Source organism: Bombina bombina, chromosome 5 (genome assembly GCF_027579735.1).
Source record: "Bombina bombina isolate aBomBom1 chromosome 5, aBomBom1.pri, whole genome shotgun sequence".
NCBI lineage: Eukaryota > Metazoa > Chordata > Amphibia > Anura > Bombinatoridae > Bombina > Bombina bombina.
The window spans coordinates 472,664,445-472,736,533 of record NC_069503.1 but is presented as its reverse complement, the minus strand read 5'-3'; the positions used below and the strand labels follow the sequence as shown (position 1 = coordinate 472,736,533).

Sequence of the window (72,089 nt, the reverse complement as noted above, 5' to 3'; positions counted from 1 at the left end):
TACTCAACCCTAAAGTGACATTTTAGGCAACCACTAACCTTCTCATACGCTTTTTTTCTGACCACCAATTCATAATATGCTTGAGTCCTAGTTACCATAATATAATCTATAATAAAAACTGAGGTCATTCCTATCTTGACTCAACATCCCACAGCACATTTTTCATGGTCCCTGTATTACAAATGTACTCACAGAGTACCATTCTTCAGTTAGGTTTTTCATGTACCATGTACTACTCATTTTCTTGCACACCTATTTGTGACTTATACTGTATGTCATTAGAGTTACTTTTTGTTTTGTTCCAAACACCATTATTGGTGGAATGTTGAGTTCTATTGATTTCTGTTTGTCTTTGAAACCTCAATAAAAAAGATATTTAAAGAAAAAAAAAAAAACAATATTAGCGTAATAAAACAAATCTCACATGGATGTGTATGACAATTACATGGTAAATAAGAGAGGACAAGGTTTATGGTGAACTATAATAATAATTATTTAATTTTTGGCTTCTTGAATGAGGGAACTGAGGTGCCTGTAGTGGATTGCCTTGTTCTCCTGGTTTTAGCAGATTCTGGTGTTTCTGCTGGTGTGCTGGCCACCTATGATAGGCTGGAGGCAGTGTCCTGCTGGTATGTAAAGTGCTCAACCAACACACCCAAGAGTTGATTTTGTTCTCTCCATCTATTGTCCATCTGCTTCTGCATATCAGACAGAATTTGCATCATCTGTGACTGGTTTTGAACACTTGCACTTAACAATGCTGCCATGTTCCTCTGCAGCTCTATGCTGCGTTTTTGTAACCTCTCTTAGCCACTGAAGAACCTTTCTTGGCTCCTGATGAACCTTTATTGGTTCCTGAAGAACCTCTCTTGGCCTCTTTGTATGCTATCAGTGCTTGTAACGAGCCTCCTCTGGAGTGCAATGTATTCCTCACCCAGGGGAGAATACAATGCATCCACAGGCTCTTGAGCAACAGGGATGCCAGTTGCTTGAGGGGCAGGTTCAACTGTAGCTTCTGCTGCTTGAGGGGCAGGTTCATCTGCATCTTCTGCTGCCTGAGGGGCAGGTTCACCTGCATATTCTGCTGCTTGAAGGGAAGGTTCACCTGCATCTTCTGCTGCTTAAGGAGCAGGTTCAGCTGTATATTCTGCTGCTTGAGGGGCAGCTGTATTTTCTACTGTATTGCCATCTGCAGATGGTAGAGCTCGTCCAATGGATGAGGATGGTGGAGCTCTCATGGTTTATTGGTAGTCTCACTGATGACCAGTGTGTGACCACTTAGCCTCTACAATCGGCACTTCTTGTGACATAGTCTGTGGGTAATATCCATGACTGACATGAGATTGTGTTGTGGGGGGTGTAAATACATGGACCCTTAATGGCTGTCTTGGCTCCACCTCAAATCCATAGGAAGGATATTCCTCTGGCCAGGAATCTTTCCAAGGGTTATATGGCATTGGCGGAGGCATCACTCCCGGGCCCTCAACTGAAGCCATCCAACTATGCTCATGCCGGGGAGCATACTGTTTCTGTGGTTGCCTGAAGACTGGTGGTGGTGGCATGGCTGTTTATATCCTCGTGACAGGACGTACTATGGAGGAGTCAAAGGATGAGAGGGATTAGTACAGTCAGATATATGTCCATGTGGGCATACAATGTACATTGAGATATGCTATGGCCTATACTGATTCTCATGTCAAACTCTATAACATGTATGTGCACATTGTGATTTGTTCTATGAGGGATTTGAATATGAGCAGTATACAGGGATGTTTCATACAATAGTTATATGTACATGTCAATGATGAAATAATGTGTTCTTTAAGTGACACTATGGTCACACAATTTACTTTAGCCTGATCTAGGCACAGAACCTCCTTTATTGAGCTAAATGTATTGGGATGGCTATAGTCTCCATTTAATGAAAACTCTACGTGTGGCTTGTGGCCTGTGTTAATCTGAGACATGTTAGTATTGCACTATTCCACCTCACATCATGAATTGCATTGTGTTATGTAGCAGTAATGTCAAATATAATTGTAGATGTTTTTGTTAGTACTCCAAATACCATGCTCCTCATCGTGTACATGAATGTGTTATATTAAAGGATGTTATAATGCAACTACATATAATACAGGTATGTGGTATGTTACTCACCAGCATGATGGGCTGTGGTCACGAGCCCATGGAAGTCCACAGACTGCTGTGATACTCAGGGACCTGACTCTATATCCAGGTCTGGCCCACTGCCTTTTCCCTTCTGGTGGATAGCTTCCTGCCCCATCTTTTCTTTGACCCGCCTCTTGCAGTCATTCCACCTTTTCTTCAGGCCTTCTACAGTCCTCCTCTGCGGGGCCACACTGTCGACGGCATCCTCTACTGCCAATCATGCAGTCTTTTGGCACTGCCTTTGCCCTTCTCCTGTAATTATCCATGATGACTAGGGCAACATTTTCATCAAATGAGAAGTTGGTACATCTCAGCCTCTCATGGCCACTTGGCTTCCTCCCTGTTATGTCCCTCCCCCCCCTTCTGTCCCCATGTGCACCCACTGTCCCTCTCCTGGATGTGCCTGCTCTCTGGGGCTCTCGGGCATCTCCCCTCCCATCATCCCTTCTGGCTCTCCCTCTCCCCACCCCACTTACTCCCTGATGGGGACCCCACTGCTCCTCCTGTCCTCCCCAATACTCCTCTCCCTGCCACTCCTCTCCCCTCCTCCCCTCATCCCTATCTCTCCCTGCCATCCTCACACTAATCCCACTACACACACTCCCACTCACTCCAAGTTCAGTCACACACAATCACAATCAAACACTCAGCCTATCACACTGTAAAACTAAACAGAAATATGTGAGGTGTTAAAAAGTGTGGTATATTTGTGTATGTATGTATGCAAAATGTGCACAATATGTCAAAATATGTGTAAGTGTACAAAGCTTACTCAATCCACCAATGCAACCTAACTAACTATTCTGTTTGCGCCTCTCTCTCTACTCTCACTAATCCTCCACTCCTGGAGAGTGTGCTGTAGCTCAACGAACAATCCAAACACACTGAAGAAAATGGCGGCTGCGCATGGGGTTATATATGAAATAGTTTATCTTAATTTGCATAAAACTACTCTTTATTGACAGTTTCCGCAGACATAATACTGGCGTAAGCTACTTGCAACGACAGAAATGTGTATTTGCGCACATTTCTGAGTTTCGCACGTTTGTCCTACTTATGCCAGTCTAGCATCTAGCTGCGCCATATATGTAATACCCCAATGTGCAAGGTGAAATTACGGGCAGCATGGGTTTCAACGCTTGCGTCGAAGCCTGCGCCATATATGTAATCTCGCCACTTGTATGACTGACAGAAAAAAGAGACTGGTGAGCAAACTGATTTATTCAGCTTAATTTGAAATGTTTTGTTAACTGGGACCTGCTTAGTTGCTCAGTACTAGTTAGTAAGGAAATATTGTATGTGTAGTTCGTCTCCTAAAGAGGAGTAGGATTTTGTTTGTTTTTTTATGTTTGATTTAAAGGGGAAGAGCACCCCATGTTAAAACTGTTGCTAAAACAGCCTAAATAACTATTTTAGAGGGACGTGACAATTACTGCAAGGGCCTTAACACAATAAATATGTATATATAAATACATATATGTATTTAGACACTTTATTAATATTTTTATGAATATTTTTATTTATCAGCTAGGATATATATGTGTAACATTTTATTATAATGTATGTACATAGTGTTTGGTGTAACTTTTTATTTAGCCCTAACCTTTATGCAAGGTCTTCAGTTGTGCTAACCTAACAAGCGTAAATTTACTTTACACTTTGTCACGTTTACTTTCAACTTGTAATATGAGCGCAAGTTAATGTGTGCACGATATTGCAATATCGATAGCATGCCATTTGTAATTGGCCCCTAATTAGAAATCTCATCATTCAGTAATGTTTGAATACTCAAGTTTATCATGTCTCATATATTTTTGACTTTATGGCATTCCAACCATATATTATACCTTGTGCCTATTCCGATATGGACTCACTAGCAGTGGTTATTATCCCTCGGGTATATGGGTCTCCATTTATAATTGCAATTCTCCTACATTTGCGCCTATTAATACGCCGGCGTAAATTCTCTCCCATTTATTAAAACAAAATCCGACCCAAAAAAATGATTTACGACCGAAAAATCCGACCACTCTATTCGATCTCGCCAAGGCGCACATGTGCGCCAATTGAAGCTTAAAACAGCGCTTTTTCGGTCGTATTTTCAGCAAATCGACTGACTGATCGCCAAATTTCATATTTATCATTATTTTGCGCCATGGGAGAACCTAATATTCTCCTACAATTACGCCCTCCAAAGTTCTCCTTATCCACTGTGGAGAACATTTCATTTACTTTATTTTTTGCGAGAGAGAAGATGGAATATTTTCTACTGTTGGCTGCTATTTCTTTGGCAAGGGGCCGTGAAAATCATCTTGATGATGGTAATATGTCCTTACGGAGACGCCAAAGAGTGCCCAGAGTTTTTTTTACCCCGGTGTGGACTACAAGCATTGTCTGATAAGGAGATTAAACAAAGATTTAGGATAAATAGGGAGAGTATAATAAATCTTTACTCTCTGATCCAAAATGACATTAACCCTAGGACAAGAAGAACAAGGGCAATACCTGGACTTTTAAAATTATTGGCAGTTTTGCATTTCTTGTGCTGTGGTGGGCATTAGCCAGCCTTCATTTTGCAGGCATCTAAGAATTGTTTTAAAATCTATTTTGAAACATCTAAATAAGTTTATTTTTGTGCCCAGGAATGTGCAAGAATGGCACACAGTTAAGGCATCATTTTATCAAGTTGCTGGTATGCCTAATGTTCTTGGTGCCATTGATTGCACCCACATATCTTTAAGACCATCATCTTTAAGGGAGGAGCAATACAGGAATCGCAAAAGCTTCCATTCACTGAATGTTCAGGCTGTGTGTGATGCCAACTTAAAAATTTGGGCTGTGCGGTCAGGATTTCCTGGTTCTTGCCACGATTACCACATTCTCAAACAATCTGCATTATTTACATTGTTTGAACGTGGAGACATGCCACATGGTTGGCTATTGGGTGAGTTTAACTTTATATTTTTTTTTTGTGTTATGTTTAATTTTGTTTTCCAATTTTGAAGGACATTGAATTTTTAAATATGTATATACCTTCTCAGACAATTTTTATTATTTTTTTTATTATTTTTTTTAGAATTATTTTTATTATCTTTTTATTTATTTTATTTATTTATTTCTGTATTGCTAAAAGAACATATAGATTTACCAAGTATTGTTTTACAATGTAATAAAATGTAATATTTTTCTTTATTTGTAGGTGACAGTGGTTATCCGTGTAGGCCTTGGCTTTTGACCCCAGTGCCATTGCCTCATACACGGGCAGAGATAAAATTCAACGAGTCACACCGTAGTACAAGAAGTGCTATAGAGAGAACATTCCGTGTGTTAAAGATGAGATTTCGGGTGTTGGACAGGTCAGGGGGAGACTTGCAATACTCACCAGAGAAGGGCAATGACATTATTCTAGTATGCTGCATTTTGCATAATATTGCAATATCTCAAGGAAAACAAGATGAATTTTGTCCTGAGGATCATACTGATGACATCTATGTCCCCCAAGACATATTAAACAGGCACACTACTAGGGCCAGTGTTCAAAACCGTATGGAAATTATTGAAAGATATTTTTCATGTAAGTTGTTTTTCTTTTTTTTTTCTTTTTTTGCAAAGAATGTGTATTATTTTTCTAAATTTCTCATTTCCTTTCACATTGTATTACAGAAACCATGGATAACACAGGACTTGTGTAAAAATTGGACCCGAATAATCATCACTAGTGATGTTGCGAATCTAAAATTTTGCGTTCACGAGCGGCGAATGCGAACTTCCGCAAATGTTCGCGAACCGGGCGAACCGCCATTGACTTCAATGGGCAGGCGAATTTTAAAACCCACAGGGACTCTTTCTGGCCACAATAGTGATGGAAAAGTTGTTTCAAGGGGACTAACACCTGGACTGTGGCATGCCGGACGGGGATCCATGGCAAAACTCCCATGGAAAATTACATAGTTGATGCAGAGTCTGGTTTTAAGCCATAAAGGGCATAAATCACCTAACATTCCTAAATTGTTTTGAATAACGTGCTTTAAAACATCAGGTATGATGTTGTATCGATCAGGTAGTGTAAGGGTTACGCCCACTTCACAGTGACAGACCAAACTCCCCATTTAACGCACCGCAAACAACCGCAAACAGTCCATTTGCACAACCACGAGATCAATAGATTTGATAGATAGATACATAGATTACATAGATCAATAGATGCAATATACATTTGATAGATACCAATTACATAGATCAAAAGATGCAATATACATTTGATAGATACGAATTGCATAGATCAATAGATGCAATTTACATTTGATAGATACGAATTCCATAGATCAATAGATACAATATACATTTGATAGATACGAATTCCATAGATCAATAGATGCAATATACATTTGATAGATACGAATTGCATAGATCAATAGATGCAATATACATTTGATAGATACCAATTACATAGATCAAAAGATGCAATATACATTTGATAGATATGAATTAGACATGTGCGATTCGTTTCGATTCGGAAATTCGGAAAATTCAGCAAATTCTGCGATTCGGATCGAACCGAATTTCCGAATTAAAATTCTGCCAAATTTTCCGAATCTAACCGAATCGAATCGATTCGTAAATTCGGATGGCCATTGGGATTACACTAGTATTGTACAGTATGTTAGGTTAACACCTAATATACAGTATAATACTACAGGGAGTGCAGAATTATTAGGCAAATGAGTATTTTGACCACATCATCCTCTTTATGCATGTTGTCTTACTCCAAGCTGTATAGGCTCAAAAGCCTACTACCAATTAAGCATATTAGGTGATGTGCATCTCTGTAATGAGAAGGGGTGTGGTCTAATGACATCAACACCCTATATCAGGTGTGCATAATTATTAGGCAACTTCCTTTCCTCTGGCAAAATGGGTCAAAAGAAGGACTTGACAGGCTCAGAAAAGTCAAAAATAGTGAGATATCTTGCAGAGGGATGCAGCACTCTTAAAATTGCAAAGCTTCTGAAGCGTGATCATCGAACAATCAAGCGTTTCTTTCAAAATAGTCAACAGGGTCGCAAGAAGCGTGTGGAAAAACCAAGGCGCAAAATAACTGCCCATGAACTGGGAAAAGTCAAGCGTGCAGCTGCCAAGATGCCACTTGCCACCAGTTTGGCCATATTTCAGAGCTGCAACATCACTGGAGTGCCCAAAAGCACAAGGTGTGCAATACTCAGAGACATGGCCAAGGTAAGAAAGGCTGAAAGACGACCACCACTGAACAAGACACACAAGCTGAAACGTCAAGACTGGGCCAAGAAATATCTCAAGACTGATTTTTCTAAGGTTTTATGGATTGATGAAATGAGAGTGAGTCTTGATGGGCCAGATGGATGGGCCCGTGGCTGGATTGGTAAAGGGCAGAGAGCTCCAGTCCGACTCAGACGCCAGCAAGGTGGAGGTGGAGTACTGGTTTGGGCTGGTATCATCAAAGATGAGCTTGTGGGGCCTTTTCGGGTTGAGGATGGAGTCAAGCTCAACTCCCAGTCCTACTGCCAGTTTCTGGAAGACACCTTCTTCAAGCAGTGGTACAGGAAAAAGTCTGCATCCTTCAAGAAAAACATGATTTTCATGCAGGACAATGCTCCATCACACGCGTCCAAGTACTCCACAGCGTGGCTGGCAAGAAAGGGTATAAAAGGAGAAAATCTAATGACATGGCCTCCTTGTTCACCTGATCTGAACCCCATTGAGAACCTGTGGTCCATCATCAAATGTGAGATTTACAAGGAGGGAAAACAGTACACCTCTCTGAACAGTGTCTGGGAGGCTGTGGTTGCTGCTGCACGCAATGTTGATGGTGAACAGATCAAAACACTGACAGAATCCATGGATGGCAGGCTTTTGAGTGTCCTTGCAAAGAAAGGTGGCTATATTGGTCACTGATTTGTTTTTGTTTTGTTTTTGAATGTCAGAAATGTATATTTGTGAATGTTGAGATGTTATATTGGTTTCACTGGTAAAAATAAATAATTGAAATGGGTATATATTTGTTTTTTGTTAAGTTGCCTAATAATTATGCACAGTAATAGTCACCTGCACACACAGATATCCCCCTAAAATAGCTATAACTAAAAACAAACTAAAAACTACTTCCAAAACTATTCAGCTTTGATATTAATGAGTTTTTTGGGTTCATTGAGAACATGGTTGTTGTTCAATAATAAAATTAATCCTCAAAAATACAACTTGCCTAATAATTCTGCACTCCCTGTAGTCTAATCCCACCAAACACTTACCGAAATGCCGAATTTATGAACCGAATCGAACCGAATCGAACCGAATTTCTTCGAATCCGAATGAATCCGAAACGAATCCGAAACGAATTGATTCAGAATTTTCCGAATTCAAATCGATCCGAACCGAACTTCAAAAAATTCCGAATCGATCCGAACCGAACCAAATTTTTTCGCCATGCACATGTCTAATATGAATTACATAGATCAAAAGATGCAATTTACATTTGATAGATACGAATTACATAGATCAAAAGATACAATATACATTTGATAGATACGAATTACATGGATCAAAAGATGCAATATACATTTGATAGATACGAATTACATGGATCAAAAGATGCAATATACATTTGATAGATACGAATTACATGGATCAAAAGATGCAATATACATTTGATAGATACGAATTACATAGATCAATAGATGCAATATACATTTGATAGATACGAATTACATAGATCAAAAGATGCAATTATACATTTGATAGATATGATTTACATCGATCAATAGATGCAATATACATTTGATAGATACGAATTCCATAGATCAATAGATGCAATATACATTTGATAGATACGATTGATAGTTAGATAGATTTGATAGATAGATAAATAGATAATTTGAAAGATATATAATTTCCCAGGCAGAGAATTACAAAGACGTGCGTTCTGGGACTCATGGTAAGGTTACTTCCCTTTGCATAATCGAGTACAGGTTGGGGTCCGGGATTGCCTTTTTGTGCTGTCTGATTCTTTCAGGTATACTAGTTGCAGAGGTTCTGACCTTGCATTCTGGCTGCACCTCTCCCTGCAAGAGAGATCTGTTACAGAGTCTGTGGGCCTGTATGCAAAGAGCTGGCCTGCCTGAAAGGAGCAGCAAGGCAGAGGGATCGATTCCTGCCTATAAGAAACCAGAGGGCACGCTACCTGCTGGAAGTGTGCAGTGAGGCAGAGGGATCTATTCCTGCCTAGAAGCAGACAGGCAGAGGGGACGCTACCTGCCTGGGAGCCCACTGAGACCAGCCCAGCTGGGGGAGGTACAGCCGCTGGCTTGAGAGAAGATGGAATATTTTCTACTGTTGGCTGCTATTTCTTTGGCAAGGGGCCGTGAAAATCGTCTTGATGATGGTAATATGCCCTTACGGAGACGCCAAAGAGTGCCCAGAGTTTTTTTTACCCCGGTGTGGACTACAAGCATTGTCTGATAAGGAGATTAAACAAAGATTTAGGATAAATAGGGAGATTTGGGCTGTGCGGTCAGCAGGGGCGGACTGACAATTCGGGCAAATAGGCCCTTGCCCGAGGGCCCAGCATCAGTTAGGTGGCCCGATTATCCCCAGGCATCATACTGCAGAGCAGAGCAGGATTTCATTTTAATAATATTTTTATTTTTTTTGGGCTTTGTTTGGATTTTTTTTTACTGGTGGCTGGGGGGGGGAGAATGCTGGAGCGAGGAGACTTGGAGTCTGAGAAGGAAGGAGCTGCTGCCGCCGCCGCCGCCGGTGAGTGTGATATAGTTTTACCCAATAGCATGTGGCTCTGTCTCCTAGCTCCGCCCACCTCCGGCCGTGCGCACACAATTTTAAATGCGCAGTTGGCGGCACTGCAGCAGTAGCTAGCGTGTGTGGCCACGTGTGGTGAAACAGCAACTGAACTGACTGCTGAAGGAGCCGAATGAAACAGGGATCCCAGGCACTGCAGGCAGGTATAAGTATATAATGTAGTATATAATGTCTACTGATGGGACTGAGACAGGAGCGGCACTGTCACACTACTGTGTATCGGCATAACTCTCCCATCCAGTTAATGTCACTGCACTACTGAAAAACTAAGAAGCTGTTCACAGTTCAAGTAGGTTAGAAAGTGCCAGCAACAATATTTATTACCAACTAGTGGAGTTCATAGAGCCGATCAGCTTTGGTTTCACTTTCAACTATGATCTGTGCCTCACGGCACTGATCTGATCTAGGAGCAAAAACTTTACCCTGCCTCCTGCTTCCACAAATATCTTACAGCAAAGCAGGGCAAAGGTTAGGTCATCCCTCCTTCTCCCAGAGCTTCTCCACCATGAACGATCTAAGAAATATTTTTAACTTACAGGGTAAGTGTTTACATCACAGCTCAAATGGGGATGATGTGTGTGGTATAAAATGGGAAATAACTGTTAATAGTGCCTATTATATAATCTAATTACAGTAGATCTCATACCTCAATATTTTATTAAGGAATCTTTATATTTGTTGTGCTACTGTTGAGCATACATTTTGCTTGCATTCCATTAGTGCTTGTGGAACATTTTTATTTATTTAATTATTTATTTAAAACTAGAGGAGAGATGTTTATTTTATTGCAGCTTAACTGATGCTTAGGCTTACCTGAAACTTGCATACTAGTGATCTCAATATGTCATACTGTTTAACCCATTAGATGTTAGAGAGCTCAGGAGTGTGTAATGCATATATGTAGTAGCCACCAAAAATCATTGTGCTCAACAGGACATCATATAGCTAAAGAAACATAAACATTTCTACATTTTAAAAAGAACATGAATTCTAAGCATATGCCTATTAGATAACCTCAGCATGAGGATGTTAGAAAGTTGTTTTTTAAGGGTACATTAAGATGAGTATGGGCCCATGTGTCCCTCCATATAATTGGCATTTTATCACAGTAGTTTAGTTTGATATTTTGTCAGATTTGCAGTACCTTTATATTGTGTAGTGTACTAGTGTGCTCTGTATCAGTATACATGTACTCAGCATCTGCATTTAGACAGAGCATAACATTTTAAGCAACTTTCCAATTTACTTCTATTAGTTAATTTGCTTCCTTCTCTTGTTATACTTTGCTGAAAGGTTTATCTAGGAAAGCCAGGAACAGCAAAGAACCTAAAGTAGGTTCTAGCTGCTTATTGGTGGCTGTATATACAGTATATATCGATTGTGATTGGCTCACCCATGTGTTCAGTTAGAAACCAGTAGTGCATTGCTGCTCCTTCAATAAATGATACCAAGAGAATGAAGCACATTTGATAAAAGAAGTAAACTGGAAAGTTGTTTAAAATTGTATGCTCTGCCTAAATCATGATTTTTTTGGGGGGGGGTTTCATGTTCCTTTAAAGTTTAATTTTGACTCTACTCTCCCTTTAAAATTGATTTCTCTAAACCTGCCCTGCTTAGGCTGGTTTCAGTTAAAATAAAGATAGTTGTATCTTTATTTAGTATAGACCCATACTTATAGGATCATGCATCTTTTATTTAAAGGAAATATACAAATGAATGATTTTACCTCTTTAGCTGTCAGTAACAAATGTAACAAATTATTTTACCCCCTTGTCTGCCCCTCATTTATTTCTGCTCCATACTGTAGTGCATATAGGCATGGGGATTTTTTTTTTTTGGCATAAGCACTTGTTAATTTACAATATTTAGTTCTAATTTAAAATATTTAAGGAAAATCATTGTCTCTTTATAGGGCAATTAAAAACATGGTGGGGGAGGGGCATGTGAGGTGGGAGGGGCACATGAGGTGGGAGGGGCAATAGGGTAAAGATGGGGAAAAGGAGGTAGGTAGGTGGAGCAAAGAGGGGGTGGGGGGCCCTGCCATACTTTTGCCCAGGGGCCCTGGTTGGTCTCAGTCCGTCCCTGGCGATCAGGATTTCCTGGTTCTTGCCACGATTACCACATTCTCAAACAATCTGCATTATTTACATTGTTTGAACGTGGAGACATGCCACATGGTTGGCTATTGGGTGAGTTTAACTTTATATTTTTTTTGTGTTATGTTTAATTTTGTTTTCCAATTTTGAAGGACATTGAATTTTTAAATATGTATATACCTTCTCAGACAATTTTTATTATTTTTTTTATTATTTTTTTAGAATTATTTTTATCTTTTTATTTATTTTATTTCTTTATTTCTGTATTGCTAAAAGAACATATAGATTTACCAAGTATTGTTTTACAATTTAATATTTTTCTTTATTTGTAAGTGACAGTGGTTATCCGTGTAGGCCTTGGCTTTTGACCCCAGTACCATCGCCTCAACACGGGCAGAGATAACATTTAACGAGTCACACCGTAGTACAAGAAGTGCTATAGAGAGAACATTCCGTGTGTTAAAGATGAGATTTCGGGTGTTGGACAGGTCAGGGGGAGACTTGCAATACTCACCAGAGAAGTGCAATGACATTATTCTAGTATGCTGCATTTTGCATAATATTGCAATATCTCAAGGAAACCAAGATGAATTTTGTCCTGAGGATCATACTGATGACATCTATGTCCCCCAAGACATATTAAACAGGCACACTACTAGGGCCAGTGTTCAAAACCGTATAGAAATTATTGAAAGATATTTTTCATGTAAGTTGTTTTTCTTTTTTTTTTCTTTTTTTGCAAAGAATGTGTATTATTTTTCTAAATTTCTCATTTCCTTTCACATTGTATTACAGAAACCATGGATAACACAGGACTTGTGTAAAAATTGGACCCGAATAATCATCACTAGTGATGTTGCGAATCTAAAATTTTGCGTTCACGAGCGGCGAATGCGAACTTCCGCAAATGTTCGCGAACCGGGCGAACCGCCATTGACTTCAATGGGCAGGCGAATTTTAAAACCCACAGGGACTCTTTCTGGCCACAATAGTGATGGAAAAGTTGTTTCAAGGGGACTAACACCTGGACTGTGGCATGCCGGAGGGGGATCCATGGCAAAACTCCCATGGAAAATTACATAGTTGATGCAGAGTCTGGTTTTAAGCCATAAAGGGCATAAATCACCTAACATTCCTAAATTGTTTGGAATAACGTGCTTTAAAACATCAGGTATGATGTTGTATCGATCAGGTAGTGTAAGGGTTACGCCCACTTCACAGTGACAGACCAAACTCCCCGTTTAACGCACCGCAAACAACCGCAAACCGTCCATTTGCACAACCACGAGATCAATAGATTTGATAGATAGATACATAGATTACATAGATCAATAGATGCAATATACATTTGATAGATACCAATTACATAGATCAAAAGATGCAATATACATTTGATAGATACGAATTCCATAGATCAATAGATGCAATTTACATTTGATAGATACGAATTCCATAGATCAATAGATGCAATATACATTTGATAGATACGAATTCCATAGATCAATAGATGCAATATACATTTGATAGATACGAATTGCATAGATCAATAGATGCAATATACATTTGATAGATACGAATTACATAGATCAAAAGATGCAATTTACATTTGATAGATACGAATTACATAGATCAAAAGATGCAATATACATTTGATAGATACGAATTACATGGATAAAAAGATGCAATATACATTTGATAGATACGAATTACATGGATCAAAAGATGCAATATACATTTGATAGATACGAATTACATAGATCAAAAGATGCAATATACATTTGATAGTTACGAATTACATAGATCAAAAGATGCAATATACATTTGATAGATATGATTTATATCGATCAATAGATGCAATACACATTTGATAGATACGAATTGCATAGATCAATAGATGCAATATACATTTGATAGATACGAATTCCATAGATCAATAGATGCAATATACATTTGATAGATACGATTGATAGTTAGATAGATTTGATAGATAAATAGATAATTTTAAAGATATATAATTTCCCAGGCAGAGAATTACAAAGACATGCGTTCTGGGACTTATGGTAAGGTTACTTCCTTTTGCATAATCGAGTACAGGTTGGGGCCCGGGATTGCCTTTTTGTGCTGTCTGATTCTTTCAGGTATACCAGTTGCAGAGGTTCTGACCCTGCATTCTGGCTGCACCTCTCCCTGCAAGAGAGATCTGTTACAGAGTCTGTGGGTCTGTATGCAAAGAGCTGGCCTGTCTGAAAGGAGCAGCAAGGCAGAGGGATCGATTCCTTCCTATAAGAAACCAGAGAGCACGCTACCTGCTGGAAGTGTGCAGTGAGGCAGAGGGATCTATTCCTGCCTAGAAGCAGACAGGTAGAGGGGACGCTACCTGCCTGGGAGCCCACTGAGACCAGCCCAGCTGGGGGAGATACAGCCGCTGGCTTGACCCCGGTCTCAGCCATGATAACCCTGGTCCCACTATTTGGAGGCAGAGGGATCTATTCCTGCCAAGAAGGAGCCTGGCAGGGGGATTTATTCCTGCCTAGATGCAGACAGGCAGAGGGGACGATACCTGCCAAGAAAGAGCTGCAGGGCAGAGAGGACGCTACCTGACTGGGAGTCCACTGAGACCAGCCCAGCTGGGGGAGATACACCCACTGGCTTGACCCCGGTCTCAGCAACTATATCTCTGGTCCCACTATCCGGTGGCCACCCCTGGGTTTGGACAGAGGAAGGGAGACCCCCTAGTGGAGTACCGCTACATCCAGGAGATGGAAAAAGATGTTTGGACACCCAGTACAGGTCGTTCTCCTTCAGCCTTTTTATACAAGGGTCCCCGACCCCAAACAGGCACGACAGCATGAAAGACTCCATCTGCCATGACTTACTTTTGCACAATCGAGTACAGGTATGGCATCGATTTTAGGAACCCGGAGATAATTTTTAGGAACCGGGAGATGGAAAAAGATGCTTGGACACCCAGTACAGGTCTTTCTCCTTCAGCCTTTTTATACGAGGGTCCCCGACCCTAAACAGGCACGACAGCATGAAAGACTCCATCTGCCATGACTTACTTTTGGACAATCGAGTACAGGTATGGCATCGATTTTAGGAACCCAGAGATAATTTTTAGGAACCGGGAGATGGAAAAAGATGCTTGGTCGGTCCTCCTACTTCAAATTTGGGGCACTGTGCGTACAATCTACTGTGCCACCAGATATGAGTGGTGTGTTAAATAGTACTATTCTTAACAGTTTAATCACTGTTATGTGCCTTTTTTTGGTTTGGGTTTTGTAGCCACAGTGCAGCACCAGAGGCCAGAAAAATTAGGCATGTACAAATGCCTGAAAAATTAGGTATTGTTGCATCCGCTGCTGTAGCAGCGGCCAGAAAAATTGATGTTTGTTTGACAGTTAGAAAGTGCCCTAAAACATTGCGGCTTGAACCCTAGATGTTGGCGGATAAGTCACACAAGTCATCCGGCATTCGAAGATAAAATACAGCAGCGTGTGTACCATTTGTAGCCCAAGGCAGCTCATCTCATCAGGCCTTTTTTACTCTAATGTATCCCACAATGTCAGTCCCTTCGGGATCCATCCCTCATTCATTTTAATAAAGGTGAGATAATCAAGACTTTTTTGACCTAGGCGACTTCTCTTCTCAGTGACAATACCTCCTGCTGCACTGAAGGTCCTTTCTGACAGGACACTTGAAGCGGGGCAGGCCAGAAGTTCAATTGCAAATTGGGATAGCTCAGGCCACAGGTCAAGCCTGCACACCCAGTAGTCAAGGGGTCCATCGCTCCTCAGAGTGTCGAGATCCGCAGTTAATGCTAGGTAGTCTGCTACCTGTCGGTTGAGTCTTTCTCTGAGGCTGGATCCCGAAGGGCTGTGGCGATGCATAGGAGTTAAAAAGGTCCGCATGTCCTCCATCAACAACACGTCTGGAAAGCGTCCTGTCCTTGCCGGTGTGGTCGTGGGAGGAGGATTACTTTCATCTCTTCCCCTGTTAGATTCCCGTTGTGCTGTGACATCACCCTTATATGCTGTGTAAAGCATACTTTTTAATTTATTTTTGAACTGCTCCATCCTTTCCGACTTGCGGGAATTCGGTAACATTTCATTAACTTTATGCTTATACCGGGGGTCTAGTAGCGGGGACACCCAGTACAGGTCGTTCTCCTTCAGCTTTTTTATACGAGAGTCCCTCAACAGGCACGACAGCATGAAAGACCCCATTTGCACAAGGTTGGATGCCGAGCTAATCATGTCCCGTTCCTCATCCTCACTGATCTCACTGAAGGTATCTTCTTCCCCCCAGCCACGTACAACACCACGGGTACCAGATAGGTGACAACAACGAGCACCCTGGGATGCCTGTTGTGCTTGGTCTTCCTCCTCCTCCTCCTCCTCCTCAAAGCCACATTCCTCCTCTGACTCCTCTTCCTCACAATCCTCTTCATGCGTTGTCGCTGGTCCAGCAAGCGATGCTGATAAGGCTGTTTCTGGTGGTGATGGAGACCACAACTCTTCCTCTTCCTCTTCACGCTCATCTACGGCCTGATCCAGCACTCATCGCAGGGCACGCTCCAGGAAGAAAACAAATGGTATGATGTCCCTGATGGTGCCTTCGGTGCGACTGACTAGGTTTGTTACCTCCTCAAAAGGACGCATAAGCCTACAGGCATTGCGCATGAGCGTCCAGTAACGTGGCAAAAAACTCCCCAGCTCCCCAGAGGCTGTCCTAGCACCCCGGTCATACAAATACTCGTTAACAGCTTTTTCTTGTTGGAGCAGGCGGTCGAACATTAGGAGTGTTGAATTCCAACGTGTCGGGCTATCGCAGATCAAGCGCCTCACTGGCAGGTTGTTTCGCCGCTGGATATCTGACAAGTGCGCCATGGCCATGTAGGGATGCCTGAAATGGCCACACACCTTCCTGGCCTGCTTCAGGACGTCCTGTAAGCCTGGGTACTTATGCACAAAGCGTTGTACAATCAGATTACACACATGTGCCATGCACGGCACATGTGTCAACTTGCCCAATTTCAATGCTGCCACCAAATTACTTCCATTGTCAGAAACAACTTTGCCAATCTCCAGTTGGTGCGGAGTCAGCCACTGATCCACCTGTGCATTCAGGGTGGACAGGAATGCTGGTGCGGTGTGACTCTCGGCTTTCAGGCAAGTCAACCCCAAGACGGCGTGACACTGCCGTATCCGGGATGTTGAATAGTACCTGGGGAGCTGGGGGGGGGGTGCCGTTGATGTGGAGCAAGACGCAGCAGCAGAAGAGGACTCAGCCGAGGAAGAGGTTATGGAAGAGGATGGAGTAGGAGGAGTAGAGGAGGTAGCAGCAGGCCTGCCTGCAAGTCGTAGCGGTGTCGCCAACTCCTTTGCAGAGCCACGCATTCCATGCTTGTCAGCCATCAGCAGGTTTACCCAATGCGCAGTGTAGGTGATATACCTGCCCTGACCTTGCTTTGCAGACCAGCTATCAGTGGTCAGATGGACCCTTGCCCCAACGCTGTGTGCCAGACATGCCATTACTTCCTTTCGCACAATCGAGTACAGGTTGGGGATTGCCTTTTGTGAAAAGAAATTTCATCCAGGTACCTTCCACTGAGGTGTCCCAATAGATACAAATTTTTTGAACGCCTCAGACTCCACCAGCTTGTATGGTAAAAGCTGGCGGGCTAAGAGTTCAGACAAGCCAGCTGTCAGATGCCGGGCAAGGGGGTGACTTTGGGAAATTGGCTTCTTACACTCAAACATGTCCTTGACAGACACCTGACTGTAGGCAGATGACCAGGAACTGCTACGTAAGAGAGACTGAGTGGTGGATGGTTGAGAGGGGGCAAGGAGGACAGCAGTGGTTGATGTGGCTGAAGATGCTGGACCAGGAGGAGGATGGCGGCTTTGAGTTTGTGTGCTGCTTCTACTCATGTGTTCATCCCATCGGCGTTTGTGATGTGAGACCATGTGCCTTCGCAAAGCAGTTGTACCTAGGTGGGTGTTGGACTTCCCACGACTCAGTTTTTTTTGGCACAGGTTGCAAATGGCATCGCTGTTGTCAGAGGCAGACACACAAAAAAAATGCCACACTGCTGAAATCTGCGATGACGGCATTCTGGTGGTGGCAACAGCATGCGTTGATTGGCGTGCTGTATGGCTGACCCCGGGTGCCGATGCATGCTGTCTGACTGTGCCACTAGCTCCTTGCGACGACCTCCCCCTGCTTCCAACTCGTCTCCTCCTCCTCTCTGTCTCCCCATCTGAACTTTCCCCCTCTTCTTCTTCTCTTCTAGCGGGCACCCACGTGACATCCACGGACGCATCATCATCAACCGCTTCACTTGTATCTGACAAATCAACAAAGGAAGCAGCAGCGGGTACAACATCATCATCATCCTCACACCGTACGTCCATGTCTGTAATGCTGCCTGACTGAGACATATCACTGTTATCTACATCCTCTGTCAATGATGGTTGCGCATCACTCAATTCTTCCAACTGATGTGTCAATAACTCCTCTGACAGATCAAGTGAAGCAGCTGTGGTGCTAGTGTTGGTGGTGGCGGCAGGCGGGCGAGTGGCACTGGTCACTTGAGAGGTGCCCGCAGCTAAGCAGGAGGTGGAAGGTGCGTCAAAGTTAGTAGCGGAAGCTGTAGAAGATTGGGTGTCCTGTGTTAGCCATTCAACTAGGTCCTCCTCAGAACTTTTTCGTGTTCATGGCACGTGGCCTCTGAACACTGTGCATTATTGTAGGGTCAAAGGGAATCACAGCACCACGACCACGACGGCACCTGCGGGGTGGCCTGCCTCTGCCTGTCATTTTTTTTTTTTTTAATGTAGACTTACACTACTATTAAACAAAATATGAGCGGTGCCACTGGGCAAGTGGGCATAGTATACGCTGTGAGCCTGACACAAAAAAAGCAGACTGATGTTTCACAATCCAAAAAGTTTTTTTTTTTTAAATGTACACTTACACTATTATTAAACAAGATATGAGTGGTGGCACTGGGCAAGTGGGCACAGTATACGCTGTGAGCCTGACACAAAAAAGCAGACTGATGTTTCACAATCCAAAAAGTTTATTTTTTTTAAATATACACTTACACTACTATTAAACAAGATATGAGTGGTGGCACTGGGCAAGTGGGCACAGTATACACTGTGAGCCTGACATAAAAAAGCAGACTGATGTTTCACAGTCAAAAAAGCCTGGCACACACGCTGGCAGGCAGGCAAATGCAATAAGATTACAATAGCAGACTGATGTTTCACAGTCCAAAAAGTTTTTTTAAAAATATTTACACTACTGTTACAACAAATATGATTGGTGGCACTAGTTGGCAAGTGGGCCTGGCACACACGCTGGCAGGCAGGCAACTTCAATTAGATTACACTAGCAGACTGATGTTTCACAGTCCAAAAAGTTATTTTTTAAATATTTACACTACTGTTATAACAAATATGATTGGTGGCACTAGTTGGCAAGTGGGCTTGGCACACACACTGGCAGGCAGGCAGGCAACTGCAATTAGATTGCACTAGCAGACTGATGTTTCACAGTCCAAAAAGTTTTTTTTTTAAAATATTTACACTACTGTTACAACAAATATGAGTGGTGCCACTAACTTGGCAAGTGGGCCTGGCACACACGCTGGCAGGCAGGCAACTTCAATTAGATTACAATAGCAGACTGATGTTTCACAGTCCAAAAAGTTTTTTTTTAAATATTTACACTACTGTTACAACAAATATGAGTGGTGCCACTAACTTGGCAAGTGGGTCTGGCACACATGCTGGCAGGCAGGCAACTTCAATTAGATTACAATAGCAGACTGATGTTTCACAGTCCAAAAAGTTTTTTTTTTAAATATTTACACTACTGTTATAACAAATATGATTGGTGGCACTAGTTGGAAAGTGGGCCTGGCACACACGCTGGCAGGCAGGCAGGCAGGCAACTGCAATTAAATAACACTAGCAGACTGAAGTAAAAAAAAAAAATTACACTAATGTTACAACAGATAGGAGTGGTGGCACTGAGGATGGAAGTAGGCACATTATATGCTGGGAGCCTGACACACAGGCTAGCACTAGTGGCAGGCTGGCCTGGCAACTGCAATTAAATAACACTAGCAGACTGATGTAAAAGTTTTTTTTACAAAATTTACACTAATGTTACAACAGATAGGAGTGGTGGCACTGAGGATGGAAGTAGGCACAGTATATGCTGGGAGCCTGACACACAGGCTGGCACTAGTGGCAGGCTGGCCTGGCAAATAAAATTAAATAACACTAGCAGACTGATGTAAAAGTTTATTTTTTTTTAAAATTTACACTAATGTTACAACAGATAGGAGTGGTGGCACTGAGGATGGAAGTAGGCACAGTATATGCTGGGAGCCTTACACACAGGCTGGCACTAGTGGCAGGCTGGCCTGGCAACTACAATTAAATAACAATAGCAGACTGATGTAAACAAAAAATTACAAAAAATTTACACTAATGTTACACCAGGTATGAGTGGTGGCACTGAGGCTGGCAGTGGCAGGCTGGCCTGGCAACTGCAATTAGATTACACTAGCAGACTGATGTAAAAGTTTTTTTATAAAAAAATTCACACTAATGTTACACCAGATATGAGTGGTGGAAAACAGAGCAATTAGGCACAGTATATGCTGTGGGCCTGACACACAGGCCTGATGGAAAATGAAATTAGATTACACTAGCAAACTGATGTAAAAGTTTTTTTTTTTTAATTTACACTAATGTTACACCAGATATCAGTGGTGGCACAGAGCAATTAATCACAGTATATGCTGTGGGCCTGACACACAGGCCTAATGGAAAATGAAATTAGATTACAATAGCAAACTGATGTAAAAGTTTTTTTTTTGTAAATTTACACTAATATTACACCAGATATGAGTGGTGGCACAGAGCAATTAATCACAGTATATGCTGTGGGCCTGACACACAGGCCTGATGGAAAATGAAATTAGATTACACTAGCAGACTGATGTAAAAGTTTTTTATAAAAAAATTCACACTATGTTACACCAGATATGAGTGGTGGAAAACAGAGCAATTATGCACAGTATATGCTGTGGGCCTGACACACAGGCCTGATGGAAAATGAAATTAGATTACACTAGCAAAATGATGTAAAACTTTTTTTTTTTTTTTTTAAATGTACACTAATGTTACACCAAATATCAGTGGTGGCACAGAGCAATTAATCACAGTATATGCTGTGGGCCTGGCACACAGGCCTGATGGAAAATGAAATTAGATTACACTAGCAAACTGATGCAAAAGTTTTTTTTTTTTAAATTTACACTAATGTTACACCAGATATCAGTGGTGGCACAGAGCAATTAATCACAGTATATGCTGTGAGCCTCACACACAGGCTGACAGGCAGGCAAATGCAATTAGATTACAAAAAAAAAAAAAAGACTGAAGTTCTAGCCCTAAAAAGGGCTTTTTGGGCTCAAGTTCTAGCCCTAAAAAGGGCTTTTTGGGGTGCTGTCCTTACAGCAGAGATTAGATGAGTCCTTCAGGACTGTAGTGGACACTGAATACACTAGCCTAGCTATCAATTTCCCTATAAAATCACCAGCAGCAGCACTAACCCTCCTCTCACTAAGAATGCAGGATCGTAATGAATCTAAAACGGCTGCTGCCCAGGAGCTGGGAGGGTCTGGGAGGGAGTGTCTGCTGCTGATTGGCTCAAATGTGTCTGCAGACTGTGAGATACAGGGTCAAAGTTTCCTCAATGATGACGATTAGGGGGCGGATCGAACATCGCATATGTTCGCCCGCCGCGGCGAACGCGAACAAGCTAAGATCGCTGGGAACTGTTCTCCGGCGAACTGTTCGCGACATCACTAATCATCACTACTGTTATATAATCATACAGATTAAAAAAAGTTGTGTTTATTAGTTATTAGTTAATTAAAGAATTTTAATTATATTATTTGAATAAAATCAACAGCTTGTATTTTTTATTAGATTTACATACAATTTTTAAAATTTTAATAGTAAATACTTATTGAACATTTTTAAACAAACAGTTTTGCAAATCTAACTTAAACATTACAAAAATATGAGTGCTCAACTTTTCAACATGAAAAACTTTGAACATTTATTTTCAACAATAAAGTGCAAAACCAAAAAATATTAATAAGTAATTATTGATTAGAAAATCTTCTATTCAAAATTTCTATTTTTTTGGTGTAATAATCCCTTTTAAATTCTGCATCTGCTTTTAATATTGCATTTCTTTCTTCTTGCAATCTTAACATTTCTTTAAAAAAAGCACTTTGCTCATTCCTGAATCCCAAAGCCATGTCTGTGAGGTTTTGTATTTCATTTCCCCTGCCTGTTAAATCTTCTTGTTTATCAATTGTTCTGGTCTTTCATCTTCCTCAGATTCATTGCCCATGATATTCTGTGGAGTTTCTAAATTAGGTGGGGTTGGTCCCTCTGGTGTGTGTCCCTCAATTTGAGTCTCATCCTCCTCTTCTGGACATACAGAATCCTCAACCAGAGGTTCCAAATTGATTTTAACATGATCTTCTGTGTATTACATGGAAAATATGTATTATTAATATGTTACATTCATTAATATAAAAACAAAAATGAACATTACAATTCTAAGAAAACCTACCATCGAATAACAATATAGAACTGTCCTGCATGGTTTGTAGTAATTCACGAACACCTATAACAAAATACAAATAACATTAGAAAATTAACAGCATAGATTATAAATTCAAAATATACATTACCCAACAAATTATCATCACTACTCTCGGCATGTAAACTAATTGCATACATATTGCATTAAAATATATAATAACTATTATAATCAAAATAATCCCAGCCAAGGAGTCTTAAATTAATACACAAATAATTTTTAATAAGTGAATATCATATATATAACAAGACAGAAAAAAAGAAAAAAAAGAAAAACAAATAAGATGAGAGCTTACTCACATCCACACATACCCCATCCACCAAACATATCCATACCCCTGAATAAACCTAATAATGAAAAAATTATAATTAATGTTCTCACAATCCTAAAAAGGAAACAAGTAATAAATCTAAACAAGAGAACACCCCCCCCCCCCCCGGCGTCCCCAGGGAGTGAAGACACACTCCACCTGTCACTTCAAAAGTAAGTATTAGTATAGCTTTAAATGTAGCCAAAGATGATTGGGCACAAGACTTCACGATCTTTCAATGTCCTGATATGACATCAATTTCTGACCAGAAGATAAAAATCCATATTATAATATTTATATCCAAACTGAAGGAAATGAGAAGAAATTTCTTGTACAAAGTTCAAATAAAATGCAAACTAAAGTGTCCTTTAATGTATCCAACCTCAAAAGGAAAATAAAGTTCTTGGTGCAATGTTTAAAGTGTTCTGAGATGCGCAATAATTATATGTGCTGGCCCTTTAACCCAGATCCTGTGGGTATAAACGTTATGGGCTTAACCAATGAAACTGATGCACATTAAAATGTCCTTTTAGTTATCGTGAAGTGAGCACTTTTGCAAAGTAACAATCATACCCATATAAAATACGGCTTTAAAACAAGGGACCAATTTGTGCTGGTCGGTATCCCTCTGAATATGCTGTCAAAGATATAGCCACCAATATGTATTACAGGTTGCCGTGTTATAGAGAGGTATATTTATACAGTGAATCCTGCACAGAAACGCTGATGCTTTAACCTACTATCTGTCTTGATACAGTTTAGGAGCATTCAGGCATAATATGCAACATTGTAACCATACCGTGAGTGAATATTAATTAAAGGGTGTGAGGTTGGATTCACTGTATAAATATACCTCTCTATAACACGGCAACCTGTAATACATATTGGTGGCTATATCTTTGACAGCATATTCAGAGGGATACCGACCAGCACAAATTGGTCCCTTGTTTTAAAGCCGTATTTTATATGGGTATGATTGTTACTTTGCAAAAGTGCTCACTTCACGATAACTAAAAGGACATTTTAATGTGCATCAGTTTCATTGGTTAAGCCCATAACGTTTATACCCACAGGATCTGGGTTAAAGGGCCAGCACATATAATTATTGCGCATCTCAGAACACTTTAAACATTGCACCAAGAACTTTATTTTCCTTTTGAGGTTGGATACATTAAAGGACACTTTAGTTTGCATTTTATTTGAACTTTGTACAAGAAATTTCTTCTTATTTCCTTCAGTTTGGATATAAATATTATAATATGGATTTTTATCTTCTGGTCAGAAATTGATGTCATATCAGGACATTGAAAGATCGTGAAGTCTTGTGCCCAATCATCTTTGGCTACATTTAAAGCTATACTAATACTTACTTTTGAAGTGACAGGTGGAGTGTGTCTTCACTCCCTGGGGACGCCCGGGGGGTGTGTTCTCTTGTTTAGATTTATTACTTGTTTCCTTTTTAGGATTGTGAGAACATTAATTATTTTTTTTTTCATTATTAGGTTTATTCAGGGGTATGGATATGTTTGGTGGATGGGGTATGTGTGGATGTGAGTAAGCTCTCATCTTATTTGTTTTTCTTTTTTCTTTTTTTCTGTCTTGTTATATATATGATATTCACTTATTAAAAATTATTTGCGTATTAATTTAAGACTCTTTGGCTGGGATTATTTTGATTATATTTGTATTGAGTCTAGGGCCAGACTCCATTCCGTGCCAGAGCAAAATTAACTATAGTTGGTGGTGCGGTCACTATTTGAGTATTTTATATAATAACTATTGTTTGTTTTTTATAAAATCACTTACTCACCCCTTCTTCTCTTTGTACTGTGGAGGTGGATGGTTGTTGCTCTTGAGAGGTAAATTTTCAAAAGGTTGATCCTCCTGTGCATCTATCCCCTCTTCCTCATGTCCCTCATCTTCTTGCTCTAATAATACAAATATACGTGTATTAAAATTACATAATTATAGATAAAAAAAACAGCCAAAATATAACAATGTTATCATAGTCCTACAAAACCAAAAATTCTATTTCAGAATTTAGATAGAGAATAGAAATTTGAAAAACATAACCAATTTCTTCTATTATTGTTCCTGTCTTCATTTTCTACATATCCTTAGTTGCAAAAGAAAAAAGAAAAGTATGCACATGAGCCAATCACACAAAGCTTCTTTGTGCATCAAATAAACATCATATATAGTGAGCATATTTAGATATACTTTACATCAAGGAATATCAATTGAATAATACAAATTACATAATATAATTCAATAACCAAGATGTATAAAATTTAATTATCTTTCTAAATCATGAACAAAAAAATCTGGGTTTAACCCCTTAACGACCGAGGACGTGCAGGGTACGTCCTCAAAAAAAAGGCAGTTAATGCCTGAGAACGTACCCTGCACGTCCTTGGTGTGGAAAGCAGCTGGAAGCGATCCTGCTCGCTTCCAGCTGCTTTCCGGTTATTGCAGTGATGCCTCGATATGGAGGCATCCTGCAATAACCTTTGGTAGCTATCCTGTGCAGAGAGAGCCACTCTGTGGCCCTCTCTGCACCGGAGATCGGTGGCTCCCTGCGTTGGTGGGTGGGAGCCGGACCGGGAGGCGGGTGGCGGCCATCGATGGCCCTGGTTATGTGCAGGGGGGGCGGGATCGTGGGCGGGGATGAGCGGGGGCGCGCACGGGAGGGCGGGGGCGGGCGCGTGCACGGGGAGGGAGCGGGTGGGAACCGCTACACTACAGAAAATATATTAATAAAAAGCTTATAAATGTCTAAATATTTAAAAAAAAAAAAGATCAGCAAGGTGGTGGGGGTTTGTCTGTGTGGGGGGGGAAGCTACACTACAGAAAAAAGCCAAACAAAAATAAAAAAAGCACTTTTTTTTGCAAACTGGGTACTGGCAGACAGCTGCCAGTACCCAAGATGGCCCCCCAATGAGGCAGAGGGGAGGGTTAGAGAGCGGTTTTGGGGGGGATCAGGGAGGTTGGGGGCTAAGGGGGGGATCCTACACCCTAGCATATGTAAATATGCTAAAAAAAAAATTTTTTTTTTAAAAAAACCCTTTTATTTTAGTACTGGCAGACTTTCTGCCAGTACTTAAGATGGCGGGGACAATTGTGGGGTGGGGGAGGGAAGGGAGCTGTTTGGGAGGGATCAGGGGGTGGGATGTGTCAGGTGGGAGGCTGATCTCTACACTAAAGCTAAAATTAACCCTGCAAGCTCCCTACAAACTCCCTAATTAACCCCTTCACTGCTAGCCATAATACACGTGTGAGGCGCAGCAGGATTTAGCGGCCTTCTAATTACCAGAAAGCAACGCCAAAGTCATATATGTCTGCTATTTCTGAACAAAGGGAATCCCAGACAAGTATTTACAACCATTTGTGCCATAATTGCACAAGCTGTTTGTAAATTATTTCAGTGAGAAACCTAAAATTGTGAAAAATTTAACTTTTTTTTCAATTTGATCGCATTTGGCGGTGAAATGGTGGCATGAAATATACCAAAATGTGCCTAGATCAATACTTGGGGTTGTCTGCTATACTACACTAAAGCTAAAATTAACCCTACAAGCTCCCTAAAAGCTCCCTAATTAACCCCTTAACTGCTGGGCATAATACACTTGTGGTGCGCAGTGGCATTTAGCGGCCTTCTAATTACCAAAAAGCAACGCCAAAGCCATATATGTCTGCTATTTATGAACAAAGGGGATCCCAGAGAAGAATTTACAACCATTTATGCCATAATTGCACAAGTTGTTTGTAAATAATTTCAGTGAGAAACCAAACGTTTGTGAAAAAATTTGTGAAAAAGTGAACGATTTTTTGTATTTGATCGCATTTGGCGGTGAAATGGTGGTATGAAATATACCAAAATTGTCCTAGATCAATACTTTGGGATGTCTACTAAAAAAAAATATATACATGTCAAGGGATATTCAGGGATTCCTGAAAGATATTAGTGTTCTAATGTAACTAGCGCTAATTTTGGAAAAAAGTGGTATGGAAATAGCAAAGTGCTACTTGTATTTATGGCCCTATAACTTGCAAAAAAAGCAAAGAACATGTAAACATTGGGTATTTCTAAACTCAGGACAAAATTTAGAAACTATTTAGCATGGGTGTTTTTTGGTGGTTGTAGATATGTAACAGATTTTGGGGGTCAAAGTTAGAAAAAGTGTGTTTTTTTCAATTTTTCCTCATATTTTATATTTTTTTTTATAGTAAATTATAAGATATGATGAAAATAATGGTATTTTTAGAAAGTTAGTTTAATGGCGAGAAAAACGGTATATAATATGTGTGGGTACAGTAAATGAGTAAGAAGAAAATTACAGCTAAACACAAACACCGCAAAAATGTAAAAATAGCCGTGGTCCCAAACGGACAGAAAATGGAAAAGTGCTGTGGTCATTAAGGGGTTAATGTACCTTTAGCTTTAACCTCTAAAATCCATAGTGTCTGCTGGAACATCCAGGCCAACCACAACGGCATCACCCATCCTTGCATAAAGCATCTGCTCAAAGTCTGTTAATTCTGCCCTATATCCGGGGCCTCCACCGGTTCCTTTGGAAGATTGCTTTACTCTGCAAACATTTTTCTTAATGTTTTTTCTAATATCAGTTACCCTCTTCCAACAGGCCCTTACATCCTTCGGAAAACTTCCTTCTGCTGAAACAGATCTACTAATTTGTGTCCAAATTGATCTTTTTCTCTGTGGGTTTACAGTTCTGGCTTGGTACCCAATAATTTCATCGTAGTGTTCGATAACCGATTCTACCAAAATACAATTTTGCCGATGAGTAAACATTATACTTCTCCCGCTTTTGGTCTTTCCAGCTTGGGCAGATGCCATTGTGAAAATGAGATACTAAAGAGCGCAAAAAATAACAATATTTTTGATACAAACTAAAGTTGTCTTTTTATAACGGTTTCAAAACAAGTATCTATGTAGTTGATGAAAAGGGGCATATACTGAATACTTATGTTCTAGAAAGACCTTTTTATTTCATATGAAATACATGGATTTCCAATGGATTCTTTTTATTGCATTTTTTTTTTTGTAAAAATGTAACATGTAAATAAAGATAATCGGGTTATGAATAACAATGTTTAAATTCAAAATCATTACATTGTGATATAATGTTTTTTTATTTCAACAAATCAACGGTTACATTAAACATTTCTTACTGTTGCCAAAAAAATAGTGCTGTTGTTGCGCAGTTCTATACAATGTTTCAATGTAATTCTAATGTATAAAAAAAACACGTCATGTATACTAAAAACAGGATTTGGATATTATTACAAAAAATATGTAACCAATTTATTGCTATAAAAAATAGGCGTTAGGTTACAAAATTGCGCATTTTATAAACAATATTAGTCCCGTGAGTGAGTAGAGTTTGAAGAATATTTTGAAAATACCACGATCCAAGAAGTTCTCGATTGGAGAATTATTAATTATTTCCTATACTATGGATAAATATTTTCCCCAAAAGAAAAAAGGGATTTTCACTTTGGATCAGGACACAAGAAACAGAATTCTATGTGAGATGGTGCGAAGAGTGAGGAGAGTATCTGGGCAAAAAAGAACAAGAAAACAATGTCTGAAAAGATACGATTTGTACCGGAGGCAATAAAAAATGCGCACTTTGATAAAGAGTTATCTTAAAAAATTTAAGCATTATACTTAGTAATGTAGTTTAATAATACAATACTTTTACACATGATTAAATATTTTTAGATATCTCAATATTGTTATTAGCAATGTTATTGGTGCTATATCGAGATTAAAGTGGGTTTTTTATTCTTCACTATTGTATTATATAAATGCATTACATCCCAATCTAATTTATTTATCTCAGAGTTATAAAATATTGTTATCTCCAGTTTTCCAAAAATATACATTTCATTTGTAATATTCTAAATAAGATCAAAAAGTGAGACAATAAGAGGATTAAGATTAGCCTTGTAAGAAGATAATGTTTTATTGAATAAAGTTTTTATTGGATTTTCAGACAAAGTATTTGAGTGAATGCATTTTGTATAATACATTTTGTAACATGTGTGATTTTCTATTTTTATTAGTCAAAAGAAGAAGAGCGCCTAGGTACCTTTGCCCCATTGAGACAACTTCTAGTTCTGGCGGGAATCAGATCCATTGCCCACAGTTTTTATGGACAATGATGGCACTCAAGAAACAGGTATAAAAGAAGTAACTTTAATTTTGAAAAAATAAAACATTATAAGAAACCTATTAATTTAAATGTATCCTATATTATAAAAGACAAGAGTTTGTCTGAAGCCGTCATGCGCAGTTCAGACAAACTCTTGCCGCTGCACGCGCACCCTTGGCCAGCTGTTCGCACGCGCAACCCACTTAGCATTGTTTGTTAGCACTTTGATTTGAGCCCCCCGCACGCGCACGCGCACGCGAACCTTACCGCACACTCACAAAACTGATTTGAGCCCCATTGTTTGTTAGCACTTTGATTAACCTTACCGCACACTCACAAAACTGATTTGAGCCCCATTGTTTGTTAGCACTTTGATTTGAGCCCCCCGCACGCGCACGCGAACCTTACCGCACACTCACAAAACTGATTTGAGCCCCATTGTTTGTTAGCACTTTGATTTGAGCCCCCCGCACGCGCACGCGAACCTTACCGCACACTCACAAAACTGATTTGAGCCCCATTGTTTGTTAGCACTTTGATTTGAGCCCCCCGCACGCGCACGCGCACGCGAACCTTAGTCGTTAGCCTACTAGCAATGCCCCCCGCATGCGCACGCGCACGAGAACCTTAGCTGTTAGCCTACTAGCAATGCGAACGCGCATGCGCACGCCAAGCCCTAGCCATTGACAACCCACTTAGCCTAACGCGCATGCGCACGCCAAGCCCTAGCCATTGACAACCCACTTAGCCTCAATGCGCATGCGCACGCGAACCCACGCGCACGCAACTAGCCGTTAAAAGCGTCGCGAGCCATAATACATTGCGCATTTCTATTGCACTGGCACTGAGAAAGGTCTTCATTTCAAAGCTCCGCAAAAAAATCGACATTTAACCAAAAAACAAAAACCTCTTTACTTTACTTTAAAAGAATTGGCTCTTGAACCTCTTTACTTTAGTTTAAAATAATTGGGTCTTGAAATTTTATGCCCTCAGGAAAAAAATTACCTCAGGACTTATGCTGCGCATTTCTTTTGCACTGGCACTGAGATTATTTGAAAGCTCTGCAATTACCAAAAAAAAAATATCTACATTTAACATAAAAAAAAAAAAAAATTTACTTTAAACATTTGCTCTTTAGTTTAAAAATTTGTACATAGTAAAAAAAAATACCTCACATTTGCTCTTTAGTTTAAAAATTTTAGTTTAAAAAAAAAATTGTTGAAAAAAAAAAGTCCCTCAGGAAAAAATTTACCTCAGCACTTATGCTGAGAAAGGTCATTATTTGAAAGATCCGCAATTAGCAAAAAAAAATCTACATTTAACAAAAAAAAAAAAAAAATATTTAAAAATTTTAGGACTTATGTATGTGCTACATAGTACATAGTAAAAAAAAATACCTCACATTTGCTCTTTAGTTTAAAAATTTTAGTTTAAAAAAAAATTGTTGAAAAAAAAAGTCCCTCAGGAAAAAATTTACCTCAGCACTTATGCTGAGAAAGGTCATTATTTGAAAGATCCGCAATTAGCAAAAAAAAAAATATCTACATTTAACAAAAAAAAAAAAAACTCTTTAAAAATTTTAGGACTTATGTATGTGCTACATAGTACATAGTCAAAAAAAATACCTCACATTTGCTCTTTAGTTTACAAATTTTAGTTTAAACAAAAAATTGTTGAAAAAAAAATGCCCTCAGGACTTATGTATGTGCTACATAGCACATATTAAAAACAATTAGCTCACGACTTAGGACTTATGTATGTGCTACATAGTACATAGTAACAATAAAATACCTCAGGACTTATGTATGTGCTAAATAGCACATACTAAAAAAAAAACCTAGCACATACAAAACAAATATATGCTCATTTAAAAAAAAAAAAAAAAAAAAACATTATTAAGCTCAAAAAAGTGCTCAACACTGTGCTAACAGCACACACAAAATATATATTTTAGGTTTTTTTAAAAAAAAAAGGAATAATAGCCTCTTACAAGAGCACAACACTGTGCTAACAGCACATACAAAAAAAACAATAATAGCCTCATACAAGAGCCCAACACTGTGCTAACAGCACATACAAAAAAAAGGAATAATAGCCTCTTACAAGAGCACAACACTGTGCTAACAGCACATACAAAAAAAACAATAATAGCCTCATACAAGAGCCCAACACTGTGCTAACAGCACATACAAAAAAAAGGAATAATAGGCTCAGGACTTATGTATGTGCTACATAGCACATACGACTGTGCGGATATATTAAAGAGCACAACACTGTGCTAACAGCACATAGTAGTTTAAAAAAAAAACAAAAAAAAAAAACCTTAATACGATCAAAAAATAAATTTTAGGTTTTAAAAATAAAAAAGGATTAATAGGCTCATAAAAGAGCACAACACTGTGCTAACAGCACATAGAAAAGAAATATTTTAGTCATAAGCTCATAAAAGAGCTCAATACTGTGCTGCACAGCACATATAACATAACTATATTACTTTAAAAGAAAAAATAGGCACATAAAACAGCACAACACTGTGCTGCACTGCACATATAAAAAGTCTCTATACAAATAAAAAAAAAAAGGAAATAAAGAGCGCCTAATACTACATAAGCAGCATTATAATAAACCCTTTGAAAAAAAAAAAAACATATATACTGCATAAAAAAGGCAATAAAGAGTGCCTAATACTACATAAGCAGCATTATAAGAAACATTTTTAAAAAAACATATATACAGAATAAAAAAGGCAAAAAAAGAGCCTAATACTACATAAGCAGCATTATAATAAACTCTTTGAAAAAAAACACATATATACTGCATAAAAAAGGCAATAAAGAGTGCCTAATACTACATAAGCAGCATTATAATTAACCCTTTGTAAAAAAAATTCATATATACTGCATAAAAAAGCCAATAAAGAGTGCCTAATACTACATAAGCTGAATTTTAATCAACCTTTTTAAGAAAACATATAAAAACATATATACTGCATAAAAAAGTGTCTTAAAAAAAGGACATAATACAAAAAAAGAGTGTTTAAAACAAAGTAAAGAGTGACAAACACGCCTAATGTCTACAAGAAAATAAAGAGTGCCTAAGACTGCATGAACAAAAATTAAGACTGCAAAAAACAAAGTTACTAAGAAACCGTAAAAAACATATATACTGCATAAAAAGGCAATCAAGAGTGCCTAATACTACATAAGCAGCATTATAACAAACATTTTTAAGAAAAAATATATATACTGTATAAAAAAGCCCATAAAGAGTGCCTAATACTAATAAACCGTAAAAAACATATATACTGCATAAAAAAAAAGTGTATAAAAAAAGTGCATAAAAAAAAAAAGAGTGTTTAAAACAAAGTAAAGAGTGACAAACACGCCTAATGTCTACAACAAAATAAAGAGTGACTAAGACTGCATGAAAAAAAATTAAAACTGCCAAAAAAAAAAAAAAGTGTATTGTCTAAAAAAAAAAGTGTGCCTAACATTGCCTAATACAAAATAAAGACTATCTAAAAAAATAAAGACTGCCGATATAACAAAGAGAGTGCCTAAAAAAAAAGGGAAATAAAGAGACTGCCTAAAACAAATAAAGAGACTGCATAAACAGCATAAAAAAGGCAATAAAGAGTGCCTAATACTACATAAGCAGCATAAACACGCCTAATGTCTACAACAAAATAAAGAGTGCCTAAGACTGCATTAAAAAAAAATAACACTGCCAAAAAACAAAATAAAAAGTGTATAAAACAAAGTAAAGAGTGCCTAAGACTTTGTTAAACAAAATAAAGATTGTCTAAAAAAAAAAAAGTGTGCCTAACATTGCCTAATACAAAATAAAGACTGCCGATCTAACAAAGAGAGTGCCTAAAAGACTGCCTAAAACAAATAAAGACACTGCATAAACAGCATAAAAAAGGCAATAAAGAGTGCCTAATACTACATAAGCAGCATTATAAAAAATTTATAAAAAAAAAAAAACATATATACAACATAAAAAAGGCAATAAAGAGTGCCTAATACTACATAAGCAGCATTATAACAAACCTATTTAAAAAAACATATATACAGCATAAAAAAGGCAATAAAGAGTGCCTAATAATAATAAACCTTAAAAAACATATATACTGCATAAAAAAAAGTGACTACAAAGAAGTGCATAAAAAAAAAAAAAGTCTTTAAAACAAACTAAAGAGTGCTGCATAAACATAAAAATAGAAGAATGCCCCCTAAAAGAATTTTAACACAGGAAGATGCAGAAAACGTTAAACGCAGAAGAAAAGAAACTCAACGTATACGACGGACACATATGACTGAACAACAAAGGGTAACTCTACGCAAAAAGGATTCTTCAAAAAAACGGATTTGTAGGGCCAATATGACTGCTCAGGAAAAATGTCTCCAACTGGACATGCAAAGATCACGTTCTGCTGCACGTAGAAAAAAAAAAAAAATAGTACTAACATCACTATCACTAATCAATATAACAAAAGTTATAACCATTCACTATTTAATAAAGACAATGTTCCGATGCACACATGTGGTCAACTTAATGTTTATTGCACATTTTGCATGGCAAAGCATTTTCCAGAGGAACAACCAAGCGATAAGCTTTTTAATAAATGCTGCAATAAAGGAAAAATAACATTACCTCATATACAAATTTCACCACTGATCCAACAACTAATGACTGGACAACACACACATTCAAAGAATTTTATGCAAAATATCCGTTCTATAAATAGTGCATTGGCGTTTGCATCAATGGGAGCAAACATTGCACCACCTCCAGGATATGGCCCATACTGTTTTAGAATAAATGGCCAAATTTATCACCGATCTGGTGCTTTGCATCCAGAAAATGATGATCAACGCAAATTTGCACAACTCTACATTTTGAGTCCTGAGGAAGCTGCGGACCAACGAGCAGCACTAAAAGAAAATTCAGGATGTCACATTGAACTTTTGAGGGAGTTAAGTTCATATATGTCTCAGTATAACCCTTTTGCAAAAGCATGTAAAATGCTCTATGAGGTAGAGCAAGAATGCATCCATGAAGCATCTTTAAATGGAGTTCAAAATTCTAAAGTTTCAATGGTAATTCTGCAGGACAGAACATCAGATTACCGAAGATATAACGTACAAAGAGTTAATGAGGTTGCTGTTATTTTCCAAAATTCTGATGGTGAACCTCCTCTTGAACGTGACCTTCTTATTCATTGCCGATCTACAGATCAAACAAAAAAAACTGAAAGAATAAGTGTTTTAGATCCTAATCTTGAACCATTGCTGTATCCTTTGTTGTTTCCATATGGGGACCAAAGTTGGGGTTCCAATATTGCTCTTAACTACAGGCCAACATCAATTAGTGATGTACAAAGAAGAGTAACCACCAATCCAAGGATAAGAGTTAGCCAAATGAAATACTACTCTTACAGAATTTCAATTAGGGATCAATTCAATCCTTTCCTTAGTGCTGGCAAGTTGACGCAGCAGTACTTTGTTGATGCTTATGTCAAGACTGAGGCCAACAGACTCAACTATATACGTCAAAATCAATCTAATCTTCGCATTGAAAAATATACAGGATTAATGGATTACATTCAAAGTGAGGCTGCTGCACAGGGCCTGATGCCTGGAAAAGCAGTTATTTTGCCATCATCTTTTCAGGGAAGTCCACGAAATATGGCCCAAAACTACCATGATGCTATGGCCATTGTTAGAAAATATGGAAAACCGGATTACTTCATCACCATGACCTGCAACCCTAAATGGCCTGAGATACTTGATAACCTATTAGAAGGTCAAGCAGTGGAGTTCAGACCAGATTTGGTAGCAAGAGTTTTCAATCTCAAATTAAATTCTCTTTCGAATGATATCTTGAACAAACATGTTCTTGGAAGTCCTTGCGCAAAAGTGCATGTAATAGAGTTTCAAAAAAGAGGATTACCACATGCTCATATCCTTTTAATATTGAAAGCCGAAGACAAGCCAAATGATGCTGAAACCATTGACACTTTTATATCAGCTGAAATTCCTGATGAACATATTTATCCAAGACTACATGCTATTGTAATAAAGCATATGATACATGGTCCATGTGGAGAACATAATTTAAATTCTCCATGCATGGTTGATGGTAATTGCAGCAAGAATTTTCCAAAAATTTTTCAAGAAGAAACTTTAATTAATGTTGATGGATATCCGCGATATCGGAGACAAAAAAATGAGACCACTGTAATTGTCAAAGGGAAAAAAATTGACAACTCATGGGTAGTTCCATATAGCCCATACTTCTGCTTGAAATACAACTGCCATATAAATGTAGAGAGTTGTGTTTCTGTTAAAAGTGTTAAATATCTCTTCAAATATGTATATAAAGGTTACGATTGTGCAAATATTTCCATTAAGGAACATAATACACTACAGCATGATGAAATTCAAAATTTTTTGGACACAAGATATGTCAGTGCTCCTGAAGCTGTTTGGAGGTTGTATGGTTTTTTGATGCACCATCAAACACATACAATAATAAGACTTCAAGTTCATCTTCCAGGCGAACAAGATGTATATTTCCATAATGAAAATGTACAATTAGCTGCAGAAAAGGCACAAGACAGGGATACCACTTTGACAGCATACTTTAAGTTGAATGTGGATAATAATGCGGCACGTGAATTTTTTTACTCTGACATTCCTCAACATTTTGTATTTGATGTAAAAACCCGTAAGTGGAATCCAAGACAAAGAGGAGCAAATACAACAATTGGCAGATTGTATAATGTAAATATTTCATCAGATTTGGAGAGATTTTGTTTGAGGTTACTGCTCTTGCACTTAAAAGGAGCAATATCCTTTAAGGACTTACGAACTGTTAATGGACAAGTTTGTCACACATTCAAAGAAGCTGCCCAAAAGCTTTCACTTTTAGATGACGACGCTACATGGGATCTTACACTTAACGAATCAGCATCTCAACAAATGCCTAAACAAATGAGGGAACTGTTTGCTTATTTGTGTATCTTTGTTGTCCCACCTAATGTCCCACAACTCTTTGAAAAATACAAACATGATCTTTATGAAGATTATTCACGTCATGAAGACCACATTGATGATTGCAAAAGTTGCAAAAATTTGGCATTAACAGATATTCAAAATGTTCTCATATTGCATGGTAAACGTTGTGAAGATTTTGGACTACCCAATCCATCAAACTTCATTCCAGAAATGCAATTCAACTATGTTACACAGTTGGAAGCCCAAGTTGGAGCACAACTTCAAGAAGCATTAAACATCGAGCAAAAAGCTGCATTTGACAATGTAATGTCTGCAATTGATAATGAAAATTTACCACACAGATGTTTTTTTATTGATGGACCTGGTGGAAGTGGCAAGACTTATTTATATAAAACATTATTGAGTACTTTACGTGGACGCACAGATGGAGTTCTTCCTGTTGCCTCTACAGGAATAGCAGCTAATCTCCTTGATGGTGGCAGAACTTACCATTCACAGTTTAAGCTTCCAATTCCATTACTGGAAACATCAACATCAAATATGAGAATGACTTCAAAAGATGCAGAGTTCATACGTAATGCTAAATTGCTTATTTGGGATGAGGCCTCAATGACACCTATAGCTCTAAAATGTGTAAATAAGCTCCTTCAGGAAATTATGCAGAACAATAAGCCATTTGGTGGAAAAGTTATACTCCTTGGTGGAGACTTCAGACAAACACTCCCAGTTCTTCCTCATTGCAATAGAACTGCTATTGTGGAAGCTACTATAAAGTTCTATGATCACTGGGATAAATTCAAAATTTTAAAATTGAAGAATAATGTGCGTTCAGTGGATCCAGAATTTAGCAATTGGCTACTAAAATTAGGACAGGGTTCATTAAATAATTCAGAGGGCCTTCCTGAGGATTTAGTTGAGATCCCTTCCAAATTAATATGCCATGATTGTATCATATCTGAAATTTTTGGAAAAAGACTTCTTCCATCTGATCTTCACAGTTTTTCAAAAAAGGCCATTTTGTGTACAAAAAATTGTCATGTTGATCAAATCAATGAGCATGTATTAAATATGCTCGATGGTGATGAAAAAATATATCTGAGTTCAGATTCAATTGATGATCAGACAGATGAAGATGAACAAAACTATCCCATAGAGTTTCTAAACGAATTAGCTCCATCAGGAATGCCTCTTCATAAGTTAAAAATAAAATTGGGAAGTATTATTATGTTGCTCAGAAATCTGAACACAAAAAGAGGTCTGTGCAATGGAACAAGATTGATAGTTAAAGATCTTAAGCCAAATCTATTAATTGCAGAAGTACTCACAGGAACAGCTAAAAAAGAAATGGTGTTTATTCCAAGAATAGATTTAGCCCCTGCCAACACTGAACTACCATTCATTTTACGAAGGAGACAGTTTCCAATCAAACTTGCATTTGCAATGACCATCAACAAATCACAAGGTCAAACGTTAGACAAAGTAGGAATATTTCTTCCAGAACCAGTATTCAGTCGTGGACAACTTTATGTTGCAATGTCTCGAGTTCGTACATCATCTGATGTCAAAATTAAGATACTTCAAAGTTCAAAGCAAGGAAAGATATTACCAAACAGTGATAAAATTTTTACAAAAAACATTGTTTATAAAGAAATATACTTTAAATAAATAAATAAGTTGTGTATTTTTAATTAGTTAGAAGTAATTTTGTATTATTTAGAGCAACAATATTCTTCATGTACAAATTAAACTTTATTTTAATTTAATTTACTATAAATAAAAATATGACTTTATGTCTACTTTAATGTTTATATCTTATGTTATTTTTTTTAATAAAAAAAAAAAAAAAAAAAAATCATTTTGGCCCGTGTACACGGGCTTTAACACTAGTATTTTTATATTTTAATAAAGCAATGATAATAGCAATGCAAATAATATTATGAGGGATGAGCCAGAAGAGGAAGAAATTGAAAACATTACAGGTAATTTCTAAACAATATTCTAAGTGCAAGTATTTTTATTTATATATTTGATATTCAATATAAATTATTATAAAATAATTTTATTCCATGAAGAGCCTACAAACGTTGATTCTAATCAAGAGTGCAATGAGGATGAACTGGAGGATAATAATCTTAGTCATGAAGATGAAGAAGATTTGGACCAAGTGGACGAGGTGGGCCATGATGAAGAGGATGCTCATCCAGGAACATCAGGTGAAATTTTTTTATTATATATAACTAATATATATATATATGCATATATATAAATATATATATATATATATATATATATACACACATATATTTTAAAATATATATATATATATATATTTATAATAATCTATATGTATATGTATTTATATATATATATATATATATATATATATATATCAATTGTATTAACATGGGTATATATATATATATATATTTATACCCAAAAATCGATTAATGTATATATGTGTTTATATATATATATATATATATATATATATATATATAGAGAGAGAGAGAGAGAGAGAGAGAGGGAGAGGGAGAGGGAGAGGGAGAGATATATAAATATAGAAAGAGAAATAAATGATTTTTATAAATTTAAATATAAGATTATAGAGAGATATTGAGAAACATACAGAGAGAGAGAGATAGAGAGAAAAAAAGAGTTTAAGATAGATAAAGTCAATAGTTAAACAATCAATAAGTTCGATAAAAATTTTTTTTATTGACAGCAAATCCAAAAACTGTAACAAACTTAGAGGTGCAAGATGAGGAGTCTCATTCACCTCAATATTATGACTGAGGTAAGTGAGCGAGCATTTTATAATCTGTGTTAATACTGTTGCTAATTCTAGTGAGAGATATGTTTTTACTCTTTCTTTCTAGCAATGCAATTCAAAAGAATAAAAATAGTATATTAATATCTAGCTATCTATCTATATATATATTTTAGTTCCTGATGATGATAAAATTTTAATCAGCAAAAAAGAGCTCCTAGAAGTCCTGCTTAAAGCTGAAACTGGACTGGTGATCAGCAGTTACTCAGCTGTCAGAAAAATGAGGCTGCAATATGAAAAGATGTAACTTTTGTATAGAAGTATTAATAAAAAAAATTATGAATGTGCTATTAACATTTTTTTAATTTATTTTATATTGAGAATAAATGAATATATGATTTAAAAAATATAATCAATTGTCGTCCAATTACTGTCTTTAATAAATTTAAACATCTTATCAATGAAAGGTTAACAAGTAGTGATGTTGTGAACAGTTTATGAGTTACACATGCTGCAGGGTGAGCAGGGGGAACATGTATTGCGTCTCTGGACATCACATGAATACTGCAGATGAACAGTACAATACATGTTCCTCCCGGCACACCCAACAGCATCTATAACTCATAAATGTCCAGGAAAATATAGCCAAGGTGGCAACCCTAGGTTAGCAGCCCAGGTCTAGACAACTGTGGTCACCCCACATCACCCACACCTTCTTGCACAGAAACCAAAGTCTATAGCTGGGCTTAGAGAATCCCAACTTGAACCAAATCCCAACTCTGGGTTCCAATACACTCCAGAGATCCCACACAGGAACAGAAGTGGCATTTACTTGACATAGGCTTGCTGGCCTGGAGATTGTAGTTCTGTGTAAATAATGCCATGCTGTCTAATGCTAAAAGTCTAAGAGATGTATATTTTATGTATATTTTGTACAGGGAGTGCAGAATTATTAGGCAAATGAGTATTTTGACCACATCATCCTCTTTATGCATGTTGTCTTACTCCAAGCTGTATAGGCTCGAAAGCCTACTACCAATTAAGCATATTATTAGGTGATGTGCATCTCTGTAATGAGAAGGGGTGTGGTCTAATGACATCAACACCCTATATCAGGTGTGCATAATTATTAGGCAACTTCCTTTCCTTTGGCAAAATGGGTCAAAAGAAGGACTTGACAGGCTCATAAAAGACAAAAATAGTGAGATATCTTGAAGAGGGATGCAGCACTCTTAAAATTGCAAAGCTTCTGAAGCGTGATCATCGAACAATCAAGCGTTTCATCCAAAATAGTCAACAGGGTCGCAAGAAGCGTGTGGAAAAACCAAGGCGCAAAATAACTGCCCATGAACTGAGAAAAGTCAAGCGTGCAGCTGCCAAGATGCCACTTGCCACCAGTATGGCCATATTTCAGATCTGCAACATCACTGGAGTGCCCAAAAGCACAAGGTGTGCAATACTCAGAGACATGGCCAAGGTAAGAAAGGCTGAAAGACGACCACCACTGAACAAGACACACAAGCTGAAACATCAAGACTGGGCCAAGAAATATCTCAAGACTGATTTTTCTAAGGTTTTATGGACTGATGAAATGAGAGTGAGTCTTGATGGGCCAGATGGATGGGCCCGTGGCTGGATTGGTAAAGGGCAGAGAGCTCCAGTCCGACTCAGACGCCAGCAAGGTGGAGGTGGAGTACTGGTTTGGGCTGGTATCATCAAAGATGAGCTTGTGGGGCCTTTTCGGGTTGAGGATGAGACAGACCCTTCTGTCAGGACTGAAGAAGTTAACTGTGTTTAGCTTTAAGAAGCTAATTTCTAAAGACAGGTTTGCTGGCCTCAGCTATTGTGTGCTATAATTACGTTTAAGTAATAAACATTCCATTGTTTAATCACATCTAGAGAGCAGACGCCTCAGTGATAAGAGAAGCCAAGTGTGTGTCTTGTGTTCAAGTTGTTATCAGCTTGAGCAAGGTATTCTATTGTATCATGTCAAAGGGCGTGTTCCCTCCATCTAATGTACAACAGTCTTTCAACCCCCCCATCTGGGGTCAAACCTGTATAAATACTAGGCATCTAGCCTTTAATAAATGTCATTCTGTTTTAAACCTGATGTGAAGCCTGGTCTCATGTTTGAGGGGAAAACTGGCTGGGTTGTGAGTTGCTGATTCCCTATGCAGGACATTGTTCATCTGGTGTTAACCCTTGGTATCCTGTTGGTACCGTAACAATTGGTGGCAAGCGACGGAATGAACCTTATCGCCCAGAAGAGCAACTACACAAGCCAGTAACCTCAGGAAGAGGGGGATTATTACAATACTGACTAAGATGGAAAGAGTACCAGGGACAGAAGGAACCAATGGGCCCAGCATATCAGACAGAACCCCTGAAGAAGCAAGCTTTGATCGGACGGTTAAGATAAGACTGGCATATTATGGCCCCAACCTATTTCGCCAAAGCGGCGCTGCAGCAAACCCAGTGGAAAAGAGAAAAGTAAATTTTGCAGCTTTTAAAAACTTCCTGGAAACAGAAGGAGAGATTGATGGGTACCTTGCGGATTTTGAGAGGCAATGTGCACTACACAAGGTACCCGCAGAGGACTAGGTCACGATATTATCTGGAAAATTATCCGGCCGGGCCAGTGAGGCTTTTCGGGCCATTCCAGATGAGGAAGTCGGGGATTATAATACTGTAAAAGAGGCTCTGCTCTCCAGGTATGCGGTTACACCGGAGGCATACCGGAGGCGGTTCAGAGACACTGTTAAATTAGCTGGAGATTCCTACCTTGAGTGGGCATGTAAGGTGCACCGCACAGCAGCTCACTGGATAGCGGGGTGCCAAGCCGTATCTGGGGAAGAGGTGCTGCAGCTAATCCTGTTGGAACATTGCTTCGACAAGTTACCCGCAGGAGTTCGAGAGTGGGTTCGGGACCGTAAACCCTCCACCCTGCAGGAAGCGGCTCGCTTGGCAGATGAGTATACGGATGCCCACAAACTGGACACTGCTACCACTAAGCCCCCTGCTAGAGTGGAGTACAGACCCCCAGTCACCCCAGCAGCTGCTAGTTACCAAACCCCGGCGCACCGCTATACCACACGGCCTCCGGCCACGAACTACCCTCAGAGAGCCCGGTTCAATTTGCGGTGCTACTCACAACCTATTCGGTGCTTTAGATGTAAGCAACTAGGGCACAAAAGACCAGAGTGTCCCCTAAACACAGCGAACCAAGCGCAGTCCTGGAGAAGACCCGCCGGTGGAATCCCACGTAATCCTCAGCCTGTGGCCCGCTACGTAGAGGCGCCAGAATGCTGGGGCATCCTACATGAGGCAGACCTTGTGCAAGCTGCCCACCAGAATAACCGGCAACTGGTTAAAGTGAATGGGAAGGAGGTCAGTGGTCTACGGGATACTGGTGCTACCATGACCTTGCTTCAAAAGAACTTGGTGTCTGAGAAACAGCACACTGGAGACACTGTGGCTGTGAGGGTAGCAGGGGGCAATGTGTTCCCCCTACCTGTTGCCAGGGTACATTTGGATTGGGGAGTGGGCGCTAGACCTGTGAATGTGGGGGTCAAGAAGGACTTACCTGCTGATGTTCTTCTTGGAAATGACTTGGCCCCCCTTGTTTCTGCCTATGCTCCCATGGGTCCCGCTGATGTTAACCCTGTGACTACCCGTGCCCAGACCCGTGCCACCGAGACCGACCCACCTGCTGCTGAGACCCAGGTAAGACTCTCTCCCCCGACTTGTACCCTAGACCAGACCCCCTTAAGCTGGGATACCCCAGAGACGTACGGGAGGGAAACCCGGGAGGATCCGACCCTTCAGAAATACAGGGCTAAGGCAGATGCTGGAGAAGAGGGGGTAGATGGGGAACGTTATGAGTGGGTGGGGGATCGGCTATATAGAATCCCCAAACCTGCCCAGAAAATTACTGCCCCTCCACAGAATCGGCAGCTGGTGATGCCTGCGAAATACCGGCAAGAGATTCTGTGGATTGGGCACGATGTACCATTAGCTGGACATCTAGGGTCCCGCCGCACCGCTCATAGGATCACCCAGAATTTCTTCTGGCCCAATTTTAACCGAGATGTGCGGGTATATTGTAGTACTTGTGACACCTGTCAACGGGTGGGTAAGCGGGGGGATCACCCAAAAGCTAGGCTTATGTCTATGCCTGTCATTGGGGAACCCTTTTCCCGCATAGCCGTTGACATTGTGGGTCCACTGGCCAGGGCTAGTCCATCAGGTAAGAAGTATATTCTCACTGTGGTGGACTATGCCACTCGTTACCCAGAGGCAGTAGCACTGTCGAATATAGAGGCAGAGACAGTCGCTGATTCCCTAGTTAAGGTTTTTACTAGGGTCGGGTTCCCTAAGGAGATTCTCTCTGATCAGGGGACCCAGTTTACCGCTGTGCTCACCCAGCAGCTGTGGAAGGTGTGCGGCATTAAACCGCTGCTCAGTTCGCCTTATCACCCACAGACTAACGGTCTCTGCGAGCGCTTTAATGGCACCCTCAAGCAGATGCTGAGGATCTTCACGGACACTTGCAGAGACTGGGAACGATTCCTGCCTCATCTGCTATTTGCGTACAGAGAGGTGCCCCAGGAATCTACTGGGTTCTCTCCCTTTGAGTTACTCTATGGGAGAAGGGTCCGCGGACCCCTGGATCTCATTAGAGGACACTGGGAGGGAGAGATAGAGCAGGAGGGAACCCCCATCGTGCCATATGTTCTGGAACTCCGGGACCGCATGGAGAAACTGTCTCTGATGGTAAGAGAGAATCTCCAGGTGGCCCAGGGGAGACAGAAGGGGTGGTACGATCAGGGTGCCCGGCAGCGGGTCTTCCAGGTTGGACAGAAGGTTTTGGTGCTCAAGCCTGTGAAGACCAACAAGATGCAAGCATCTTGGCAGGGCCCGTATAAGGTGTTATCTCAGGTGTGTGATACTACCTATATTATAGCCAGCTGTACAGATGAGAGGATCCAGCGATCCTTTCATGTGAACATGCTGAAGGAGTATCAGGAGAGGCCAGATGATGTAGCTGCAGTATGTGCCCCTGCTGCAGACGACCCAGAGAATTTACCCCTACCCGACTTATTAGAGAAGGACCCCCAGACTGACCTCACTAGTCTTGTGCAGCTAGGGGACCGGTTAAACCCTACCGAGAGGGTACAGGCAAGACAGCTCCTGTGGGAGAAGCAGGCAACGTTCTCCCAAGAGCCCGGCTACACTACTCTAGCTGTACATAAGGTAGAGACACCTGGACAGAATCCCCTGTGACAGCCTCCCTACCATATACCCGAAGCAGTCCGAGAAGGAATGCGGAAGGAGATACAGGAGATGGCTCGAATGGGAGTGATCGAGCACTCCGATAGTCCTTGGGCTTCACCTGTAGTCCTGGTACCTAAGAAAGATGGAACCACCCGGTTCTGTGTGGACTACAGGCGGCTCAACGAAAGGACCACCACTGACGCTTACCCGATGCCCCGGGTAGACGAATTACTAGACCGTATTGCTAGGGGACGCTATCTGACAACCATAGACCTGTGTAAAGGCTATTGGCAGATTCCCCTGGCCAAGGATGCTATCCCCAAGTCGGCATTCGTCACCCCATTCAGCCTGTACCAGTTTAAGGTCATGCCCTTTGGGATGAAGAATGCTCCGGCTACCTTCCAGCGTATGATGGATAGACTCCTCGATGGCTTCCAGGAATTTGCTTGTGCATACCTGGACGACATTGCGGTTTACAGTGAGTCCTGGGAAGAACACCTTACCCATGTAGGGGTGGTTCTGGACAAGATTCGGGCCGCTGGCCTGACCTTGAAACCAGACAAGTGCCATCTAGGTATGGCTGAAGTACAGTACTTGGGTCACCGAGTGGGGTGTGGGAGACAGAGACCGGAGCCAGCCAAGGTAGAGGCTGTGGCTAACTGGCCCACACCTATCACTAAGACCCAAGTGCTAGCCTTCCTGGGGACGGCCGGGTATTACCGACGTTTTGTCCCAGACTACAGTACTATCGCCAAGCCCCTGACTGACCTGACTAAAAAGAACCTCCCCAAACAGGTCCTGTGGTCTCCAGCTTGTGAAGCCGCGTTTCAGGCACTGAAGCAGGCCCTTGTGAATGCCCCTGTCTTGGCTGCCCCAGTCCCTAACAAACATTTTCTCATTCATACAGATGCTTCCATGTATGGACTGGGGGCTGTACTGAGTCAAGTCGGGGAGGATGGAGGAGAGCACCCTGTCGCATACCTAAGCAGAAAGTTGTTACCTCGGGAAGTGAGTTATGCGGCAGTAGAGAAGGAATGTTTAGCCCTGGTCTGGGCACTGAAGAAGTTGAACCCTTATCTATACGGACAGGAATTTTCCCTCATAATGGACCACAATCCCTTAGTCTGGCTTAACCGGGTCTCAGGAGACAATGGTAGATTGCTGAGGTGGAGTTTAGCCCTATAACTTCACCATCAGCTACCGGCCCGGTAAGCTAAACGGGAATGCAGATGGATTGTCCCGGCAAACTGACATGCCTACCACCTCCTAGTCCGGTCATCCCCAGGTTGACCCTCCAAAGGGTCAAGCCGGGTCTGCCGGAGTGTTCCACAAGGGGGGAGCTATGTGACAGACCCTTCTGTCAGGACTGAAGGCGTTAACTGTGTTTAGCTTTAAGAAGCTAATTTCTAAAGACAGGTTTGCTGGCCTCAGCTATTGTGTGCTATAATTACGTTTAAGTAATAAACATTCCATTGTTTAATCACATCTAGAGAGCAGACGCCTCAGTGATAAGAGAAGCCAAGTGTGTGTCTTGTGTTCAAGTTGTTATCAGCTTGAGCAAGGTATTCTATTGTATCATGTCAAAGGGCGTGTTCCCTCCATCTAATGTACAACAGTCTTTCAACCCCCCATCTGGGGTCAAACCTGTATAAATACTAGGCATCTAGCCTTTAATAAATGTCATTCTGTTTTAAACCTGATGTGAAGCCTGGTCTCATGTTTGAGGGGAAAACTGGATGGGTTGTGAGTTGCTGATTCCCTATGCAGGACATTGTTCATCTGGTGTTAACCCTTGGTATCCTGTTGGTACCGTAACACAGTGGTACAGGAAGAAGTCTGCATCCTTCAAGAAAAACATGATTTTCATGCAGGACAATGCTCCATCACACGCGTCCAAGTACTCCATAGCGTGGCTGGCAAGAAAGGGTATAAAAGAAGAAAATCTAATGACAGGGCCACCTTGTTCACCTGATCTGAACCCCATTGAGAACCTGTGGTTCATCATCAAATGTGAGATTTACAAGGAGGGAAAACAGTACACCTCTCTGAACAGTGTCTGGGAGGCTGTGGTTGCTGCTGCACGCAATGTTGATGGTGAACAGATCAAAACACTGACAGAATCCATGGATGGCAGGCTTTTGAGTGTCCTTGCAAAGAAAGGTGGCTATATTGGTCACTGATTTGTTTTTGTTTTGTTTTTGAATGTCAGAAATGTATATTTGTGAATGTTGAGATGTTATATTGGTTTCACTGGTAAAAATAAATAATTGAAATGGGTATATATTTGTTTTTTGTTAAGTTGCCTAATAATTATGCACAGTAATAGTCACCTGCACACACAGATATCCCCCTAAAATAGCTATAACTAAAAACAAACTAAAAACTACTTCCAAAACTATTCAGCTTTGATATTAATGAGTTTTTTGGGTTCATTGAGAACATGGTTGTTGTTCAATAATAAAATTAATCCTCAAAAATACAACTTGCCTAATAATTCTGCACTCCCTGTATATAACCCTGTGCTATAAGCTGCATGCAGTGCCTGCCTCAAGTTATAGGCTGTCAACACCACATTCAGGCAGAGAGAAGGGAGAGGGAAAGAGGGGCGTGCAAGATATCAAATGCAGAACTGTCTGAGAAACAGTCTGTAGTGCTAGCCTAGCAGGAAGCTGGTGGGTTGGGTCAATATACCCACAGCAATTCTATATTATGGCTGCTGACACACACACACACAAAAAAGCAAACACTTCACATTTTTTATTCACAATTGGCCCTGATTTAGTCCATAAATAGTGGCCAGGAGGCAATTACCCCCCTACCCCGTACCAGTCCCTCTCTGTTTTTGGATATGGTGAATTTTTTTAAAAATGACCACCTCATCTGTATGTTGAGCACTACACACACACACCACTAGATGTGGAAGATGTCCGGGATATACTCAAACAGATGGAAGAATCTGGCATTATTAAAGAGTCCAGAAGTCCATATGCCTCACCCATAGTGGTAGTTAGGAAAAAGAATGGCACAGTCCGGCTCTGCATAGACTATCGGACTTTAAACAAAAGGACTGTGCCAGATCAATATACTCTGCCACGGATAGAAGATCTGCTAGATGCCCTTTCTGGAAGCCAGTGGTTCAGCGTCCTGGACTTGAGGTCTGGGTATTATCAGGTACCCATGAAGAAGGAGGATCAGGAAAAGACAGCTTTCATCTGTCCATTGGGATTCTACAAGTTTACCAGGATGCCCCAAGGGGTCACTGGAGCTCCTGCCACCTTTCAAAGGCTGATGGAGAAGACTGTGGGGGATATGAATCCCAAAGAGTGCCTAGTCTATCTTGATGACCTCATAGTGTTCGGAAGGACACCAGAAGAGCACGAACAACGATTGCTGAAGGTGTTGGATCGACTCCAAGCAGAGGGTCTGAAATTATCAATAGACAAATGTCGGTTTGCCCAGAACTCTGTTACATATGTAGGTCACATTGTTTCCGCACAAGGTATGACAACTGACCCGACCAAAATTGAAGCGGTGATGAACTGACCCAGGCCAGATAACATCAGTGAGCTGCGCTCATTTCTTGAATTCTGAGGTTACTACCGGAGGTTTGTGAAAGACTATTCAAAGATTGCTCGAGAGCTACACAATCTGTTAAAGGCTACCTCTGATATAGAGGGTGTTAAGACGCCAAGTCCTAAAGACTCCTTCGGAAAGAAATGGACCTCAGGAAGCGAAGAAGCCTTCTTAATCTTGAAGAAAAGACTCACAGAAGCTCCTGTATTGGCATATGCAGATCCCGAGAAACCATATGTGCTCCATGTTGATGCCAGTATGGAAGGCCTAGGGGGCGTATTGCATCAGAGCTACCCAGAAGGGTTAAGACCAGTGGCCTACATAAGTAGAAGTCTAACTGGTGCAGAGAAAAACTATCCGGTCCATAAGCTAGATTTCTTGGCGTTCAAGTGGGCAATTGTGGACAAGTTACATGACTATTTATATGGAGCAACATTTGAGGTAAGGACGGATAACAATCCGCTTACTTATATTCAAACAACAGCAAAGCTGGATGCCACAGGGCATAGGTGGCTGGCAGCATTGTCGAACTATAGTTTCAGCCTTAAATACAAGCCAGGCCCTAAGAATATCGCGGATGCTCTGTCCCGCAGACCTGGACTTCCTCCTCATGAAGAAAAGGAGTAATGGGAAGAAATCCCTGTGCCTGGGGTAGGAGCCCTGTGCCAAACATATGTAGTGGCTGAGAGGCAGGATGAGTTCTCTGAACTCAGAGGAATAGACTCCATATGTCACTCCCCAGAAGCCGTACCAGAGGTATTCTGTGCTCCAGCAATGCTCCAACAGTGGTCTCACATAACCAATGAAGACAAGAAGAAAGCCCAGTCACAGTTGTTACGGTTACCCTTAGTCTCGCTGAGAGATGGACCGCTTAGTAGCCTGGATCCCTATTGCTAAAGAGGGGAGAAGCTGCTTTCCATAGTATTCTATATGAGTCTCGCAAATATAGAATAATCTCCCTTAGCTGCAGTACAGCTAGGATACCCTTCTGCCCACAAAAACGAGTCAACGCTGTGATTGAGGGTCAAACAAGAACTCAGGACTGGGATGCCCAGCCTGCTTTTTATTAAGGTTACATGCACACAGGGCACTCCCAGGGGGAGAGGGGGGGAAGCACAAAATCCCCCATCACACATTTAGATAGAGAGCACTGTCCTTTGACAGGCCACAATAGGATTACAGTACTTAAGATAACAAGTTTACAAGTTCATCTTATCAATTAGCAGTCTGGCTCCAGAGGTGATTAGACAATGGGATTTGTTATCACTAAACTTAGAGCTGAGGCCAGCAAACGTGTAATTAGACAATAATTTCTAAAAGCTGAAAAAAAAGAGTTAACTCTTTATGAAATTATACTTGTTACGGTTTTCTTGGAGCCCTTCTTAGGCGCTGGCTTGCTGGTTCAGGCATTGCTGCTGGGAAATAAGCTCTTCACAACAAAATAACTAATGCTTCTGTAACAGTGCTCCCTTTCTGTGGAACACTCTGGCAGACACGGTCTGACCCCTTTTCGGGGCAGACTAAGGCTGTCCAGACCGCTGGTTATGCGGGGCTGAGGTCGGTTTGTCTGGACAACCCGTCGGCGTTGCCATTCTGTTTCCCAGGTCTGTAAGTAATGGTGAAATTGAAGGGTTGCAACGATAAGCTCCAACGTAATAGCCTGCCGTTATCTCCAGAGACCCAGTTCAGCCACACCAACGGGTTATGGTCGGTGACCAGAGTGAACTCCTGACCATATAAATAGGGAGTCAATTTCTTTAATGCCCACACCAAAGCCAAACACTCCTTTTCGACCGCTGCATAGCTGACTTCGCGGGGCAGGAGCTTCCGGCTGATGTAGGCAACTGGATGCTCCCCTCCATCTTCGCCTACTTGGCTGAGGACGGCTCCCAGCCCGAACATGGAAGCATCTGTATGGACGATAAAACGTTTGTTAAGGGCTGGGGCCGCCAAGACAGGAGCGTTAATTAGAGCATTTTTGAGAGCCTGGAAAGCCGTTTCACAGTGGGGAGACCACAGGACCTGTCGAGGTAAGTTCTTCTTGGTCAAGTCAGTCAGGGGTTTGGCAAGTGTGCTGTAGTGTGGTACGAACCGTCTATAGTACCCTGCCGTGCCCAGGAAGGCTAGGACCTGAGTCTTAGTGATGGGGGTGGGCCAATTGGCGACAGCTTCTATTTTGGCCGGCTCTGGTCGCTGCTTTCCACACCCCACCCGGTGACCCAGGTACTGTACCTCGGCCATCCCAAAGTGGCATTTTTCTGGCTTCAGAGTCAGGCCAGCAGCCCGGATCTGATCCAGAACCATTCCCACATGAGCTAAGTGGTCCTCCCAGGACTCACTGTGGATCGCTATGTCGTCCAGGTAGGCGCAAGCAAAACTCTGGAAGCCATCCAGGAGCCTATCCACCAAGCGCTGGAATGTAGCTGGGGCATTCTTCATCCCAAACGGCATTACCCTAAACTGATATAAGCCGAATGGGGTGACGAATGCCGACTTGGGGATAGCCTCCGGGGCCAGGGGAATCTGCCAGTAACCTTTGCAGAGGTCAATAGTGGTCAGGTAATTTCCCCTGGCTATACGATCGAGTAGCTCGTCTACCCTGGGCATAGGGTAAGCGTCCGTCACGGTATTTTCATTGAGCCTCCGATAGTCTACGCAGAACCGGGTGGTCCCATCTTTCTTGGGCACCAAGACAACTGGGGAGGCCCAGGGACTATCGGAGGGCTCAATTACCCTGAGCTGGAGCATCTCATCGATCTCCTTCTTCATTCCTGTCCTAACTGCTTCGGGGATTCGGTACGGAGCCTGGCGCAAGGGAGCTTGTCCCGGAGTATCTACCTGGTGGATGGTTAAAGTAGTGTACCCTGGCTTCGGGGAGAAGGTGAGGTGTTTGGACTGGAGGAGTTGGTTGAGCTGCTCCCTTTCAGTGGGGCTAAGTCGGTCCCCTATCTGAACCTGCGCCACTATACCTGTGGGGAGGCTCTTTTCTAATAGGTCTGGAATGGGTAAACTGTCGGGGTCTTCCTTAGGGGAACAACATACGGCCGTCACGTTCTCTGGTCGCTCAAAATATTCCTTGAGCATGTTTACATGGAATGTCTTTCTAAGATTGTTGTCGTGGCAGCTAGCTATCACATAAGTGGTGTCTCCCCTTTTCTCTACGATCTGGTAGGGACCCTGCCAGGACGCCTGCAATTTGTCTGTCTTCACCGGCTTAAGTACTAACAACTTTTGTCCTATGGTGAAGATTCTCTTTCGGGCCCCCCGATCGTACCATACTTTCTGTCTTCTCTGGGCCAACTGGAGATTAGCCCGCACGGATTTGGCTAATTGCTCCATTCGGTCCCTGAGTTCCAGCACGTATGGCACAATGGGGACACCGTCAGCCTCCATCTCTCCCTCCCAGTGCTCCTGGATCAGGTTTAGGGGTCCCCGTACCTTTCTTCCGTAGAGCAACTCGAAGGGAGAGAACCCTGTCGTTTCCTGGGGCACCTCCCGATAAGCAAATAGGAGGTGCGGCAGGAAGCGTTCCCAGTCTCGGTATTGCTGAGTGAACGTCTTGAGCATTTGCTTGAGGGTCCCATTGAACCTCTCACACAGCCCGTTCGTCTGGGGGTGGTATGGGGAGCTCAGGAGGGACTTAATTTTGCAAACCTGCCAGAGTTGTTGGGTAAATTCAGCCGTAAATTGGGTGCCTCGGTCGGATAGGATTTCTTTTGGAAATCCTACCCGGGAGAACACCTGTACTAGTGCATTCGCTACCGTATCCGCTTGTATGTTGGATAGGGCGACAGCCTCTGGGTACCTGGTAGCGTAGTCCACTACGGTAAGAATGTATCGCTTACCGGAGGGACTAGGGGTAGCCAGTGGTCCCACTAGGTCAATAGCAACCCGGCTGAAGGGTTCCTCTACAATGGGCATATTTACTAGCTGGGCTTTAGGGTGATCGCCTCGCCTTCCTACTCGTTGACACACATCGCAGGTGTTACAGTAAGTTCTAACGTCAGCGTGCACCCCTGGCCAAAAGAACGTGTGAGTAATGCGGTGTAGGGTACGGGTAACGGCTAGGTGGCCTGCTAAGGGGATGTCGTGGCCTATTTTGAGGATTTCTTGACGGTATTTGTGGGGCACTACCAGCTGTCGACTACGCTGTCCCCTTTTCTCTGTCCAGCGGTATAGTTTCCCTTTTTCCCATAAGAATGTTTCATTATCTGTCCCGCCCCCTCCGGTCTCTGCTCGTTCCCGGTACTTTTGTAAGGTCGGGTCAGTCTTAGACTCTGCCTCGAAAGCATCTGGGGTGTCCCAGGGTATGGGGCCTAACCTGTCAGGCAAGGTCGGGGTAGGTCTTACCTGTGTCTCCCGCACTGGTGAGAGCTCTCGCTCCGTCCGGGCTTGGGCCCGTGTAGTCACTGGGTCCGCCTCGTTGTTGCATACTGGAGCATAGGCAGAAGTCATGGGGCCCAAATCGTTGCCCAGTAGTACTTCGGCAGGTAAATTATCCATTAGGCCCACGTTCACAGCCCCCTTTCCCGCTCCCCAATCAAGATGCACTTTAGCTGTTGGAATTTTGTACATATCCCCCCCCCGCCACTCTAACGGCCACAGTCTGTCCGGATCGCTTGTGCTCTGGCACCAAATGACTCTGTACCAGCGTGATAGTAGCCCCTGTGTCTCGCAATCCCTCGGTAGAACGCCCCTCGAGCCATACCCTCTGCCGATGGTGCTGGCGGTTATCTGAGGCAGCATATACAGGGTCTGCCTCGTGAAGTGGCCCCACATATCCCTCCATAGGGGCCTCTTGGTTAACACAGAGGGCCCGGGCCGGACGATAGGACCCAGAGGGGTAATTGTAATTCCTGGGTGTCTGGTGCGTATTAAGGGGGCAGCTAGCCATGAAATGCCCTGGTTTCTTGCATCGGTGGTAAGTCGGTCTGGGACGCTCAGAGCTGTTATTGGGTGGTCCTGAGTGTCGGACGGGCCCTGTGGGCACCGGGGCTCGGAATTCAGCACGAGGGGGTGCACGGTAAACCTCTCTGGGTTCGACCCGTGCTGGAGCTCGGTAGTTCATGGGTTCGTGAAGACGGGAGTCATAATGTTCATCGGCCAATTTGGCTGCTTCTTCTAAGGTAGAAGGCCGCCTGTCTCGCAGCCATTCCTTCCCTTGCTGTTCCATGCCATTATAAAAATGTTCTAAGAGAAACAATTGTAAAATTTCCTCCCCAGTCACCGCTTTACTTCCGCTCAGCCAGTGATTTGCCGCTCTCCGCATTCGGTGCGCCCATTCCATATGGGTATCGTTAGGCTTCTTTTCCGTGCCCCGAAACTGTCGGCGATACGTGTCCGGAGTTACAGCGTACCGTCGCAACAGTGTCTCCTTAACTAGCTCATACTGTGTCACTTCCTCAGCACCCAGAGTACGAAAGGCTTCCAGGGCTCGCCCGGATAGTTTCCCAGACAATATCGTGGGCCACTCTCTGTTGGGAATCTGGTGCAGGGCACATTGCCTTTCGAAGTCCGCCAAATATTCATCAATCCCTGTCTCGCTCTCTAGGAAGGGTCGAAATGCCGCATAGGGTATCTTGGGCCTCCCAGCATTTTCGACAGGGATGATTACCTGCGGGGCTTCAGCATTGCGGTGTGCGTTCGCTAGGTTGAGTTCGTGGGCTCGAGTCTCTCGTATATCCTCGTCCGCCTCCGCCATCAACTGCTGTACCAATTCCATGGAGGGGTTCGGCCCGTATAATGAGAGCCTTTCCCGAACAATCCTGGTTTTTTCGTCACTAATCGTGGTCGGTGTTTCCGCCATTGTGAAGCTCTGATCCAGTTCGGTCAATTCTGCGATCAGCTCTCTCCTCGGCCGGTTGCTGGCGTACCCCCCTCTGCTTTCAAGTAAATCCTTTAGGGTTGTACGCTTCAATTTTTCGTAAGCGCTCTCCATCCGTTCTGTACCTCTCCTAGGAAATCCAGGAAAATCCCACCGCTGCCACCAAATGTTACGGTTACCCTTAGTCTCGCTGAGAGATGGACCGCTTAGTAGCCTGGATCCCTATTGCTAAAGAGGGGAGAAGCTGCTTTCCATAGTATTCTATATGAGTCTCGCAAATATAGAATAATCTCCCTTAGCTGCAGTACAGCTAGGATACCCTTCTGCCCACAAAAACGAGTCAACGCTGCGATTGAGGAATGTTCTGGTAGTAACAGACACGCTCAGGCTTTTCCCACTAAAGACCAGAAGGCTGTGACCGTAGCCAAGGTCCTCTGGCAGAAATATTTTGTGCACTACGGTCTGCCCAATTGAATACATTCTGATCAAGGTAGAGACTTTGAGAGTAAGCTGATCAAAGAACTGTTGGATATGTTGCAGGTTCACAAGTCCAGAACAACACCCTACCACCCTGAGGGTGATGCCCAGCCTGAGCGTTTTAAAAGGACACTCCTAGACATGCTCGGGACTCTGAAACAAATGGAGAAGCGGTCCTGGAGTAAGCATGTAGAAGCCATGGTCCACGCATATAATTGCACAAGGCATGAGTCTACAGGATTCTCACCCTATTTCCTAATGTTTGGAAGGGAAGCCAGACTACCGATAGATGTCCGACTGGGGGTGTCCCCAGATGGGACAAAGTCAGACTCTCACTTCCAGTATGTGAGGACCCTCAGACAAAACCTTCACAGTGCCTACGAGTTGGCCACTCAAGCTGCGGCAAAAATGGAGGAACGCAACAAAAGATACAATACCAAAGTGAAGCATCTGGAAGTCCAAGCGGGAGATAAGGTTCTCCTCCGGAATCTAGGGGTACCTGGGAAACACAAATTAGCAGACAGATGGAAGGATACCCTATTTGAAGTTGTGTCTAAGCTAAAGGGACTGCCAGTGTACAATATAAAAGGCCCAGAAGGCCGGATCAAAGCTTGGCATAGGAACCATCTACTACCAATAGCCTATATCGATGAAGAGGAAGGGAGTAGTAGTGAATGGGAGAAAAGCACAACTGAGAGTCCTGAAAATGAGGCAGTGGAGACCCCAGAAGCTCTTAGTGCTGATGATCAATGGTGGTCTCCTCCTGCTGAGGAAACACAGCACTTTCCTTCCTCTCCTCCCTCAGCCTCCTCTACATTGAATCCCAACAGCCCCAACTTTGTGCCTGGGACCCCAAAAAGAGACTCTTGTATCATGGGAAAGCCAGGGTCTCAAGAATCTGGTGACCTCCCCACCCAAGTGGCCAGAGCTGAAGATTCCCAGGCACATTCTGGACTTCCTCAGAGAGAACAGAGACTGGGTACTAGAATACGACAGCCTCCAAGGGTTCTTACTTACGATCAAGTCAGCGAACCCAGTTATGTACATATGCCCCAGGTACAGTCTAAAATGGTTGATTTTCTGTATGCGGTTGCGGACATTATGAATGTTGGAACCCCTCTGTACTAGAGTAAACTGTAAGATAGTTAACATTTGTTTATAGGACTGTTAGTGCATTTATTATTATTTATATGTTTTGTTTTTTTTCAATTTACCTCTTGGTGGAACCTTGCCAGTGGAAGGCAAGGATTTTACAAGGGGGAGAATGTAGCCCTTCCTGTTTAACTTTTGCACCTGTATACAGTCTGCAGGAGAAGTTGCCTAGGTAACTATTAGACTGGTTGGTCATGTGATCAAGTGAAACTGAAAGAAGAGTGTAAGACACAGGAGGAAGCAGACATGTCAGAGCAGTGAAGGTGTGTGTGAGGCCTGGCTGTGAGAGAGCTGCAGACTTCATCTTGTAAAGTAACAGCATTCCTCTGCTGATTTAGTGTATGCTGCCAGCTGCAGTATGACCCTGTGAGAGAGCTGTGGAGAAGAATGCAGACAAAGTAAATGACTGACAGACCTTGGAGTTTTCTTTCAGCCTGTGCAGATGAATCCTGTTTAGTGGTAAGAAGTATCCTCTCCCCTTGACAGGGCATTCTGTCCATCACAGAAACTTATAAACAGCTCTTCCTGTGGATTGCAGTTTCCTATGAGCTGTAACTGTTTAAATGCATGTGGATTACCTTAAAGGGCCCCAACATTTCTGTGCACCAACTGGTACCCATCAGCCATTAGGGTGAAGCCTGAGGGTGGGTTCGCAGGTGGTTTGGGAGGGTGTTGGGCCTGGTTAGAGAGAGTTGGTGTGTTAGTTAGCCACTGTATTTCTTGCCTTACTTTTATTTGCCATAATCCTTTAATACATGTTCATACTGTTTTACTGTTAATACTGTGTGTGTTGTAGTTATTTATTATGTTCCTGTCTGGGAAACCCATTCTTGCACTGGATCCCCAGTCAGGTGGAGGCACTGCCACAGTCATGTACCCCAACTCCCAGGTAGCGGAGACTCAGGATCAGCCTGCAGAGCACATGGAGGTAGCTGGGGTAAAGACCCACAGGGGTAATTGTGGGTCTAGGCCAAACCCCGTTACACTATTCATTGTGCTTCTTGAAATTTAGTAAGGGGTTGATTCTATTTACATAGATTTGCAGAGGAACTATGGGATTAAAGGGACTGTAAAGTCAAACTTAAACTTCCGTGATTCAGATAGAACATGCCATTTTAAACAGCTTTCCAGTGTTCTTCTATTATCTAAGTTGGTTTGTTCTCTTTGAATCCTTTTTTAAAAGCATAACTAGGTAGGCTCAAGAGCAGTAATGCACTAATGGGAGCTCGCTGCTAATTGGTGGCTGCATATATATGCATCTTGTTATTGACTGACCCAATATGTCCAGCTGGCTCCCAATAGTGCTTTGCTGCTCCTTCAACAAATTATACCAAGAGAATTAATCAAATTTGATAATATAAGTCAATTGGAAAATTGTCTAAAATTGAATGCTGAATTTTTCACAGAGCCCGGATGCCCTAATAGGAGACTTAGTGCAGTGGCTACCAGGGCCCTCACTAAAGTAGAAGGTCATATACTGCAGGTCCTGGGAGCCACTGCGTAAGGTCTCCTATTAGCGCGCACTCTGTGAAGAAGAATCAGGATTAGTGCAGCTCTCAAACGCACTAAAAGTAAGTAATTTACGATACAAGTGAACTTTTTCACTTGTGGCAAAGGAATATTTACATTTGGTTAATTAAAACAAATGTAAAAGTTCCATGAATGGTCGGTATTAGTTTTGTTTAAAACAAGATGAAAAATGAATATAAAGGCCAATTATTCGTAATGTATGATTCGTCTAACCCCCCAAAAAATCCTGCGCACTTCTATTAAAATAATGTTCACACAGCCTTAAAGGTACAGCTCACTGCACGCTCACACAGTCTTGAAGGGACAAGCACAACAACCCTTTAAAAAGAGAACTCTCACCACATGCAGTTTTAAAGGGACAGATCACAGAATGTGCACACATATAACCTTGCACACTCTAAAATTATTAAAGGGACAGGCATACACAATGCATTCAGTCTTAAAGGGACAAACATGCGCATTGTGCTAATTTTCAGACTCCTAACCAAGCCCCAAAGTTTTAGATGTATACTGATGTCTACAGACTCCTGGTTGTGTAATGCAAGGAAGGGGGAGTGTCATTGTCTGAGCCCATTTCAGTGGGTGTCCCAGCCTAACCTTATCAACAGTGCTAAATTGGGAGCTTCTAAGTATGTTTGTTTTTTAAAAAGTTTTATTCTGGATTTTTATATCAGTATATGTGCATATTCTTCTTGATAGTAGTGTATATTGCATGGAGTTATATGATAATTGGTGTATAAAGTCCCTTTAAGGCTGTGTATGAATGCCTTGAGTCATCTCTTCAAGGGTTTGTTTACCATGAACCATCCCTTTAAACTTTCATGATTCAGATAGGGCATGTAATTTTAAACAACTTTCTAATTTACTTTTATCATCAAATTTGCTTTGTTGTTTTGTTATTCTTAGTTGAAAGCTAAACCTAGTTAGGCTCATATGCTAATTTCTATACCCTTGAAGACTGCCTCTTATGTGAATGCATTTGACAGTTTTTCACAGCTAGAGGGCGTTAGTTCATGTGTTTCATATAGATGACATTGTGCTCATGCACGTGAAGTTATTTAAGAGTCAGCACTAATTGCCTGTAATGCAAGTCTGTCAAAAGATCTGAGATAAGGAGGCAGTCAGAAGAAGTTTAGATACAAGGTAATTACAGAGGTAAAAGGTATATTTCTATAACAGTGTTGGTTATGCAAAACTGGGGAATGGTAAATAAAGGGATTATCTTGACCCCACATTTCCAATTGTTCGTTCCTTAACACCAATAAAAACCAGACCACCAAGTTGGGAGAGAAAAGACTGCAGCTTATTTATTGAAACAAACCAAATAATAAATTAACATTTTAAACTTAACATTTTACAACACCTTTTTACACACCTCAGTGCTTGCTTTATTTTACTATAAGCCCCCACCCCTTCCAGGGCTGGGTGTCCACTCTCACCTTCCTTTTCTTACATCTCCATAAGTACCCGCCATACTCCATTAGGCGTAAGCCTCAACAGAACATAGCAAGCACCCCCCCATTGCGGCGACAACCACATCCACTAGTTACAGGGAGGGAGGGCGGGACACTCCTACCGTGCTGCTCCTGGAATGACACCTGTGACCTCACTTCCCGACAGGGGTATATCAACCCCTACAAACCACACCTCTCTTTTCAAATCATCCACTCCTCGGGAAGTGGGGTCAAAGGTGACCTCCTTTTACTCTGGCTCATCCGGGCCTTACTTGACCCCACATTTCCAATTGTTCGTTCCTTAACATCAATAAAAAGCAGACCACCAAGTTGGGAGAGAAAAGGCCGCAGCTTATTTATTGAAACAAACCAAATAATAAATTAACATTTTAAACTTAACATTTTACAACACCTTTTTACACACCTCAGTGCTTGCTTTATTTTACTATAAGCCCCCACCCCTTCCAGGGCTGGGCGTCCACTCTCGCCTTCCTTTTCTTATACCTCCATAAGTACCAGCCATACTCCATTAGGCGTAAGCCTCAGCAGAACATAGCAAGCACCCCCGCCACAACTCGTTCCTCGGCGAGTATCGCCACCGAAAGCCAAGGCCTTTTCAATCCCTTCCTACAACGTAAAGTTAAACAAGTGCAACCCCACTTCATTGAGGTGCACTCCATACTTCAGGTAAAAACATTTACCAGACTCCCCTTCGAATTCAACATGGCGTAAGCCAACCCCCCCAACCTTTTTACATACCCAGTAAGCCCACCTTCCAATCCTCCTGATTACTGCTGGCCCAAGCCCCAAATTCGCTGCCTCCGTAGCCACGCCTATCCTAAACGAATGCAACCCGAACTCATGCCCCCTCAACCCTAGCAATCCCAATGCCTTTCGCATGACTGCTACAAATTGGAACTGCGATAACACTGCCCCATCTTCATGGACCCCCTCTACACATACTCCGGACAGCCATCTGGACTACAAAAACCTTCATCAAGTCCTCGCTACCTGTTAGCTGAAACCAGAATGCCATTGCTGCCATTCTCTTCCATATCTCAGAGGGCGACAGCCTCTCCCCCTCCCATGATCCCATCCAGTTCAACAAAACCCTTAAGCTATTATCCCTGTCCTCATATAGCTGCTCATTCCCCAACCTAAGCCCCCAGATCTTCCACACTCTGGCGCACGCCCTCCATGTGTTGTGTGCCAGGCCCCCTTTTACCAATCTCAACACTCCTGGCAACCCAACTGCCACAGCTCCTTGGGACACCCAATTCCTTCCCAACTTGCCTCCTTGGCCACCTCTCAGAACTGATCCCACTTAAATCGGGACAAAGCGTCAGCTATCACATTCAAATGCCCCGGAACATGCACTGCTCTGAAAGAGATATTGCAACACAAGCACTCTAACACAAACACTCGCAAAAGCCTTACCACCGCCGGCGAGTTCGCCGTCAGGTGGTTGATTGCCCATACTACACCTTGGTTATCTGAATGAAAGCACACCCTTTTGTCGCTCAACCGTTCAGACCAGACCCGCAAAGCTACCACCAACGGAAACAGCTCCAAGAAAGTCAAATTCTTGGTCAACCCGTTCTCCGCCCATGACTTTGGCCACCCCCCAACACACCACTGTCCGTTCAAGTATGCTCCAAACCCATGAGCACCTACTGCATCTGTGTACAAACACAATTGATCATCCGACCATCCCTTCTCCTGCATTATCGCCTGACCATTGAAATCTTCCAAGAAAATCTTCCACACCTGCAAATCTTCTTTGACCTCCTTTGACAGCCTAATATGGTGCCTTGGATTCAAAACACCTACCGTCAACAGCGACAAACGCCGGCAAAAGACCTGTCCAATGGGTATAATCATGCAAGTGAAATTCAGCTTGCCCAGCAGTGATTGAATGTCCCTGAGGGTAGCCTTCTTGCTGCCTGCCATTCTGTCAATCACTACCCTAAGGTCCCAGACCTTATCTTCAGGCAGTCTACATTCCATCCGGACTGAATCCATTTGGATTCCCAGGAAACTTAAAGAAGTCCCAGGCCCTTCAGATTTTTCTGCCGCTACTGGAATACCAAATTCCTGGGCCACTTGCCCAAAGACCCCAATAAACTTCTCACATACCGTAGAGCCGGCGGGACCAACAAAGAAGAAGTAATCCAAGTAGTGCACTACCGATGACATCCCCGCTCGCTGTCTAACCACCCACTCCACAAAGGAACTGAACCTCTCGAAGTAAGCACACGAAATGGAACAGCCCACCGCTGCCCTCACCAATTCCACTGCCCTATCGAAGTACGCATACTTTACTGAAACTAATTCCGAATCGATACCATCATTAACCGACAACCCTTTTGGGTATGACAGATGATGTATCATCTGGAATTGCCCCAACGCCTTCTTGGGGACCACCCCCAATGGCGATACCCTCAAATGAGGTAACGGAGGGTCCTTGAATGGACCCGCCTTCATCCCCAACTTCACCTCCTTCCATATTTTATCCCTTAACACCTCTGGGTGTTCCCTAGCCGACTTCAAGTTCCCCGCAAAACCCCCCGCCTCCTGTTCTCTTTATGGAATTACAAAACCCGTACTGAAGCCCGTCAGGATCACTTCGGCATCCCCCGTGTGCCCCCGTTTACAGGCGTATGCCTCTAACCACGGCACAATCTTTTCGACCCTCACCAGCGTCCGCGCCCGCTGCACCCACGTCCCAGCCCGGATCACTTGCTTGCTCCTCTTGAAGCAGTTTGCAAAGGAGTGGATTCCCCCACAGCCAGAGCACTCGTGTTTGTATTTGCATGATGCCCCGAACCTACACTGCCCTTCATTAAACTGGAAACACAAGCCCTTTTGGACTGCTGTCCCAGCTCCACCCGAGCTTCCGCTCCCACTTGTCCCGTAGATTCGAAAGGAATAATTCCCCCTCAAGGGGGTCATCAACTTCAACCATATCCCCATGTCCCTATCATCCCACCTCATCTCTGGTCGCACCGCCATCCGTTGCCGGAAACCCTCATCGTATCTCCACCACGCCATTCCCCCATATGTTCTGTAAGCACTCAATATCTCATCATAGTAACAGAACAGTGGGGCTGCCTGTTCTGGCGCCTTTTCGCATATGACACTGGCCAAAATGCAGAAGGCCTGAGACCAGTTAATGAAAGTCTTCGGAAACTTACGCCACTGTTTTTACGCTCCTCCTCCTCCTTCTTACCCTTTTCTTTCTCGTCTTCCTTTACCTCTAATACATGTTCAAGGGGCAACAAGGAGAAAATCTCCACAAATTCCTGTTTCCCTATCTTGTCCCTCAGTTTGCTGGTCAAGTGAATCCCTAAGGGACCCACTGAACACAAGCATGGCCTTCGTAGTGCCCCCTCGGGGACCCGGACCACCTCGCTCAGTGCCTGCGCCCCTGATCTGCTCCCCGCACTTGCCTGCGGAATGTTCCTGGCCAGAACTGGCCTGAGGGCCATCCACGCTGCTGCTACCGCAGTCCCTTGTCCTGTCGGCTTCTCAAAAGTCGCCAACAAGCCCCTCAATCCCACCACCATTGCTTCCCTCTCTGCATTCACTGTCACATTCATACCGGGTGCCCCACCAGCTGCCACCTCACCTGCTGGCTGCTGCACAGTCACCGGTCCGTCCGCCTGGACTGGCACCGCATCCTCCCTGCGGCCTCTGTCCCTGTCACTGTTCTCTCGCCTGCTGGTGTTTAGTCTCCTCCGAACCATGTCTCTCCTGGCAGGTGACCGCCCCCTGCCATACCTGCTCCTGTCCTGCCCCCTCTCTATCCGTGCCCAGATTGGGGATGTGGGTGGCCCTCCTCCTTGTATCCTCTGCAGTGGGGACCTAGACCTCCGACGTCCTCCTGAGGTCACTGGCCTGTCCACCGGATGTGGATCCCTCCTCTCCTCCCCGCTTCCTGCACCTGTGGACTGCAATGGAGATATTGAAATAAAATCCCTTCCCCAAGAGCTCTCCCTAACTTCAGTACCCCCCCTGGACCCTAGACCCTGCCCCCCTCCACTCCATTGAGGAGACAATAGTTGTAAGATCTGGCCAAGGCGGACAGATCTCCTACCTGGCCAGCCTTTGCAGGTCCTGTCAACGTCCCCTCGATAGGGTCCTCCAGCTAGCATTCAGCTCAAGCGGTGGCTCCATATGCCGCTCCTGTTGCCCTGTAGTCACCCCTCCATTGGTGTTTGGAGCCTCCTTGCCCCTCCGTTCTTCCCCAGCAAATCCTGAAACATAGCACAAACAGTTTAAACCACTACCATTTTTTGGGGGGTCACCCCCACTACACCCTACCTCATCCTTCCTACCAGGGGCTGCCCCACCTGGTTCTCCCTACCCGCACAGCCCTCCCTACCACGTGGTCACCATGGACCGGCGTCCCCCCTCCTATTATTATTATTTTTTTTTTATATGTCCCCTACTCCTTGTCTCCTACCCAGCCCTCAAGGCCTTATTCCTGGCCCATGCTCCCTACCTATTCTTTTCCTTGTTCTCAGGGTCCCCCTTTTACACTTAACTTGGCCTAATTGCTGCCCCCCGCCTAACTCGGCCTTATTTCAGTCCCCCCTCACTTAATTATGCCTTTTTCCTGGCCCACGACTCGGCCTTATTCCTGGCCCCCTCACTTCATTCAGCCTAATTTCTGGCCCATGACTCGGCCTTATTCCTGGCCACCTCCCCCTCACTTCATTCGGACTTACTGTCTTTTCCTAGCCTAAAATTTCCCTTTTTTCCCCTTTTCCATCTCCGGTCGTTGCCCCTTCCTTCTTTTTTTTTTATTTTATTTTTAACATCCACACTTTTATCTTCGATAGCTCAGTGGTGTCCCCTCTCTTCGATACCTCAGCTGCACTTACCGGTCTCACCGCTGCTCTGCCTGGCCCTCAACGATCTCCCACATCCTCTTGATGCGACCGGCTCTGTCCGATGATGAACCTCTGTGACGTCCGAAGCCGGCACCATCCTAGGCCGCGACTCACCCACCGTTCCAGCTCGACGACCTCTCCCGCCATCGGACCTTACCGGCTGCTCCCTCGAACCTCCTGGCCGGCTGATCTCTCTTCTGGACCTCCTTGCGCTGACCTCCGGTCTCAGCCTCTCCGGTGGCCTCGACCTCCTGGCCGGCCGTCCTCCGCTCCTGCTAGCTGCTCCCACCGCATCTGGAACCACCGAAGCTGTCTCACCAGCCATGTTCAGCTGCTCCCGGATCCACGCCTCACCGTTCCTCCTCGCCCACCGACAGCAACTCGACCAACAGTGCTTCCATCCTCAGGTAAGCAGATGCCTACACACCTCCTACCGTGCTGCTCCTGGAGTGACACCTGTGACCTCACTTCCCGACAGGGGTATATCAACCCCTACAAACCACGCCTCTCTTTTCAAATCATCCACTCCTGGGGAAGTGGGGTCAAAGGTGCCCTCCTTCTACTCTGGCTCATCTGGGCCTTACTATCTTTTTAAACAATAACAATTTTAAACCATTTAAACCCTTTGAATCTGTGCATGAAAACTGTGAGCTGTCCCTTTAAGGCTGTGTGTTTTTGTGCCTGCTGTTGTTTGCCCCTGTAAGCCTGCATGTTTTGTGTGTGTGTGTGCAAGCCCATTTAAGACTGTGTCCGCATGGTGTGAGCTGTTCCATTAAAGTAAATGTAAATTTTGATGCTAAAGTGCCCGGTTTTTAAAAATTTGATTAAAAACAGGGGAACTTTAATTTACATTTCACTTGTGCTGTGAAAAAATACCTTTTAAACTTGACAGCAGCTCCAGCTTCCTCCAGTCATCGCAAGCCATTTCTGATGTCAGAAATGATGGGTAGGTCATCCTTCAATCACGGCTTCCCCCCCGGGGGAATCGGTGTCTGTTTCAATGCAGTGATTGGAGGAAGCCGGATTCCTCATTTTAGACCCAGGAAGAGGCTTTGCAATGAGTGGAGGAAGGTGGAGCTGCTGTCAAGATTAAAAGGTAAGTTTTTTTTCACAACACGAGTGAAATGTAAATTTTGATGAATTAAAGTGCCCCTGTTTTTAATCAAATTTTTAAAAACTTGGCACTTTAGCATCAAAATTTACATTCACTTTAAGGTTGTGTGACTCTGTGTGCGACTATACCCTGAAGACAGTGTGCGTGTGGTGTTAGCTCTCCCTTTAAGACTGCATGCACCACCTGTCTTTGTGCATGCTGTGATCTCCTGAGTCTAAGTACTTCCACACAGGTGGAAAAGTTCCAGCAGGAAATGGACCGAGAGTAAAGGATTTAAAAGTTTCTTTATTGATATCCGTAAAATGTTCTGTTACAGCACAAAACATGTTGGTTTGTTTGATATAGAGCTACTAAGCTGACATGCTTGAAGGTTCTATAAGAGAAAGAAGCACAGAGGCGCCAACATGGCCTAGTAACGTCACGGCAGTCAGATACAAAACATCAGCAGGATAGGAAATATACTCACAAGCGTAGCGCACCCAAATGGTGCTATTGTGGCAGCCTGGAACATCAAACAGTGGTCCAGCTCACTGGTGTCTCCAGCCAGATAGAGATTATCCTTGGCGAGGGCCTATCCTATGATGCCTATAAGGGCAAAAAAGGCACACACATAGCCCAGTAATGTTTGTACACCAGATAAAAAAGGATTCAAGGTTGTACTTACAGGAAACAAAGCACCACCAGGTGCAATATCAGCAGTACTGGGACCTCTCAGCCGCCCAGTGGACTGTGGAATCCAATTTGCAGGATGCAGAAAATCACCACTTTGGAAGATAGAACTAGCACACACACTCTGCCCCCAAACAGGAGCAGAATAATTGTGATAAAGCAAGTGTATATTTAAAAACTTTTATTTTAAAAACAGCGACATGTTTCTCAGCCACCACAGGCTGTTTCCTCAGGCTATGTTAAAATGTTAACAACACTTGCTTTATAAAGACAATAGAACACATAAAACTAAATCTGATAGGCTAATTAATTTCTAAAGTGTGAACACCTGTTGCACAGGTCAGCAGTTGGTAGGCATGGAAACCCCTATATACAAAGCTCTCATATGTAACACAAACCATTATGAGCAAATCCCAAATAAGAATAGATATCTCTGTATTAACCTCCATACCATTGCCATACCCAAAATAGACAATAGCAATAACCTTGTAACCTTGTGGACCAATGATTACACATATTTATATATATACTTCTGCACGTCATTTAGATATAGCTTTAGGTTTTGATTACATTCCACACTTTATTCTTGGCTTATCATTTTTATTATATATTACAAATATTTTGTTAGTACATTTATATTAAATATAGGTACATACATTTTGCATATATGATATCACAGATAGGGTTTAACATTAGTTAGTCATTTTTTTTTTTTTTTTTGGCCTTTATTAGGCTAGGTCACATTGACACTTTTTCACACCAATATCACATCACACATAGATAGGGGTTGCTGATTGTTTTTGCATTATCCTACACAGTGGTTGTTTAGTATTTCGCCATGTGTAACAATTTTTTTTTATTTTTTTATTTTCTACTTACATTAGCGGTATAGCACTTTAATATTATTATTACTTATAAGATTACCATGATCAGATGACTTATTTATAGGATACAAGGGTATCTTTATGTTGGACCAATGATTACACATATTTATATATATACTTTCTGCACGTCATTTAGATATAGCTTTAGGTTTTGATTACATTCCACACTTTATTCTTGGCTTATCATTTTTATTATATATTATAAATATCTTGCTAGTACATTTATATTAAATATAGGTACATACATTTTGCATATATGATATCACAGATAGGGTTTAACATTAGTTAGTCATTGTGTCATTTTTTTTTTTTTTTTTATATTATTTTTTTTTTTTTTTTGAGATTCCCTCTTAGTAAATGTATTTATATAGTCATGTTGACACATCTAGTATTAATTACTTGTTATAGGTTATTCTTATTTGAGATTTGCTCAAAATGGTTTGTGTTACATATGAAAGCTTTTTTGTTAGGGCAGAGAAATAAATGTCACACTTTAAAGGAGGGTACAATGTAGATATAATACCAATTAAGGTCTATAATACTAAAGGAAAAATATAGATCTATTGTGATATAAAACATACATGTGGTCAGGCATATTATGTGATTATATGTAGAATAGAGACTATTAAAATACATGTATCCTGCTTATGTTTTTTATGTGGGTATATTATATTGTTGTACATATTGTGATTATTTTATTTTGAGGTGTATAACACATGTTTTTATTGTGATTGTTATATTACTGTTTTCCATTTTTTATTTTTTTCTTAATTTGAAGGGTTACTAGGTTATTGCTATTGTCTATTTTGGGTATGGCAATGGTATGGAGGTTAATACAGAGATATCTATTCTTATTTGGGATTTGCTCATAATGGTTTGTGTTACATATGAGAGCTTTGTATATAGGGGTTTCCATGCCTACCAACTGCTGACCTGTGCAACAGGTGTTCACACTTTAGAAATTAATTAGCCTATCAGATTTAGTTTTATGTGTTCTATTGTCTTTATAAAGCAAGTGTTGTTAACATTTTAACATAGCCTGAGGAAACAGCCTGTGGTGGCTGAGAAACATGTCGCTGTTTTTAAAATAAAAGTTTTTAAATATACACTTGCTTTATCACAATTATTCTGCTCCTGTTTGGGGGCAGAGTGTGTGTGCTAGTTCTATCTTCCAAAGTGGTGATTTTCTGCATCCTGCAAATTGGATTCCACAGTCCACTGGGCGGCTGAGAGGTCCCAGTACTGCTGATATTGCACCTGGTGGTGCTTTGTTTCCTGTAAGTACAACCTTGAATCCTTTTTTATCTGGTGTACAAACGTTACTGGGCTATGTGTGTGCCTTTTTTGCCCTTATAGGCATCATAGGATAGGCCCTCACCAAGGATCATCTCTATCTGGCTGGAGACACCAGTGAGCTGGACCACTGTTTGATGTTCCAGGCTGCCACAATAGCACCATTTGGGTGCGCTACGCTTGTGAGTATATTTCCTATCCTGCTGATGTTTTGTATCTGACTGCCGTGACGTTACTAGGCCATGTTGGCGCCTCTGTGCTTCTTTCTCTTATAGATCACGCCACACCAGGATGACCGTCCTATGACAGAGAGCTGCCTTCTTTCTTTTGGATTATTCTTTGTGTGGACATTTTGTTATTTGATTATACCAATATCATCTGGGTCCACTTGTGAGCATATCATCTCTAATAATCTGATATAAGTGTGCTAGGTTTATTGTATATTCTCTTAATTATCTGTATATATCTGCTTACTGTTTGCTGCTTATTGTTAGCGCCCCCTAGGAGTGTGGTGTATGTTCTATATGCACCACCCTCCTTATATCTTTTGTTATCACATATGCTTGAAGGTTGTGATATTGTATTTCAATTCTGTGACTGTTCACAGTATACATTTTATGGATATCAATAAAGAAACTTTTAAATCCTTTACTCTCTGTCCATTTCCTGCTGGAACTTTTCCACTGTGTGGAAGTACTTTGACCTTATAATTTTTTGGCGGTCTGTCCTGGCTTCATACCGCTTCCAGCAGTCCCACAAGCACTCTCTCTCACTGGACGCACCACACAGTGGTTATACCACCGGAGGAATATCTTTCCAATACTTGCTTGCCTATGATACACAGTATTTTAAGACGCCAGTGACTGTTGAAAGAGGAAAAACTCGGCCCCTGCATTTAAGAAGAAGGGTGAGTGAGTGACTTGTTTTGCTGTGCTTATATTTGGACTTCCAATATTTATTACAGATTTTGTTGCCACATGTACATACAGTGGGACCAGTCTATACAAATATAGAAGTTCTTGGGGCTATAAAGAAATAGGGGCAACAGGCGCTATTGGAACTTTATATTTTTTTGTACACATTTACTACACCTGTTTAGCCTCTGAAAAGAATCAGCACCTCGATTTAAAGGAAGTTACCAAATATGCTATTTATTCCCTCAAGCTTGCACAAAAAAGAAACGCAAGAATAGATCTCCAATAAAAACAAATAAAAAATGACATACAAATAACATAATCATATCCACCCCGGATCATTAGAGTCTAACAAATCCCACATAATTCAAAAGTATATCATCATTCATAGAATTTTTGCATAGTCTTACAACCATAATCCTATTATTGACTCTGAATGACTCTAATAGGAGACTATCCTAAAGTGGCTAATCCTTTTTTCCCTTTTTCCCTACTCGGAACATTACAAAACAATAAAAAACAACAAAACAAAAAAAAAAAAAAAGGAAGAAATCCCCTCTCCCCCCCCCCAATCCTCCTAACACAGGAATTTACCTAAAATATCATCCCAAAAATAGAGATTATCCAACCACATTCCTATTTCTTATCCATGAATCTGGAAACACCCCATGTATAACTAGTTCTGCAAAACTTACTGAAGCCACAAAAGGTCTCAGGATCTGTCTCTGTGAGCCAAAAGAAAATGTCTTAATGACCACCGCCCAATCTTCCAAGAAATTTCTAATTTTCCTTTCAGAGACAAATTGAATATGAAAAGATTCAAAAATAATCTGCGCTTGTATATCTCTTAAGACTTGAGACAAGCTGGGGGCCTTCTTCACCATCCAATTTTTGAAAATATTATATCTAACTGTAAGTATAATTGTATTAAGAGTGTTTCATCTATCCCCTCTTCTTATTTCATGAGAAAGTAGGACTATATCCTCATACGTAAACGAGATAATAGAATTAAACACTCGGTTGTACAAAAATTGGACTTTCGCCCATAGCTGAGATATCTTCGGGCAGGTCCATAACATGTGCCGGAGATCAGCCCGGCTAAAAGCACAATGTTCACAACGGTAGTTTTTATCAGGATAGAACTTGGCCAGACGGGCCGGCGATAGATAAGAGTTATTTAATAGCTTTAAATGGGATGCTTTCCAGGTGACCGGTACAATGAGTTTAGCGACTCTCGCCAGACTATCACTAACCTTATCAAAATCTATAGACATTATAAATGGACGCCAGGAGTTGATTATTTTCTCCTCCATCAGTATACCTTGCTTAGTCAGCATAATGTCATAGATCAGAGAAATTGAAGAGTCACCTAAGATAAATCTTCTAATGCAACCCTTAATCTCAGTCCTGTCACTCCCTCTGCCTGTCTGCCAATCTTGGGCATTTACAAAATGCCGGACCTGAAAATATGCAAACCGTTGCCACCTAGAAAGAGAAAATTGTTCCCTAATAGTATCCCATGAAAGCATCTGAAAATCATCATTCACTAATTGCTGAACAAATTCTAATCCCTTAACCTGCCAGTCATAAAAAGATTTCTGATCAATACCCGGAAGAAATAATGGATTCTTCCTAATTGGTAGATATTCAGAGAAGGAAGCATCGATTTTCATCAGTCTACACAGTTTATCCCAAGCTATAATTATATTCCTGAAAGACAACAATGAAGATACCTCCAATGGGAGAGACTGCGGAGGACAATGAAGAAGGGCTTTTAATGATCATGGTTTAACCATGTAAGATTCAATATCAAAGATAGTAAACCGCTCAGTTTGGGAAATCCAATCAAAGACAAACTTACTTAAGGCAGCATAATTATATAACCTAATACTAGGCAATGCAAGTCCTGCACTGGTGTATTTTTGTGCAAGCCTGTCCAGGGATAAACGTGTTTTTTTAGATTTCCAAATAAATTTTGAGAAGCTGGCTGTCAGTTTCCTGAGATCCTTATTGGAAATCACAAGGGGTAAATTTTGAAGATAATAGAGGATTTTTGGAAAAATTATCGTTTTAATGAGATTGACCGCTGCCGTAAGTGATAACGGAAATGTTACCCAAATCTTAAGATCCTCTTGGATTTTCTGAAATAATCCTTCAAAATTGGCCTGATACCAAAGTTTTGGATTTCTATTAATCTCAAGGCTGAGATATCGAACCGCCTCCACCTTATGAAAAATAGTTAAGGGGTAATATAAAATAACAGAAAACAGGAGCGCTAAAAAGCTAAAGGTGTCTCTAAACGTGAATATAATAAAATAAAACAGGTATATCCTGCAAATAAAGCTGCTATCAAAAACCAAAATCTAAATGAATTCAAAGTGCTACTTCATTAATGGTGTGTATATACAGTAGAAAACGAAATACTTAATATTACAAGTTACAAAGGGTATCCCTTTAAACAGTACACTAGTGTTCTTAATATGTATAAGATACTGAGGTTGAAAAAAGAGACCAAATCTTACATTTAAAAAGGGACTATGCCAATTTAATATACTTCATAAAGCATAAAAGAACGATATTAGACAATTCTCTTAAAATGGTATAAATGCATAAAACTAACGGACGTCTCCGTTAAAAATAAAAATAAAACTCAGGTTGCCACCACATAAAAATATATATAGAGGAAGATCCGTTATTGTGGGCCAATGGAGCTAATAACAGTTCAAGTTGGAAAGATATCAGGAGTAAATTCCACAGTTCATACTCTAAGTTAGCGATCAACCGCAGGCTTACCCCCACACTGTGTGTGTTCTGAAGTCTCTGTGTTCAAAGTTACCCGCCGTAGCGGGGTGACGTCACCTTTATGGGCGCTGTCCTCGATCGGCCTCCTGATTGGTCCTTTGTCGGAGCGGCTTTAGAAGGTAACTGAAATTTCCGCTACCGAAAGTATCTGCTCTTAAGTGTATAACAACACGCAAGATACCTTTGAAGGAGTGATGTGTGAAAGAATTAGCCTCTGTCCATTCCCTCAAACTGTGGAGCTCTGATTTTTCTCTGCGGAAAAGTTCCCGTGCCAGTAGTACCCTTGTCGGATTCTGTCGACCCCTTGCTTGCCAATAATGTCAGTCTCTGCCGGTCCAGCTGACAAATTGCAGATTCTTTGTTATATCAAGGATAACGAATTCCAACAGCAATGCACACTCACAAGTGTAGCTCCAGCCTTAGAATGTGAATAAATAACTATAATCTGTGACTTCATCAACGCGTTTCTCCCTATAAGACTGACATTATTGGCAAGCAAGGTCGACAGAATCCGACAAGGGTACTACTGCACGGAACTTTTCCGCAGAGAAAAATCAGAGCTCCTCAGTTTGAGGACTTGGACAGAGCTAATTCTTTCACACATCACTCCTCTCAAAGGTATCTTGCGTGTTGTTATACACTTAAGAGCAGATACTTTGTGTAGCGGAAAATTTCAGTTACCCTTCTAAAGCCGCTCCGACAAAGGACCAATCAGGAGGGCCGATCGAGGACAGCGCCATAAAGGTGACGTCACCCCGCTACGGCGGTAACTTTGAAACACAGAGACTTCAGAACCACACACAGTGTGGGGGTAGCCTGCGGTTGATCGCTAACTTAGAGTATGAACTGTGGAATTTACCTCCCTGATATCTTTCCAACTTGAACTGTTATTAGCTCCATTGGCCCACAATAACGGATCTTCCTCTATATATATTTTTATGTGGTGGCAACCTGTAGTTTATTTTTATTTTTAACGGAGACGTCCCGTTAGTTCTTATGCATTTATACCATTTTAAGAGATTGTCTAATATCGTTCTTTTATGCTTTATGAAGTATATTTAAATTGGCATAGTCCCTTTTTAAATGTATTAGACTTTGGTCTCTTTTTTCAACCTCAGTTATCTTATACATATTAAGAA

The 72,089-nt window shown here is 41.7% G+C and overlaps 1 protein-coding gene across 1 annotated transcript; it reads left to right on the top strand.

The window, feature by feature from the left end:
* The first annotated feature begins 33,533 nt into the window (after nucleotides 1-33,533).
* LOC128661510 (uncharacterized) lies at nucleotides 33,534-39,121 on the top strand. Its single transcript, XM_053715760.1, has 5 exons — nucleotides 33,534-33,747; nucleotides 33,831-37,917; nucleotides 38,237-38,307; nucleotides 38,401-38,541; nucleotides 39,051-39,121. The coding sequence occupies exons 1-5, from the start codon at nucleotides 33,534-33,536 to the stop codon at nucleotides 39,119-39,121; spliced, it is 4,584 nt and encodes a 1,527-aa protein (XP_053571735.1).
* The last annotated feature ends 32,968 nt before the right edge of the window (nucleotides 39,122-72,089 follow it).

Bases quoted from the DNA above. Each gene is read 5' to 3' on its own strand.
- LOC128661510 (XM_053715760.1), top strand. From the start codon at position 33,534: ATGCCCCCTAAAAGAATTTTAACACAGGAAGATGCAGAAAACGTTAAA. The intron at 37,918-38,236 runs GCAAGGAAAGAT...ATTTTAATAAAG, and splicing joins AAGATACTTCAAAGTTCAAA to CAATGATAATAGCAATGCAA. The intron at 38,542-39,050 runs GTGAAATTTTTT...TTTTATTGACAG, and splicing joins TGCTCATCCAGGAACATCAG to CAAATCCAAAAACTGTAACA.